This window comes from Eschrichtius robustus, chromosome 11 (assembly GCF_028021215.1).
Source record: "Eschrichtius robustus isolate mEscRob2 chromosome 11, mEscRob2.pri, whole genome shotgun sequence".
Lineage (NCBI taxonomy): Eukaryota > Metazoa > Chordata > Mammalia > Artiodactyla > Eschrichtiidae > Eschrichtius > Eschrichtius robustus.
In genome coordinates this window covers 41,802,069-41,874,157 of record NC_090834.1, presented here as the reverse complement: position 1 = coordinate 41,874,157, position 72,089 = coordinate 41,802,069, and the positions used below count along the sequence as shown (strand labels likewise).

Sequence of the window (72,089 nt, the reverse complement as noted above, 5' to 3'; positions counted from 1 at the left end):
CAAGTTCAGGAAGAACGGAGGTTGGGATGAGAGCTCATTGCATGGTATTTAACAGCTAGGAGCTGTCGTGTTTCTTTTGTAGAAGAGTTCCAGGTAATGACAAGGTCTAGGTGTGGCCATAGGAAGGGCTAAGGTCAGGGGGAGATGAAGAGTGATGAGACAGAGATGTGAGCTGGGGGTTGGATGGCCCATCCACAGTGACACGGGGCTTCTCTGGTGATGGCGGGACGGGAGTGATGAGGAAGACGCAGGATCAATGGTGAAGTCTTCCGTGAGTGTGTGTGTGTGTGTGTGTGTGTGTGTGTGTTTCTGAAGACCATATAAAGATTGTAGGTGTTTCGTGTCCTTTTCATGGAAAAATTATGTTACAGTACTTGACATCAGCTTGTATTTCAGAAAACTGCAAAATAGGAAAAGCTTGTCTGTGGAGTACCCTGCCATTTTTCATGCAGACTTGGTTTTGACTATCGTCCTGTATCTATGACCTTTATGCAGGGGTTAGAACTCAGATGTATTTTTCGGGGGCGGGGGAGGTCAACATTTAACCCACTATAGGAGGCTGAGACAGGAATTCGAGCATTTGTGTGTGGAGGGGTGGACGAGCTTCATGTGAACAGCTGGAGGGCAGCCCGCAAGTTGACAAAACAGGAAGGAGCCTCTGAAAAAGAATGCTTCAGCCAGGCTCATAGACCTGTCCTCTACCACAGCTGGACACTCTCTGCCTCAGGGATCACTGACGTCCTTTGTGCAGGATCTTTTGACACCCCAGAGAGGATTCAGCTGGAGGACCCTGAGCTCCCTTCCAATTCTGAGATTCTGTAAGAGAGCCTTCCAGATGCTGGCACTTCTAAGGTTGATGACTGTTTTGAAGGGATCTTGAAATCAAGCGAGTAAGAAACTGAGAGAAGGCTGGCAAACAATTGTCTAGAAAGATGAGAGGCCCTGTGTTTGCTGTGTCTGGCTTAGGTGAGGCTCCTGAATGCGGAAACTCACTTCTGGGAAGGGTGTTGAGGACAGGGGGGACCTGGCAGCAACCCGTGCACACACCGGGTGGGTTCCCTCCGGCAGCCCGGCCCCGGCCACTCTGCAGGGCTCCCAGCTGTATAAGAGGCAGCTGGCAAAGTGCACGGTTCTCCATGGCTGCTCCCGGGGACCAGCAGTAGCACCTTGCCACCTGTGAGAAATATACATTCCCAGGCTCTCCCTGGACTTCCTGAGTCAGACACTCTGGGAATGGGGCCCGGAAGCCCGTGTATCAACCAGCCTTGCAGCTGAATCTGAAGCCCACCACAGGGTGGGATGACTGGCACGTGGTTAAGAGCTCAGTCTTAGGTATCACATATACCTTGATTTGAATTCCAGCTCTCTCACCTGTGTGACTCTAGACAAGTTACCTAACCTCTCTGAGCTCTGGTTTTCTCATAGGTAAAATGGCAATAGCTATTTTATGAGCTTCAGAGAATTAAAAGAGGTAATATTTGTAAAGAATTTTGTATAGCAAATACCAAAAAATAACAATAGCTACTGTTATTAGTCCAATAGTGGCCAGTGGTCTCTTCCACGTTGTGTACTTAGAATGACCACCTTTAAATCTGTGGCTTCAGCTACCAGGTTCCTGTCTTTTCTATACCCCAAGTTTGTCAGATGAGGCTTCTTGGCTGACACTCGACCTGTCAATTCAATTCTGCCCCAAATTCAGCTTGACCAATTCTGTTCATAGAATGGAGAGCTGTCAGCTTGACCTAGCCTAATAAATTAGTTCCTGTGAAGAGGCTGATGCACGTTCCCTGTGGAGCTGCAAGCCAGCATTGTGACTCCAGAACCGGGAACCAGCATGAGCCGAATGGCGAGTCCAGATTGCGTTCTGGGCAATCTGAACGCTGCCTGGTTGGGGAGTGGCCTTCGCTTCCTGCTACCAGACTTACTATTGTCTGTTTTTCACAATATGTTTTCTTTGAGGGATTCGAAGTGCTTGAAAGGTCTGTGTTTTTCATAACTCACGTCCACAAAGAATGTCTGTGCACGTGTTTTTCTCTCGTTTGATCATATCCTGACTGCTGTGTGAAACAGGCAGAACAGGGCATGTTTCTCCATTTCATAGATGAGGAGACTGAGTCCTTGGGGGTGAAATGACTTGTCTAAATTAAGGTCACACAGCTGGTGGGCATAGCGCCAGACTATAACCCCCTTTCCTGAGTTCTGGTCTAGTGCTCCTTCAAATAGACCACAGGGCTTCCTAAAATGAAAACGAAAGTTTCTCCAAACCAGGGGACCTGAGCTCTAGAAGGAAGACATTTTTTGTCTGAAATTCCCTTTTCTCTACTGAAAATCATCTTTCTTGCTGCTATTTGACCTAATTTCCTCTGGCCCAAGTCTCAGTGGGGAAGAGGAAGACCCTTGGGACAAGAAAACAAGAAATTCCTTCCCTGCACCTCAAGTCTGGGTCACCACCTGCTCCCCTGACCCCAGGACATTTGACTTCCTGGGGAGCTTAGGATGGGTCAGGCCAGCCCCGGGAGATGGGGTAAAAATGAGAAGCTGCTGCTTGTTTTGCAAGGAGCATCTGGGACAAGGGGCTCTCTCTGACAATTTTTGCGTGAACTCAATGCCTACTCTGGATGAGAAACATTTTCTTTTTTCTAAACTGGGCTTACCTAATCCTTTTCTCTTTAAAGTAAATATGGTAACAACCTTTCTGGCCCACCTTCGACCCTACCTTGATGTGGGGATCTGGCCGGGTGGCAGGGCTGAGGAGCCGGGCTTGGCCCTGTGGTGACAGAGAGGGACACTGTCTTTTCCTTGAAACAGCTGTTGGCATCCAGCAACATGCCAAACCCATATTCAAGGTTATTGGCCTTCCTACAGCCCACTGGCCAGCTCCGTTGTGGGGAGGAAAGGCAGGAGTTGAAAGTTGCCGATTTTGTGTGCCACCTCTTCAGTCTCCTACTTCTCCCAAACACACAAGCTCTTTGCTCCTTGGCTCGAAAGGCCTGAGAGAGCCCGGCTCTGGGTTGTCCTCCTGTGAGGGTCTGGAGAGGATTGATGGTGAGGGGTGGGCAGTGGGGACACCTGAGATTGGGTGTAGGCCTGAATGCACACTCTGCCTGGCACATGACCATCCTGGTTAGCAGGCGGTCCTGTGGCAGGGATGGGGGAGTCTGCACCCGGGCATCACCCCAGCTACAGCATTGTTGCCATAGAGACCATCCCTTATAGCTGCTAAGAGAACCTGGTCCCACACACAGGCCCTGGGGAAAGGCAGCTTCAGAGCTGGGACATGGCTCCAAGCCTCTCCGTTTCTCTCCCATCTTTGTCCTTTTCTCAGTCAGCTCGGGCTGCCATAACAAGTTACAGTAGTCTGGTGGCTTAAACAAAAATGTATTTCCTCAGAGTGCTGGAGGCTGGGAAAACCAAGAACAAGGTGCTGGCTGATTTAGTTCCTGGTGAGGACCCCCCCTCCTAGCTTGTACAAGGCTTCTCACCGTGTCCTCACATGGACTTTCCTTGGTGTGTGCACTTGGGAAGACAGAGAAATTCAATTCAGTTCAATTTTGCAGGATACAGTCAGTCTATAATAGTCCTTGACTGCCCTGGCCCTTCCTGGGTGAGGAGACTTGTCTTCTATCATCCAAACTTTATAGTTACTTGGACTTTATTGAGAACATTTTAGTTAATGTTAAAAATGTCAGCTTTAAAAATAAAACCCAATTGTAGACATTTATTCATTTTTAAATGCAGAGCAAAGCCCGCTTAATGTATATCTGGACAAAAGAGAAAGTGTTTCGTCTCAGGTCAAACAAGCATCCATCCTATGAAGGAAACTGTCTCTCACAGGATATCGAGAAAAAAAGGCAAGGAGCCCACCTGGTCAGATTAATTGATGGCATCTGATTTTCACCTCCCTTCCTTCTAAAGAGCTCTGGCAGTGAGAAGGAGCTTCAAATTAGCCACAAGAAAAAGCAACTGGGCAGAAAACTCCAGAGGCAGTGGCAAATTTGTAGCCAGAGGGATTTGCTATTCTGAGTCTGGGGGCCAGTGAGACCGACTTCAATTCCGTTTCTGCTTGTGTTAGCAGTAAGGTTTACCACCAACTGGATGCTGCACCTTCCTGGGCTCTGGGATCTGCGCCTTTCCTGTCTCACCAGCTGCTCTCTCGGAGCAGGAGTGGGGAGAACCAGAGGCTTCCTGTGGGTGTGAAGGCTGCCCCTCACCCCCCGCAGGTGTGATGTCCAGCTGCCCTGCCACCCTGAGCCCAGCAACCATGCTGACCTCCACTGTCAGCTGGGCTCGCCCAGGTGAGATACCCCTCCACTGACTTGTGGAGTCAGTCGTTCCACAGGGATTTCTTGAGCATCTGTTACGCAGTAGCACGGGGCCGGCATTAGCTGAATGCACGGAGCCTGTCCTCAAGGGTTTGAAGTCTAGGGCAACAAGTCTACAAGCAGTTTAACACAGCACAGAAATACACACAGCAAGAACGAGGGCAGGAAGGTGCAATCAGGAGGACTTCCAGGAGGAGGCGGCACCTGATAGGAATCTTCAGGGAGGGAAAAGCTTTCCGGAAAGAGCAAAGGTGGAAGGGTAAATAACATCATGGTGTGTAACTGTGGTGCATCTTATAACTGTAACAAAATGCCTTGTTGAGAGTGACTGAACTCTCTGAGGATCAAGAACCATGGCTACCAACAGACACATGAAAGAATGCTCAACATCATTAATCATTAGAGAAATGCAAATCAAAACTACAATGAGGTATCATCTCACACCGGTCAGAATGGCCATCATCAAAAAATCTAGAAACAATAAATGCTGGAGAGGGTGTGGAGAAAAGGGAACCCTCTTGCACTGTTGGTGGGAATGTAAATTGATACAGCCACTATGGAGAACAGTATGGAGGTTCCGTAAAAAACTAAAAATAGAACTACCATATGACCCAGCAATCCCACTACTGGGCATATACCCTGAGAAAACCATAATTCAAAAAGAGTCATGTACCAAAATGTTCATTGCAGCTCTATTTACAATAGCCAGGATATGGAAGCAACCTAAGGGTCCATCATCGGATGAATGGATAAAGAAGATGTGGCACATATATACAATGGAATATTACTCAGCCATAAAAAGAAATGAAATGGAGGTATTTGTAATGAGGTGGATGGGGTTAGAGTCTGTCATACAGAGTGAAGTAAGTCAGAAGGAGAAAAACCAATACAGTATGCTAACACATATATATGGAATCTAAGGAAAAAAAAAAAAGGTCATGAAGAACCTAGTGGCAAGACGGGAATAAAGACACAGACCTACTAGAGAATGGGCTTGAGGATATGGGGAGGGGGAGGGGTGATATGTGACAGGGTGAGAGAGTGGCATGGACATATATACACTACCAAGTGTAAAATAGATAGCTAGTGGGAAGCAGCCGCATAGCACAGGGAGATCAGCTCGGTGCTTTGTGACCACCTAGAGGGGTGGGATAGGGAGGGTGGGAGGGAGGGAGATGCAAGAGGGAAGAGATATGGGAACATATGTATATGTATAACTGATTCACTTTGTTATAACGCAGAAACTAACACACCATTGTAAAGCAATTATACTTCAATAAAGGTGTTTAAAAAAAAAAAAAAAAAGGAACCATGGCTATTTTTCTATACAGTGTGTGTGTGTGTGTGTGTGTACCCATCCATAAACTCCAAGATCTTCCCCCAAATGCCCTCCCTATGGAAGGCTGTCCTGGAGAAATCGTCCGAGATGACCCGGCGCCCATGGTTGTCCCGGAGTCTTGTGTCCTTGTCAGCTCCTGCCTTCCGGGGGTGACTGACCCACGGTCTCTGTCCTCCCGCTCCCCGCGCTGGCCTGGGCCTTGCAGTCAGGTGGGGTCGGCCTGGTATCTGATCCTGGCCTGGCTTCTGAGTGGACCAGGCCACCTGTGCCCTGTGTGGTGGCGCCCCCTGCAGGCACACAGACTGGGCTGGGCAGCATTCGCCTGCTCCTGTTAACACTCTCCGACGTGTTACTGACAAGCTTTAGTGGCTTCCCCTGGCTTGGGGCTAAGGCATGACCAAGGGCTCTGTTCACAGCTTTATAGAATCACAGCTGCAAGGAAACCGAGGGTGTGGTTTCACCAAGTAGCTCAGGAGCTAACACAGGGACGGAGCCAGAGGTCCTAGGGGCCCAGCCCCTCGGCCGGAACTGCTGTGTCTCCCCTGTTGTGTACCACTCCACATACGTTTCATCTGAAAATCACAGATGCTGTGCAGTCAGAAGGACTTTACAAGCCTCGCTGACATGAGCCAGAATAACTACCACTTCCAAGCTGAGGGCTCCTTGGAAGCTTTACTCTCATCTCCATCCTTGTCTTTCCAGGCCCTTCCTTTCCTCCCTGCTGCCCGCGCTGCCCACACCCCCTGCCAATTCCTCATTACCCATCAACGCTTTATTTTAGGAACACCAAATAGCCTCGGCCTCACTGCCGTGGTTAAGATTGAAAACTTTCCATTCGTCATTTCTCCATTTCAGTGTAACTCTCTAATACCTGCTTGCGTGTGGTCTGTATCGGTAGTTCTCAAACTTGAACGAGCATCAGAACCGTCTGGAGGGCTTGTGCACACACTGACTGCTGGGCCCACTCCTAGAGTTTCTGACTCACTAGGTCTTAGGTGGGGCTCAAGACTCTTTATTGCCATCAAGTCCCCAGATGATTCTGATGCTTCTGGTCCAGAAAACCACACTTTGGGAACCACTAGGTTATGTGAATGCAATCTAAAGTTAGCACGAATCATTCTTGAGGTGTCAAGAATACAGATGGACTCAGGACCACAAGGCAAGGGCAACACTGAGCAGACCATGGTAACTTTGATTAGCTGGAGGTGCGTCTAGAAAAGTGAGATGGTGAGAAGAGGAATTCACAGAGAGGTTGCTGGGGTAGGAGGTGGGGCTAAAGATGACACGTGATCTCAGATAGAAAGTGGCTGCTCCGCACCTTTCACATTGTAGGAACTCAGATTGTGTTAGGTCCCATATGCTGGGGATAGAACTATCTAGCAATACAGGTGATTTTAAATTGTTTTTTGTTGTTTGTTTGTTTATTTATTTATTTATTTATTTTTGGCTGTGTTGGGTCTTCGTTTCTGTGCGAGGGCTTTCTCTAGTCGTGGCAAGCGGTGGCCACTCTTCATCGCGGTGCGCGGGCCTCTCACTATCGCGGCCTCTCTTGTTGCGGAGCACGGGCTCCAGACGCACAGGCTCAGTAATTGTGGCTCACGGGCCTAGTTGCTCCGCGGCATGTGGGATCTTCCCAGACCAGGGCTCGAACCCGTGTCCCCTGCATTGGCAGGTGGATTCTCAACCACTGTGCCACCAGGGAAGCCCAAGGTGATTTAAAAATATCGTCATGTGTGTTCATTCATTGCCTTGTTCCGTGAAACACTTGTGTCTACTACCTTCAGAGCATGACAAGGGGGCCCTGTGGGCACAAAGTTACCTTCCCTGCCTTTGAGTTCTGCTTCCTATAGTAGATAAACCAAATAAATGAGCAAATACAGCACATCTGGCAGTGATATAGAGGTGGGGATGGGGGTGGTATTGGTGATGGTGATGGTGCAAGTGATGGAGTTGGTGGTGTTGTTCATGGTCATGGTGCTGGTACTGGGAGAGGTGATGGTGGTGGTGATGGTGGTACCAGTGATAACTTTCTCTGTCAGTCTCCACCTATGTGCAAGACATAGGAGGAGGAACTTTCCATATCTTATCTTTACTTCCCCAACAGCACTAAAAGATGGGCATTATTTTCCCTATTTTATAGATGTAGGAATCCAACTTGTCCGCAGTCATAAAGCTTCAAGTTGAATGGCAAAGCAAGACTCACACCCAGGTCTGTCTGGCTGCAAGGTCCCAGCCCTTCACCATCCTGACTCTGCCACACCAATCTGCACAACACCAGATGTTTGCTAGAGGCACAGGGCCTCGAATTTTGTCTGGGGGGAAAAGATGTGGTTAGGTCAAGTCTCTCAGAAGATGTATTGCTTGAGCCGTGACCCTGAAGGACAAGGTGGAGGAAGGCTCTCCCACAAAAAAGCAGTATATAGAGTTTGAGACTTTAGCCTACTTAAAGAAAACTGCTATTTTTAGAGACTTAAAAGGTTAAAGAATGCAAGCGTAGCCTGACCACCCAGGACAGACATATTTCCAGAGACAGCTGAGAGTCTGCTTCAGTGATGACGAGTGAGGTTCCTGGGAAAGTGGAGAAGAGCTGAAATTGGCCAAAGACCAACTGTGCTCATGGGAGTATCAACCAGAGCATCCATCAGAACGATGCTGCAGTCTTGGAAAAGCCAAGAATTCAGGGTCATAGGAGCGTCAGTGGGGGCATCAGACAAAGGAAATCATAATTTAAAAAGACTCTCTAGTGATTGTCATACTAAGTGAAGTAAGTCAGAAAGAGAAAGACAAATACCATGTGATATCACTTATATGTGGAATCTAAAATATGACACAAATGAACCTATCTACGAAACAGAAACAGACTCACAGACACAGAGAACAGACTTGTGGCTGCCAAGGGGGAGGGGGGTGGGGGAGGGAAGGACTGGGAGTTTGGGGTTAGCAGATGCAGACTATTGTATATAGGATGGTTAAACAACAAGGTCCTACTGTATAGCACAGGGAACTATATTCAATATCCTGTGATAAACCATAATGGGAAAGAATATAAAAAAGAATATATGTATGTATATGTACAACTGAATCACTTTGCTGTACAACAGAAATTAACACAACATTGTAAAGCAACTATACTTCAATTAAAAAAAAAGACTCCAGAGAGAGCAGATGTTTCTAAAAAGTGTATTCTACAGGTGGATTTGCTAAAGCGCTTCCATATTTATAAATGAAAACTCGGTTACTATGGCTGCCTAAAAAGTCACTCCAACTTAATGTCATAAAGCAACGATTTGTCATGCTCACAGAGTCTGAGGGTCAGGAATTTGGACAAGGCACAGCAGGAACAGCTTGTCCTTGCTCCCTGACGGCCTCAGCTGGTTGACTCAAAGGCTCAGGGCTTAAGTCATTTGAGGGTTTGCCCTCCTATGTGTTGGGTGGTTGATGCTGGTTCATGTCTGGAAATGAGCCTCTCCATGTGACCTCTGCTGGGCTAGTCTGGGCTTCCTCACAGCCTGAGGGCTGGGTTCCAAGCATGAGCATCCTGGGAGAGGGAGAGAACCAGGTGGATGCCATACCACTTTGGATGCTTTGGTCTTGGAAGTCACTCAGCATCATGGCGGCTGTTGAGCCAGCTACAAAGGCCAGCCCAGGTTCCAGGTTCACTTAATACAAATGGGAAAATTCTGGAAAATGTGTGGGACTGGAAATACTGCTTTGGTAATTTTTAGAAAATACAATCTGCCACAGTGAACAATACATCAAAATTCATCTATAAACATACTTAATCCTCCCTCTGACCTGGCCCAGCCGTGGAGTCGTAAGCTGGTATCCTGTAGACCATATATTCCAGCTGTTTACATATTTTATATTTAGACTGCATAAGGATCAAGTTTGCAGATTATCTTGAAAAATCGAGGCATTTTCAATTATCTTGGAAAATTGCAGTAATATGAGCTGAAATTCTCATAAGTCAACATTTGCCAGAGCAGGGTATCAGCTGCTCTTTTTAAACCTAATACGTAGTCTCCACTTTCCCTGTTCATACAGACCCTATCACTTGGGAGTTTTCCATGCATTTCAGCCACTGACATTATGTGCCCGGTCCCCACAGATACTGAGTTTATGATCCTTGATGTAGAGAATGCGGCTGCTTCTAGTCTAACCACCTGTGGAAACTGCCAGAAGAGATCATATCTAAAGTGGAGCTAAGACGGTATGAATGTAGGTGAAATCATTCCATTTAATACCCACTTGAATTGGTTGCCTTGTCTGCTTGTGTTTGCCCTAAATTTGCCTCCCTGAGAGCTTGTAATAAAGACATTATTTGTTCTTAGCTCTCATTGTCTTTGATTTGAATAAAGATCTAAAGTGGGGTTTGGGTCTGGGATGGACAAACTGGGGTTTCAGGACCTCTGTGTGGCCAGAGCTGAAGGAAGTTCATTAGGGGAGACTACAGTAAGGCCTTCTTACTCTGGGATCAGGGATTAGGGAGTCTGTGAACCCCTGAAATGATAATACGTAATTGCACATATATGCGGAGGAGGAGCGTGTATTTATATAGGTTCCTCACAGAGTTCCTGACCCCAAAAGGTTAAGAATCTCTGCCACGACTGGAGACAGAAAACCAGGGCAGGGGCAAAGGATTTCATGGACATTTGCTTCGTGGAGAAGCTGAGAGTGAGGCCAGGAGGAGAAAGCAGAGGTCAGGGTAGGCAAGGGGCTGGCACAGTGGGAACACGGGCCTGGAAGCCAGAGCAAACTTGCCTGAAACTGCTCTTGTCAAAGGTCACCAATAACTTCCATGTTGCTAAATCTGACAGTCAGTTCTCAGTCCCCCTCTCACTTGACCTATCAGCCAGCTGGCCTGATTGATCATTCCTCCCCTTCGAAATGCTTCCTTCAGTGGCTTCCAGGACCCCAAATTCTCCTAGATTTTTCCTGCCTCATTGGGCTGCTCCTTCTTAAGCCTCCTTTGCTGGGTCCTCATCTCCTCCCAGACTTCTAACCTTTGGAAGGTTCTAGAGCTCTTTTTCTTTTCTATAAACATTTACTTCCTTGGTGATATTATTCAGTCCCATGGATTTATACCTATAAGCTTACAAATAACCTGTATCTTATAGGTTATAGGCTATAACCTATATCGTAAAGGTTCCCACATTTCTCTCTCTCTTTATATATATCATATCTCTAAGCTTAACAGTGTTTCAGAACTCCATACTCAGATACCTACTCTACATCTCCTCTTGGATGATTTAAAAGGGATCTCAGACTTTCTAAAACTGAACTCTTGTTTCCCCTGCCTTCCCCTTTCCCCAACCAATTCCTCCCCAAGGCTTCCCCAACTCAGTGAAAGGGACCTCCAGGCAAGAGTGCCAGAAATCCAGAAACTTCTCTTGCCTCATGTGGCACCATATGCTTCACTGCATTTCTCCTACTTTATTTTTTGTTTGTTTGTTTTGTTTTTTGTTTTGGCCACGTGGTGCGGCGTGTGGGATCTTAGTTCCTTAACCAACCAGGGATCAAACCCGTGGCCTCTGAGTGGAAGAGAGGAGTCCTAACCACTGGACCTCCAGGGAATTCCCTCTCCTACTTTAGAATCAGGATGGCTACCATCAAATCGGGGGCCTAAGTGAGATCACCTGGCCAGTCCCATGTCCCCCATGGTTACTAAAGGTGGAGTGGGGAACCAACCCAGAGTTTCCTGCTGTTCCACAAAATGGACCCCAAATAGGGGCAATTGAAATGTGGCCAAGGACCAGCCCATCTTAATGGAAATCTCAACCATGGCCATCTCCCAGAGGAGGTTTGGAGGAACAGAAACACAAGTGATGTGAGGCCTCAGGTTGCATTTATTTTAGGAGAAGTCTAGTCGGGGACGTGTGTGTGGTGGAGGTGGTGAAGGTAGAATGGGAACCAATCAAAAGAACAACACAGTCTGAAGCAAATTCAGGCTGAACAGGAGACAAGTGACAATTCCCCTGAGGGATGAAGTCCCCGTCCTCAAGGGGGTGCTGGCACCTCATGCAATTTTTCTGTTAATGACCTGCAACAAAAGAAAGGAAAGGGCCCTGATGTGTCTTCCATGAATCCCAGAAAAGCATTCAGAGATGAGCATCCATTATAGAATGCTTAAAAGGAAGAGATGACAGGCTTGAAGCTATCATTGCTATGATTTCTGATTCGCTGTGTAGTTCTGCCATTTATATTTATAATACGATTTGAGAGGCAGCTCTCTGAAAACACACATGGTATTCCCCAGGCCCTGACAAGGGCTGCTTTCAGCACATACTCAGGGGTCTAGATCTTGGCATTTACAAACCAGGTGAAGGATCTATTTTTCCAGAATGCTTTCCCTGGTGCCCAGCTGGAAGCAATTTCTCTCTCTTCTCTGCTCCTTATCCAGTCCTCTACTAAAATTCTCATGCTTTTCTACCCTTTAATCTAGTAACTTTTTGTGCCTGTACCTTCTCTCCACTTAGAGTTTGGTCTTATGGAGGGCAAGAACTATGGCTGGCTAATCTTTGATTCTCTGGAATTTACCACAGTGCCTGACACCCACAGATACACAATGACTGCTGGATAAATGAAAGAAATGAGAAGAAAAATTAAGGCAGAGACTACCTTTAACAGTACTCATGGTAGAAATAGCTCCCATTTCCAGTGTTTATTATGTGTTAGGCTTTAAGCTAACAACTTTATGTCTGATTCCAAAGCCAGACAGATAGATAGCAGCCTACGTGGAATGATATGAAGGGTTCCTGAAAGCCCTTTGCCAGTCTGTTTGAAATGCATACCAGAAGTTTGCAAGTAGGACAAATTGAAAGGCAAAATTGTTAATGAGAGACACACCATATTAATGTTAATATATTAATTTTGATGAAGAACTTATTAGTTTTTAATGAATGAATGTACTGCCTTAGTCCATTCAGACTGCTATAACAAAACACCACAGACTGGGTCGCTCATAAATAACAGAAATTTATTTCTCACAGTTCTAGAGGCTAAAAAGCCCAAGATCAGGGTGCCAGCATGGTCAGGTGAGGGCCCTCGTCAGGGTTGCAGACTTCTCGTTGTGTCCTCACATGACAGAAGGGAGCTCTTTAGGGCCTCTTTTGTAAGGGCACTAATCCTATTCCTGAGGGCTCCACCCTCATGACCTAATTGCCTCCCAAAGCCCCACCTCCTAATACCATTACCTTGGGGGTTAGATTTCAACATATGAATTTTGGGGGAACATATTCATACGTTATTCACATTCATATGCAAATCACATTTACAATTGTTAATTAATATTGTTTGAGAATGTATCATTTCCAAAGCTCTGTTCTAAGTGCTTCACATGTAGCATTTTTTACAACCCCATGAGACAGGTATTATAATTGTCATACTTCAGTAAATGAGGAAACTGAGGTACAAAGTTTAGTACCTTGTCCCAGTTCCCACAGCTAGTAGGTGGTAGATTCAGGCTATGGAGCCAGGCAGTCTGGCTCCAGAACCTGTACTCCTAACCACTCTCCTAGGACAGTCATTTCCTGGAGAGGGCATCAAATTCCTAAGAAAATGGGACATGATCTCTTAGGAGAGCAGTATGCAAAACAGCTCTGTTTCGATGAGGAGGAGAAGCTGGAAGGCGTGAAACATGTACATAGCTTCAAGAAACTTCTGAGTTACCACACTGAGTTCTTGGTGTGAAGTTAGCTGGGCACTGTGGGTGAGGCAGCCACTCAACCATGCAGCTCAGATCTCCCTTCAAGAGAACCTGCTTGGAGGAGGGTTGTTGGTGAACAGGCTTCAGCTGCTACATATTTAGATCTTCCCAAGCATTCACGTTGAGGCCATGCTCTCCCCAGGCTGTTCCCAGCTAATGACTAAGCACAGCAGGAGTACTAGAGCCTGGCCATCCCTGTTCTGTGTAGACCCCCTCCAGTGGAGAATATTTGCTGTGGGGTTCCCCACTGGCCTGGTGGAAACTTTCTCCTCTTCCCCAGTGCTCCTGTTACTGAAAGTGGGGGTCCAGCTGCTTGCCGCTCAAAAGCCATTAAAGAGGCAAGATTAGTGGAAAGTTTGCTTTATTTTGGATGCTGGCAACTGGGGGTGGGGGAGTGGGGGGGTGGGGGGGTGGACGCCTGTCCAAAGGCTGACTCCCCCCACCCCACTGACAACCAGTGAGCAGGAGCTTTTGTAGGCTGAGGGAGGGGGCTACATGTAGAAACAGCACAGTCAGCTCTGACGGTCATCTTGATTGTTATCAGTACAATTAATCTTCAGTTACAGGGTCAGTTTGTTCTCATTTTCTTGAGGCCAATCTTGGAATTGTGGCAGCTTATGTCATGGCTACAGTGTGGTCTTCATGTAGTTAACTTCTTCCACCTGGTGGGGATTTCAGTCTCTGCAAGACAGCTCACAGGATATGGCTCAGAATATTATCTGTAGGCCTTGAGAAGGAACTAAAGGTCTTGACTTTGCTTACTGACTAAACTATTATTATTTCGTCTCATTTGACTGTTTTCCTTTGCTTCTACATTCTCTTACTTCTCTGATTAAACTTATTCTTTGGCTAAACTTCTTCCACAGACAAAAGGCAGGCAGAGGACATGGCGGGGAGGGGCAGGGACCACAGGGTCCTGCTCCATTTCACCCTTCTTTCCCTCCATCAGACCTGTGCCAGGGACTGATGGCCCACCCCTCTTACTCCTGCTGCCTTGCCCCTTTATCCTTCACAGGTGCTCCCCCCAATAAATCTCTTGCATGTCTGATTCCATCTTGGCATTTACTTCTGAGAGGATCCAAACTGACACAATGAGCGACATAAAAGAAGTGGGGAAAGAAATTTACTCTCTTAGTCTGCTTGGGCTGCTATAACAAAATACCATAAAGTAGGTGGCTTAAACAACATACATTTATTTCTCACAGTCCTGGAAGCTGGGAAGTCCAAGAGCAAGGTGCTGGCAGATTCAGTATGAGCCCTCTTCCTGGTTTGCAACAGCTACCTTCTTGCTGTGTCCTCATGTGGCCCAGAGATCATCTCTCTCATGTCTCTTCTTATAAGGGCACTAATCCCATCCATGAAGGCTCCATCCTCATCACCTAATTACCTCCCAAAGTCCCTACGCCTAATACCATCACATTTGGCATTAAGATGTCAACATATGACTTTTGGAAGAACACAGACATCCAGTCCATACCACCCTCCTCTTGTTTTGACTATAATCTACTTAAATTTAAATGGATATACAAGAAACCATTTGGAAATGATTCAAGGTATCCTATGATTTCTGAAGTGTATTTATAATTTCCTCTTTTTTCTGGAAACGTTGGGTAGTTCTTACAAAAATACGTATGACCCAAAAGGAAAAAAAATAAAGGGTAGAGGGACTCCAGGCAAAGGAAAAAATAGGACTGGTGAGTGACCAGCAAAGGAAATGTGGAAACAGGTGGGACGCAAGGAATCTGCACAGATTGGCCTCAGAACTTCCTAGTGACCCAGCAAAGAGGGGCCCATGGCCTTGACAGGACCCACCAACTCTGTCAGGTAAAATCAATCTGGTTCTTCCAGAAGGTGCACTGCTTCTTCAGTTGCCAAGACTTACCTATGCCAGGAGGAATCCTCCCAAGCTTCCCCATGGGGAGACCCATTGCGATGAGGCAGTTGGGGACGGCCCTAAACAATGCCCTATGAAAGCTACAGTTGGATATTGCCTGGGGTGGCTTCTCCTGAGACTCTGCAGTGGGAACACCCCCCCTCCCCCGCCCCGAGCATTTGTTCAGTGAAAGTGGTTCTGGGGTTGGGGGGTAGACTCATTAGTCTGAGAGCATAACTAGTGCATGATCTAGCTGACCCAGAGATGAAACTCATCACACGCAGACAACGGAAGGAACTAGGTATTCCCCCATCCCTCCATAAACATGATTTCTCATCAACCAGGTTCTTTTAATGACTGGAATGCAAAAGAGGTCATGCTTGTAGCCTTTGATAAGACCTGAGGTGAAACTACTTGGGAGAGGACAAGGTTAAATTTCTCCTTTGAAAATTAAGGGGCTGAATCAAGACAATTGTCTGGTAGCGAAGATAATCTCTAAACAAGCACTAAATTTGCACTTAGAGGAAATGTGAAGGAAAGATAGAAGGAAGGGACAAAAGCTTAACCAACCCCTGTTACCCATAGGCAGGGACTAGACAACCAAGGTCTCATTAACATGCCATTGTTCTAGATCATGGCCCAGCATCATCTAGTGCCTCACCTGGGATCACCCAGCCAGCGAGGAGCAGAGACAATATCTAAGCCATTAATTTGAATAAGATCAGGCATTGATCACTTTACCTAAAGATATGGTTGTACTGTGGGCTCAAATTTCAGGACTAGCTTAAGTCATCACTAAAAATTTGGCTTGAGAAAAGCAAATTGAGTTTAATGGAGAACTCAAGTAAGGAAAGTGATGGGATTCTGGGACAATAGAGTTATTTCTGTATCTCTCCAAGTGTATGACTCATTATCATAACCATTTTACTGCGTCTCTGAACTGAGAGAATTAGAACAGAGGGATATATTTCATGTAGCGTTATCTCCACATGAAATATTATTGTTATCAATCTCCCTTTGTGCTTTCGCAATGGGAAACTGACAGCGCCTTCTTTTCTGTAAGGACTAAAGTAGATGAAAGAGGGAGTTTAAATGGTGCTTTTGCTTTGCAGGACACATGCTTTTCTCTTCTTCAGAACAAGAAAGCCCAGGAGCTGAAATGTGCTTTGTAGAAATACAAAGGGGGGCGTTGCAGGGGGAGTAACCCCAATGTTTCTTTCTGAGTTCCTGTTTAGATGTCAAGGGCAGTGGGCTGGGTGGACTCCTGCCCTTTTCCAAGCACATGCTTGGCATGATGTGCTTGACACTGAAGCCGAATCCAGTCTCTGTTCCCTGACACTGAATTAAATCACAGAGACAGAGGTTTGGGTGAAGTAGGAAAAAAATAGCTTTATTGCTTTGCCTGGCAAAGGGGGCCACAGCTGGCTAATGCCCTCAAAACTGTGTGTCCCCCCTTGGAGAGGGCAGTGAGAAGTCTTATAATACTGGTTCAAAGAGGGCATGATCGTTTCGTGGACATTCTTCCGATTGGTTGGTGGTGAGGTAAGTGGGGTCAACGTCATCAACCTGCTGGTTCCAACTGGTCTGGGGTCCACGTGCTTGTGGGCAGCACACAGTTAAATTCTTCTACCTGGTGGAGGATTCAGTATCTGCAAAACAGCTCAAAGATATTGTTGTGTGTGTCCCTTGATGGGGAACCAGGAGCTTGTTTCTCTTGACTCTTTGTTCCTCCCTTGTCTTGCATCCCCTCCCTTGCCTAATTAACAACTGCTTGAATCTGCCCTTTGAAACTCAGGGAAGGTCATGGAGGCTGAATGAAGCCCATTTCCTATAATCAAATAAATGGGGGACACAGAAAGTCTTTTGGGCCCAGGAGCCCCACAGGGCCCTGCTTCAACACGGAAGAGATTATTGCACCAAGTACTAATGATATTAGCTGCTAACACTTATAAGGTACTTGGCATTTTGTTGGATTCCTACATCATCCTGAGAGCAAGTTGTCATCCATCCCGTGTTACAGATGAGGAAACCAGGGCACAGTCCCCTAGGTCTATTCTCTTACTGAAGGTCACCCTGTTAGTATGCGCTAGGGCCAGAACTTGAACCCAAATATAATTCATAATACTGTGCTCCTCACTACTGGAGATTGGTTGGGGTTATAGTGAACAAATGAGTAAAGGTGATATTTGGGAACCTAAGACTAGGAAGTAAGCAGCGTCCCACAGTCAATCTAAGTAGTAAATAGTTGCATAGTGTGGACAAAGAATGTCACCTGCCATTTCAGTAAACAAAGGATATGGGGAGAAAAACAGGATACTGGCCCTAGATCCTTAAGGTGCATATCAAAGGAATGATTTCAAAAAGCCCGGACTCTTGCATTTTCCCATACGTAGAAAAACGCTAAATTCATTAACTTGGGATGTCTATCTTTTTTTGTGTGTGTGATTAGCAGGAATCTTTTCATGTTCAACTACCTGGGTTTTTTGTTTTGTTTTGTTTGTTTTTGTTTGTTTTTGCAAAACTCCTCTATATCATGGCTCCTCCCTTACCTCTTTGGAACAGTCCCTCAGAGCCATCTGAGAGACTGCCATCCCGGCCTATAGTCCTCAGTAAGGCCACTGAATAAAACATAATTCTCACCTTTATGTTGTGCATTTTTTTTTCAGTCGACAGTAGCTCTTTTTCATGGACCCAGAATATGAAGAGGCCATGGTAGACAAAAAGAAACTCATGCAAGTCAGATTTTTGGTTTTGCTTTCTTGTTTTCTTTTGCTTTTCTTTGCTTATTTTTAAAGGGGAGATAATAATGTGTGGTTACTTGCCTTATTCAGGCAATTAAAAGTCAAATATTGAGCACCCGTTAATTTTTGAGGGGGCAGGAAATGAGAATAAATAACATTAAGCTTCCGTGAGAGGCCAGAAGCTCCCAATCTAGTGTGGGAGAGAGTTATCCCCCAGAGATCTCTACTACACCTAAAAGGAAATTACTGTGGACAGAGGGAAGGGGATGTGCTGATTGCACCTGCGGGGATCTGGGAATCTTCCTAATAGATTTAAGCTGGACCACGAGGAATGGGCATGACTTGGAAAGACAGTTTGGGAGGACAGAGTTGGCAATCGAGGGAGGAGGAACAGTGTGAGTGAGGGCTAGAATCAGAGAGACTGCTGGAACATTTGAGAAACTACGAGCAGACCAGCCTAGGGGCCGAGTTAAATGGTGGTTAATATCATCTTGAACAACAAAGTTTGCACCATTCTTTAGGTAGTGGAAAATTCCAAGTGAGGTTTGGAATGGCCACAACTGACAACCATTGACCTCTTTAGACAGCTGTTTGGTTTTTTTTAAAATTTTTATTGAAATATAGTTGATTTACGATGTTGTGCTAGTTTCAGGTGTACAGCAAAGTGATTCAGTTATATGTATATATATCAATATATTCTTTTCATATATATATGTACATATATATGCTTTTTTAGATTCTTTTCCATTATGGGTTATTATAACATATTGAGTAACTGTTTCTAATAGAGCAGAATTCTCAGAATCAGAGCCTTCAGCCTTGAAAGGGGTAAAGGTCGTCTCTCCCCCTTCCCAGCCTGCAGCACCTGAGCCCCCTCTCCTCATAACTCTACCTGCCACCCTCCAGCCTCCAGCTCACCCCTCACCCCTGCCGGAGGGTACCTCTCTGCACCTTGGTGGCTCTGCCACTGCGCTGAAATCTGTGTCTAGGTCCGTACCCATCAAGCCTCTCTCCCCATCCACACAACAGCCTTCTACATGTATGAATACAAGCTTCCAGCCCTCCTAACCAAGCCCTGAGTCTTCTCTGGACTAAATGTGGGGTTCTTTTGACAGTTTCCATTCCCCATTCTTCTTGTTTTCTCTTGTCCTCTTCAGAACATTTTCAGTTATTTCTGCTGAAGTACAGCTTTGCGCTTTGACTACCCACCATCCCTACCCTCCCCGAGTGCCGGGGTGTACTCCTCTGGCACTGGGAACACAGCAGTGAAAGAAATAGACGGATGGCTTGTTGATGGGAGAGGTGGGAGAAGGTGGGGTGGAGCAGGAGAGAACTGAGGTCTGTTGATCATTTACCAAGTACCAGGCAGTATGCAAAGAGGTTTACACATGTTACGTCTTATTCTTACAAAATGGGATCATTACCCCCATTTTGCTGATCAGCAAGCTGAAGCTCGGGGAGATGAAAATGTCTCAACCAAAGTCAAGTCAGTGGTGGAGCTGTGATTCGAGCGCACCTCTGTCTGACCCCAGACAGGAGGACAGCTGAGTCAGTAGACCAGCACTGTGTCTTAAACACCTTTGAATCTCCATATTTAGAACAGCATCTTGCACACAGTAGGTGCTCAATTTTAAAGCACTTTTTTAGACACACTTCTAAAAGCACTGACTCACTATTATAGGCAAAACATATTCTAGCTGTATTTCCACCATATTTTTTTATTGTCTTTTTCTTTTCTGCTTCAAAACCACAAACTTCTCCCATGAGCGATCTTCCACTTTTCCTGGTATGCTGTTGGGCCCTGGTGCTCTCAGGCTTCTGACAGCCTATTAAATAATTATGTTCTGTCCTCACATGTTTTATGAGCTTTTTTCCAACGACCCCGCTCAGGAGATAGATAATGGGAGGACGGATGTGGTTCATCAGGGGCTGACAGATGAGCCTGCAGCCTTCGGTGGTTTTCAAGTGGAGAAAAACTGAAACTCAAGAGAAACTTTTTTTTTTTTTTTTTTTTTTCTGATTTAGATGGCTTCAAACAACTCCGTCTGCCCCAGCCTGGCCAATGTCCTAAGGTGCATAATCATCTCCCCTCCTCCTTGAGTCTTGGTCAATAAAAGAGCAGTAAAATGTGTCAACTCTGAGTGTCACTTTCCTCTTGAGACAATCAAGCTTGGCTTCTCTGTCTGCCTTTAAGTGCAAGCATATTCTCTTTGGCAACTTTATGAACTTTTCACCCCTAAATTGAGACTTCTCTTCCTCCAGAAAAGAGAGAGGAAAGGAAGGAAGGGAAGGAGGGAGGAAGAACTAACATTTGCTGAATATCTAGGCTTTTTACATGAATATCATTTTTTAAAATTTATTTATTTATTTATTATTTCTTTTGGCCGCGCTGCACAGCATGTGGAATCTTAGTTCCCCAACCAGAGATCGAACCTGTACCCCCTGCAGTGGAAGCTCGGTGTCTTAACCACTGGACTGCCTGGGAAGTCCCTACATGCATATCATTTAAACGCCACAGAAATGAACATTCTCCGTACACACAAATGAAGAAATGGCAGCACTGCTCAAAGCCGTGGTGTTGGTAAAAGGCAGAGAGGGAGAGAGGAGGGGTTCTAGGCTGGAGATGCTTGTTGAGTGTGAGATGTTGGTGGGCTATGAGTGGATCCGCTCAGCAGACGGTTGGAAACAAAGAACAGGAGCTTGGGAAATAGACGTGGGCCAGAGATGGAGCTGTAGGGATCAGCCACATAAAGCTGTACTGTGGCTTCCTGAAAAAAGCGTAACCCAGTGTAGCAACTCCGTCCCATCTCTACCCAGCTCCACACCACCACGATCCACAAGCTGCAGAACTTTCAAAACCCAGGGGGCTGTGCCTTTGTTATTCTGTGTGGGTCTTCCTCAGAATGTTAAGGGTGGAGGAGGCAGCTAAGGGCAACAGGCAGGAGGGGCTTAAATAGAGGTGACTATGAAATGGAAGGAAGGATGAGAGGTCAACCCCACAGGGCACCCCACAGGAAGTGTTCGAGTAGGGCATTCTTAAAAATGGAGGCAGCCAGGGGACAATAAGGCAGCTGAGGTCGGGGTTTGATGCCTATACTCCTCTGTTATCCTGTCCTGTCTGGACTCAGAATGACTTTGGGACAACGGCCCAAACCTCTTCAGTAAAGCCCTGCTCAACTCCTCTGAGTTTATTACAGCATTGTTCATAGTGGGGGGGAAAAACAGAAAAGAAATAGAAAAGAGAAATAAAATGAACAGCCATTCAAAAGGTGATTGCCTGTGTAAAATTACTGTAAACTTTCACCAGTGGTGTGCTAGCTCTCTGAAAAAACAAAGCCTCGGATTTGCAGCGTTTGCCAATTTCCATGGTGTAAATTCTCCCACCACAGAGTATGTCAAGCTACTTAGCATTTATACCTAGCTTACAAAATTCTTGAATATTTAATAACTAGCTCTTGTGAGAGGTGAGTATTCAATACGAGATGACTCTAGAACACCACAGAGTCTTGCACATAGCCGTTAAGAAGGATGAATTAGAATTATACTTATCTTGGAATTATATAATTAGAATTCTATAGAGTTATGGAATTATAATTATAGAATTATATTAGAATTATAATTAGAATTCTACTTATCTTGGAAATATATCTATCAAATTTTGTTGAGTAAGAATAACAAAGGCAGGGAATTATGTCATACAATCCCATATATGTAAAACAAATATGTGTGTGGGTGGGGGGTGTGTGTGTGTGTGTGTGTGTGGTTATATAAGCATGGAGAAAAACATGGATGATACACATTAGGTTGTTACTGTGGGTTACCCAGTCAGTGCTAATGTGGGAGGAGTAGGAGGAGGTGGAGAAGGAAAGCAAGAAACAAAGTAGAAGAAAAATACTGGGTCTTTCCATCTTATTTTTTTAAAAAATCACCCATAATATATGAAGTATAATTATGTTTATTTTACATGAAATTACATGTATGTATCAAAATTTTTTTAAAAAAACAAAGGCAGGGGCTTCCCTGGTGGGGCAGTGGTTTAGAATCTGCCTGCCAATGCAGGGGACACGGGTTCGAGCCCTGGTCCGGGAAGATCCCACATGCCGCAGAGCAACTAAGCCCGTGCGCCACAACTACTGAGCCCGTGTGCCACAGCTACTGAAGCCTGTGCTCTAGAGCCCCTGTGCCAGTTCTAGAGCTCACGAGCCACAACTGCTGAAGCCCGCACGCCTAGAGCCCATGCTCTGCAACAAGAGAAGCCACCGCAGTGAGAAGCCCACGTGCCACAACGAAGAGTAGCCCCCGCTCACCACAACTAGAGAAAGCCTGTGTGCAACAGCAAAGACCCAACGCAGCCAAAAATAAATACATAAAATAAAAAATTTTGTTTTAAAAGTATAAAAGAAAAAAAAAAAAGGCAAAGTGAGGCAAAAGTAATATAAATATGATGAGTGGTGAACAGTATGTATCAACTGACATATGGTGAGACTTTTACACAATAATTATTAAAGAGAAAGAAGTAAATAATGCATCAATAAAAATACATTAAATTAAAAAAATTCTCATTAGGGACACATGTGTCTTCTGTTTGGGAAATGAGGGGAAGGTAAGCAGGGAATTATGGAGGGAGCAAGCCTGTCACCTGATGGATGTTGACCTTGTGTTCACAGTGAACCACCAAGCAGGAGGGGGACCCACACACAGATGGCTCCTCTCCTAGAGTGACAGTAAGACAAACCCTGACTTTCCCTCCCCCAAGGGTGGCCAGAGAGTTAATCTTGGGACAGAGGAGGAATCCTACCGCCCAGGCTAGCCAAACTTTCCAGGAAATAAGTTTACAACTCTTTCAAATGAACTATAGCATTATTTAAAAATAGATTTGTGGATATGAGAAATCAATCCACATAGTCACAGGATCATTAAATTCAAGAGCTCAACTTTTGGGAACAAATCACTTAGATCCCTTCATTATAGTCTGAGTGAGATAATGCAACAGCAATAAAATTTGATCTACAAGACTTTTGGGCTTCTCTGTGAACGTGGAATTCCCACACAAGATGTAGTTAGTCTATCTACCTCTGGCCAAGCTACACTGGGGTTTAACTCATAAATCAGCTTGAAGAATGCCTAGGTGTGGGTTAAAAATATATTCAGAACCTAATGTATCGGTATAATGGTTTCCTAACGTGATAGGGCACATTATCCTCACTGTTCTGAAAATATGGTATAAATACCAGAGCTGCCTGAATCACAGGAGGAAAAGGCAGAGATCTGAGTTTGGTTTCTAGCCTTGCCAAAGATAACCCCATCATCCGCCCTGGGATCTGGGGCGTCCTTCTCACTGCCCTTTCTCAGGGAGCGGTTAGCACAGCTATAACAGCATGCTGCCTCCCGGACCATGGAGAAGCAGTGGGGATGGTAAAAGCTTCATGAACTGAGGCAATTTGGAATAGATTGAGGAAAAAAGATTGTGCGTGTGTACGTGTGTTTGAGAGAGAAAGTGTGTCTGTTTGTGCATGTGGGTGTGTGTGCTTGACTTTAAAAGCATTTTATCATAACTACTTTGAACACAGACTAGCCTGTGAACACCTGCACTGATACCTACAACAAATGATACTGACCAGGGTTCTTTGCCTCCTTAATCAATAGAAATTGATCAGAGGCCAGACAAGAAACTGGCAAGTCTTTAGTGCGGCCCCTGCTGCAGGAAGGGGAGCGAGAACAAGTAACAGTTTCCCTTGTTAGCTCACTCCCTGAGGGGGGTCGAGCTGGTTCCGTATATGGGGTGAGGGTAGGGGAGTGTCCAGGGGTCGGGCCAGAGGGGTGGCGTAAGTGTCTTGCCCACCCCTTTTGTGGTGTTGTGTGCAGGCGGCATGCACAGTACCCTGCTTTTTCTCCTGACCCCCTGCTTTTGCTCTCGGCCCTTCAGAAGTGGCAGCTGGGCTTTTTGGTCTCTTTGTGTCTTGTTGTCCAGAATTTGCCCCAGCTGCGCATGCGTGTAGTTATTTTTATTCCCTCATAGTTTCTTTGTGTTTTGTTGCTCAAGGAGACCTTTGTCCAGGTGTAAGCATTGTAGCACTGCAGCAAAGGGTCTCAGGTCCCAGCCTGTCTCGCAAAGACACAGTTTTCAATGTAGGAAAAAATGACTGTTACATGTAACATACAGTACTGGGAACCTTAAATGCATAAGACGAAGTTCCTCCTTTCTAGAGGGAAAGATACAGTCTACTGAAGGGATAAGACAAAGGCACAAATGAACTTTTTTAAAAGACAAGATATATGTGTTAATATATGTGTGGTATCTGAACCAATGACATCTATTTCTTAGCATAAAGAAAGCTGAGAGGAAAAACAAAAGTTGATGACCCCACTTCATTTTGACATCCAATTTATTCAAGAGTTGCCTTGGTTTAAAAATAGTGACCAAGCACATTTCTTTCCTCTCCTTTACAGGTAACCCAAGGGAGATTCAAAAGATACTGCATGTCTAAACCCAGAACTGAAATAAATTGAGTCCACTCAGATTGAGTTTCTTCAACCTGCACAATAGAGGCTGGAAATAGAAATTAAATTGAATTATGGCTATATATATATTTGCATGCCTTAGACTGTGGCCTGAGAATTATGCCTGCTGGGGTATATACCTGAGAATTATACCTATAGGGCAGGGATTATATTTAAGCAGATAAGATAGATAGATAGATAAATAGATAATTGACTAGTAATATTTAATATTAATATGATATTGATGAAAAAGATATTATAGGTCAAGACAGAAACAAGATAATGCAGTAGTTCTCAAACTAAGACAAAATTGGCATCAACTGGAGAGCTTTGAAAAATATGGATGTCTGGGTCTTATCCCCTAAGATTTTGATTTAATTGGATAGGGCATGGCCTCATCAGGGTTGTTCAAAAGTCCCAGGTAGTTCTAATGTGCAGCCAAGGTTGAGAACCATGAAGATATAGGAGGGAAATTCAGAGAATAAAAAGAGATCTTGAAAATTTAAAATATGATTTCCAAAATCAAGCAAAAAAAAAAAAAATCAGTGAAATAATTGAAATAGAAGTAGTAGAAAATGCCCTAGAAAGTAGAACAAAAAGACAGAGACCAAAATATGAGAAAAAATAAAGGATAAAGGGTTAGCCTACCAAGAAGTTGGAGTTCCAAAAGAGAGAACAGAGGAAATGGAGAAGAGATATTTTCAGAGGGATGAGAAATTTTACTAGAACTGAAGGCCATGAATCACCAAAGGACTCACTGAGAATCAAACATAATTAATGGTAATAGACTCACAGCTGGCTATATCACTGTGAAACTTTGGAACAGCAAAGAAAAAGAGAACATTCCAAGAGATTATAGATATTAAAAACAAAACTAGGACATATACAAAGGAACATAAAAATGATTGGCGTCAGAGTTTTCAAGAGCAACAATGAAATTTAGAGGAAAATGGAGCAAAGCATTTAAATTCTAAGAGAAGTTTATTTTAAACCATGCTCAGGAAAACTGTCAATTAAGTGTGTGTGTGTGTGTGTGTGTGTGGCAGGGGGAGAAGGTGGGGTTGGTAGAATAAAGCTAGATGTAGACATAAGGGACTCAGATATGTTACCCCTCATTCACCCTTTCCTAGAAATTTACTTCAGGATGTACTCCATGAATAAAAGGGCATAAACTAAGAAGGAAGAAGACATGGGACACTGAAAATAGGGGATGCTATGTGGGAGAGCATTAAAAGCTGTCCAACAATTACACTCATGCTGGGACTACTACTCCATCTGGAAGGTTCTAGAAAAGAGAGAACTCGACTGCTTATCTCATATAATGAAATAATTTTTAAAATGAAGATAAATAAATGAAGACACTAGAGAAGAAAATAAAGGCACTATGAAACTCTGAGTAAGAAAGCTAAGTAAGAAAATTTAATCATAATACCGGCATTTTAAGTTCTTTGATCTACAAAATCTTTTTATGTAATTAATTTAGCTTTTAAAAAAATTTATTTATTTAATTTATTTATTTTTGGCTATGTTGGGTCTTCGTTACTGCACGCGGGCTTTCTCCAGTTGCGGCGAGCAGGGGCTACTCTTCGTTGTGGTGCGTGGGCTTCTCATTGCAGTGGCTTCTCTTGTTGCGGAGCATGGGATCTAGGCATGCGGACTTCAGTAGTTGTGGCTCGCAGGCTCTAGAGCGCAGGCTCAGTAGTCGTGGCACACGGGCTTAGTTGCTCCGCGGCATGTGGGATCTTCCCGGACCAGGGCTCGAACCCGTGTCCCCTGCATTGGCAGGTGGATTCTTAACCACTGCACCACCAGGGAAGTCCAAATTTAGCTCTTTAAAAATGTTTTCTGCCTTCAATATCATGCTTAGTAAGGCCATCTCAGCTCAACATTAAACACATATTTTACCTATATTTTTCTCCAGTGCATTTATTTATTTTTTCCTTTAAATCTTTAAACCACATGAAATTTATCCTGGAGGACTTGTGAAGTAGCTGTAGGGGAACAGCTCTGTGCTGGCACCCAGGACAGCACATGTGTCTCCATAGGCCACCTGGGCAGGTCTTGAACGCAGCCGATCTGTATCCTGGCAGAACGCCTTGGGAGCCTGAGCAGCTACAGGGTTATTTCTCACTCCATTCTCTGTCTCTTAAGGGCAGCTTCCCAGGGCCATGTTCTGATGAGGTTTGAGGCTTTTGGCCTCACCTCCCTTTGGGCACAGCTGGAAGCTATGAAACATAGCTGCCTGATACTGGCTTCTTCTCACTAGGGTGTTCTGTCTTAGCGTTGCTGTCACCTGGTGCCGTTTTGTTTCGGGTTGCCCTGCACAAGGGCCCCAGGGAGCTGGCACCCTTGGTTACTTCCTTCTGCTAACTGTGAAAGTACTAAACTATCGGAATCTAAAAAGAGCTTCTTTCTTTATTGACTGAATCTATTAGCCTTCCTGTGGTCTTGTGCTTGATACTAGCAATTTATTTTCTACCTAATGGTTAGTAAACTTTCCTGACACCATCTAATGAATAGTTCATTCTTTTCTCATTAACTTTTTTTTGAAGTATAGTCGATTTACAATGTTGTGTTAGTTTCAGGTATACAAAGTGATTCAGTTATACATGTATACGTATATTATTTTTCAGATTCTTTTCCATTATGGGTTATTACAAGATATTTAATATAGTTCCCTGTGCTATACTGTAGGTCTTTTGTTTATCTGTTTTATATATAGTAGTGTGTATATGTTAATCCCAAACTCCTAATCTATCCTTCCCCTACCCTTTCCCCTTTGGTAACCATAAATTTTTCTATGTCTGTGAGTCTATTTCTGTTTTTGTAAATAAGTTCATTTGTATCATTTTTTAGATCCCACATATGAGTGATATCATATGATATTTGTCTTTCTCTGTCTGACTTACTTCACTTAGTATGATAATCTCTAGGTCCATTCATATTGCTGCAAATGGCCCTATTGATTTTCTTGTTTCTTTTTAAAAATTTTCTTATCTGCAAAATTATTTTATGTACCTGCACTTGCATCTGGACTTTTCACTATGTTTCATTTGTTTCCATCTCCCTATTCTGTTGCCAGTACCACATTAATTTTTGTATATTTCTGATACATTGTTTATTGGTGGGGAAAAGCCCTCTCATTATTCTTCCTTACCAGATTTTTTTCCTGGATATTCTTACAAATTTATTTTAACAGAAAAATTTAAAGTGATTTGGTCAAAACATCAAAAAAATCCCAACCTCCTGAAATTTCATAATAAGTTTTTGGGGGTGGGGAGCTTGTATCTTTACATTATCGAGTTGTCCCATCCAGCAATAGGTATTTCTCTACATTTACTGTCTTTTTTTTAATGCCCCACAGTGGAATATTAGCGTTTTCTTCAAAGAGATCCTGTACATTTCCTGTTCAGTTTATGACTATGTGTTTTACATTTTCTGTAGCTATCTTGAATGGGATTGTTTTCCATCATATTGCCTAATTGTTGAAGGCTTTAAACAGGGAAGTGTCCAGGGAGCAGCTCTTTGGTGGATGGAGGGAGGGCGTGGCCTGGCAGGAGGTGGGGGAGCCTGGTCTGTAGGGCCTGCTGCCCCCGGGGACGTGCTCTGATGCTCTGTGAGCTTTGCCACTTCTGTTATCCCAGTTTTCTCCTCATCCGCAGCGTTTTCTTCCCTGTGGCTTCTTTGAAGTCAGTGCTTCCAAAGAGTGACTCAACACCCAGTGCTTAGTTAACCCACGCTCTGGAAATAGGCCTCTGAGTCCAAGAGTTAGACTTTCAAGGAGGTGTGAGTATTGAGGAAATTTCAGGACGACATTAGAACCCTTCCCTCTGACATAGTCAGAAGGTTATTGAAATCCCCACTCCTTTTTCCTCCTTCCTCAGACTCTAGCACGACAGAGACGGCAGCTCCCAGGAAGCGGCTTCCAATTAGTCTGGGGCCATTAGGAGACATCTCTCTGCTTCTTTCTCCAGAGGGAGGCTGTTTGAAAATATGATTAGATGAAAAGATCACCCTGGAGAGGGAACCTGGCAGATGCCTCTCTCAGGAGTGTGAGCACGACTGCTTTCTTCTTCCTCTTTCCTGTCCTGAAGTGTCTGAGAACTAGGCCAGGCGAGAACAGGACATTTTAAAAACTGAAAATGAAAAACACCTAAAAGAGCTTCCGTATAAAAAGATTCCAAGAGCTAGGATGTCTGTGGGAGTGTGATTCAGAGAAAGGTGTGAGGGTTGCATCCCAACGCCACCAGCAGAAACAAAACGGTCCCTCGCATTTACTGAAAGATGAGTCCCAGGCTGATCCTGTTTCTTCCGTGTTCCCTGGACCGTGGCCCAGAGAAGAGGGCCCTGGGGCCAATACCCCAGCCCTCAGCAGCTCCCACTAAACTCCTCTCCCTTTCACTTGATCTACCCTCTCCCCCCACAAGTGGTTCAATCTCATTAGTCCTACTTCTAAGAAGGTGTCTCAAAAACAGGACATGTCCCACCCTGCTCCCTGGTGGACATGACAGTTTCCAGAAACCAGCAGGAAACTGACCCAGCAGGGCCTGCTCCTGCCAGGACACCCAGGCCTCTGGTCACTAGGTCCCCGCTTTTCCACCTGGGCCTGGGTGGTTGCCTATGGCCAGGCCTGCACTGGGGGCAGACGGCAGCCCTTGTTATGTGCCCATCGTGGTGCTAGATCCTGGAGGGAGATGCAGGCACTACCCCGAGACTCGAGTTACAGCTGTGAAATCTCGGTGTCTAGGTTTTGTCTACCAGGTGACTAGCTGAGCATCTCAAGCCACGTTGATACCAAAGATTGTTCTGTGAATGTCTCCCTGCTCTGGCCCACATTTGTACTAGGTAACCTGGTTCCTGGCCACTGCTCGCTGGCAAGCTTTGTCTCACGACACAGAGGGTCTGTCGGCCAGTGGACCTACAAGATCATGAAGATTCCTTTCCAGGGAAGCCAGGATCATAAATGAGTGACCTCTAGGCTTTTTGGGTGCAGAAATCTAGTCTTGTGGAGGAAGTGGGTCAGATGAAGAGAGAAGCAGAGTAAGAGCTGGACAGAGGAAGTGCCTTTTAACTATTGTTAAGATAAACCCCTCCATTGACAGATGAATGGATAAAGATGTATATATACTAATACATGCACAATAGAATATTACTCAGCCAGAAAAAGATGAAATAATGCCATTTGCAGGAACGTGGATGGACCTAGAGATTATCATACTAAGTGAAGTAAGTCATACAGAGAAAGACAAGTATCATATGATATCACTTATATGCAGAATCTAAAATATGATACAAACGAATTTATTTACAGAACAGAAATAGACTCACAGACATAGAAAACAAACTTATGGTTACCAAAGGGGAAAGTGGGAGGAGGGATAAATTAGGAGTTTGGGATTAACATATACACACATATATATGTGTGTGTGTGTGTGTGTGTGTAAAATAAATAACCAACAAGGACCTATTGTATAGCCCAGGGAACTATACTCAATATCTTGTAATAACTTATAATGAAAAAGAATCTAAAACAGAATATATATATCTGACTCACTTTGCTGTAACCTGAAACTAACACAACATTGTAAATCAAATATATTTCAATTTAAAAAAAAAAAAAGATAAACCTCTATTTCACTTGAGTTTCTGTTAGTGGGTTTCTAATCCTAGCAACCAAGCAAAAGCAATCCCTTTCGAGGTCATACCTATCGCCCAACTCAAGCTCTGAGGGGCTAGGGAAACTCTTAATTCAGAACCAGACCTTTATGACAGAACAAAACAACAGGATTTCAAACTTTTCAGCAGCCCCTGCTATATGCTAGTAGAGGTAGGTAGAAAGAGAACGTGGATGAAATCCCTCCTATATGCCTGCCAAGTACTCATACCTTAAATTAATTCCCATCAAACCCCCTTACTCATCACTCTTGTTACTATTGTTTCATAGGTGAGAAATGTCAGAAGGGCTCTTTCACATGAAGAGGAAGTCAAGCATAGCAGTTACGAGGATGGGCTGCAAATAGAAACTTCAAGGTTTGAACCTCAGCCCTATCCTCTTAAAGATTTATGACTTTGCTTGTTTTAAAATTTCTCTTACAAACTTCAGTTTCCTTGTTTATAAAACAGGGAAAATAATAATGCCTGCCTTACAGGGAGCGGTGTTGATTAAACAGATGCAGTGCAACCACATTTGGTGCAATGTTAGCTAGTTAGCTTTAGTGAAACCCGAGGTGACTGAGCTGGGCTTCACATCCAGGTGCATCTGGCTTCAAAGCCCTGGCTCTTGGCACTCAGCATGGGCTCTTGAAGGGATTGGACAGTTTCCTCAGTCACACCTAGGCAAGATGTTTTTCAAGGAGGATGTTAGGCATTTTCGCTAGGAAGGTTGTTACTGGCTTTATAGATCTGAGAGCTGAAACTGTAGCATTTATGTGTCCTTGATCTATGACCAGTTACATAATGTTTCACATTGGAAAATAGTAGGAAAATGGATAAAGAAATCATTGAAATTAGCTTTACTTTGATCCTTCCTGAACCTGTCAGGCTCAAATAGGTTATCTGAAGTGGATCTCGGGGTAAGGGTGCACCTAAATTGTACCCCCAGCTATGAATTATAAGCCTTTCAGATGCTAAAACGTTCACATGCTGCTACTTCTTTTCCTCAAGACTTTACCCATAATCCCAAGAACTAGTCTTGGAAATCTAAACAATGCTTCTCACTTCTATAAGCACATCTTCATGTAGTTTTAAGGCACTCATACGTTTCCCATCAAGTGTTAACGTTGACCCAATCACTCGGCCTGAATTTTATTTCCTTAGTGTTGAATAACCCAGTATTTCCTTCCCATGTGTGTTGCTATGAAGAAAATTAAAAACGAATGTAAAGGCACTTTATAAATTGTAAAGTTGGAGATAAAAATGCTTCAGTACTATTAAAGGCTTTAAAAAAATACTAGTTAAGGTACGCAAATTTACGTGTAAATTGCTCAGTTGGAAAAAAAAAAAAAAAAAAAAAAAGCAAGCAGGGTATGACCGTGGTCAAGACCTGGGCTTCGATTCCAGCTCTACTCCTGACTCAGGTTTCATACAACCTGTGTCCAAGCTTCCACTGGGGATCCTATAGAAAGGGGTTTAAATAAATAGCCAGTGAAAACTAACACATTATTTTTGCTTTAAAAGTTTTATCTTTAACCTTACCAAACTCAACATCATTCACAGCTGAGGAATCCTATAAATGGGTCTCTATCTGTAGAAGGCTCAATTTCTGGTCTCACATTTTCTATCAATGTGACATCCTTAAAATCCCAGCCCAGGTTTAGGGAAACTTCATTTTCCAGCTGTGTAGAGACCCTCCCACTTCCCGTATCCATGTCCTCCAAGATAACAAACAATTCTATTTCCAAAGGTTTTATTTCATGTATTGATGTTAAACTCTCCAAGGTTTTGTATCTAATGAGTGTCAGTGTGCAAACTCTATCTCATTCAAGAGAAACATGGCAGTTGAGTAACTAAAACACAGGTGAACGTCACATGCTTCCTAGGCATGCTTAAGGAGCTCTTGTTTTGGGCTGAGAGAAAAGAAAGGGGCGCCTGCAGAAGTGAGGGGTACCCCATGCTCCCTCAGACGCACACTCAGGGCGCTTCCTGCTTGATGACAGTCTTCCATACCAACATGGTGGTCCAAAATGGAATCTCTTTAATTTTTCATCACACTTTTAAAAGATACAGAGGAGATATGAATTAACTGACTTTAAGTCAATGTTAGAGATATGAGGAGAAAAAGTTAACACAAAGAAATACAACACACGAAAGAAAATATGCAGTGTTTTATAAGCTGCACACATTTCAACAAAAAAGGTGGGGACACAGATTTGACACAGATTATTAAAAATATTTATTACAAGCAGATTCTTTTTCCCATATTCAAAAGAAAAACATATGACTGGAAATACTGAGATGGCAATTGGTTAAACCAATTCCCAGTCCTTATCAAGTTAGGAATCAATAAAGGAAAAGATATTTTGGAACTTAAAATTAGGGAAGCCTATACACAATTTAGATGGGGGGGGGGGGAGAGAAAAACAAAAAAACCAAAATAAAGTCATATCGTTTACATTTTACAGCCTTTAATTAAGCACATAAAACTGTACTATTTAATATATTTCTCCATGAACTTTTTGTGAAATTCAGATCGCAGCGTATCATTTACAAATCTTTTGTCTTTCTTCTGATCATCTACACCTTTTGCACAGTTCTTGAAAACAACATCATCATCCCACCTGAAAGAAAAAAAGAAAATGAACAATCTTACAATGCTTGTATCAACAGACAAGAACACCGTGTGAACTGTAAAGCTTATTCATTACACAAAAAGATGCTCAACCTGTACATCATTCACCGTAGCAATTACACCCAAAAGAATAAAGTAATTCTTAATAGGCTGTTAGCTTGCTTTTTTGTAATAGGAAGGGTAATCCTTATTTAGAACATACACAACATTCTTATTATTTCTCCAGTATAAGAAACTTCGAGTTAAAAAGCAGATATTACATAAATATTTAATGTTTTCAGGTCTAAAACAAAGAGGCAGTACCTGGTTCTACCCTGATTAGTATGGACAGCTCTAGATGATAGCTGGACGATTTACTATAGTTAGATTATGTGGTTTTAAGGATTTTATACATACTCTTTTATCAGTTAACATTTAGTAGTCATTCACTGTAGTATTTACAATTTAGGACAAAAGAAGAAACTATTGGGGTAAAACAATTAAGGCTCATATATTGGCTCACATCTACATTAACCACAAAGAAAGAGCAGCTGAAGAGCTTAGGGCAGGAATCTCTAGTTCGTTTCTCCTGGTTGGATTTCATAATGTGTAAGCTTAAAAAAAAAAAAAAACACCCACGGATGGGCTACAAAATACATGTTTTATAGAAAATAAAGATTATGATTGCAAAATATCATCTAGCATATAAAACACAAACCCATACATGTAATACATAAACTCTCACAAACATATATAAAATGAAAGCCTATATAATGTGTGTGTTTGCCTGTGGACGTATGCACGCCAGAAGAAACTGCACGTTGAAAATAAGCAAAGAACGTGGGCATCTTTGAAAAGTGCTTTAAGTCATCACTGGTGCAGTACAGAGAAATGTGAAAAGCTGAGCAGAGCTAGGTCAAATGTGATCTGCACGTTAAGACAACATGTTTCGTCTCCAAACAATTTTATCTGCATCTAAACAAGGCAGAACTATATAGCTTAATACAAATATAAATCAATGTAGTTTTTTCTCTACCCACTCTCTCCTCAACTCACTCCCCACAGGCTTTGACCCCTCCCTCTCAACACCAGCACTGCTCTCCCAGGGCCCTAACTCCAACCGCCACTTTGCAGTACCCACTTCACTTGGCCTGTCAGCAATATCTGACCTAGATAATCACTTCCCTCCTCTTGAAACTGTCTGTGTGGCTCCAAGACACCTACCAGCCTCTTTTGGTTCATTTCTTCCGCACTGGCTGCTCCTTCTCAGCCTAGTTTTTTCATTCATAATTCAAATAATCAATATTTACTGAGCACCTAGTACGTACCAGGTACTATTCCAGGTATGGACAGCTTATTATCTACCCGACCTCAAAATATTATCCCAAGCTCAGTCCTCTGACCTCCTCTCTGGCTATACTCATTCACTAAGTAACCTCATCTAGTCTTCATGGCTTCAGGGAACTTCTGTGAGTTGATAGCTCCCAAATTCATGATCTCTAGCCTGGGCTAACTCCAGAACTGTGTATCAAGCTACCTACTCAACATTTCCACACAGACATATACATCATCCCAAAGTTACCATGTCTTAAATCTGTCCCTCCCCCTCCCCACCTCAGTTCACATTCTTCCCCATCTCTATCCTTTCAATAGCTCGGGTCAAATACCTTGGAGTCTAGTCTCTAATAAAATGTCACCTTTCTTGCAATCCTCCCTTGCCTATGCAATTGCCATTGTAAAGACTTGTTCCTGTTTTTTTACTATGAATGAGTCAGGAAGCTCCTGGATGGTTTAGAACAGGAGATTGAGATCTTTTATTTTAGAAGGATCATAATGCTGCTATGTTAAAGAAAAAACCTGGGGGTAGGGATGGAGAGGGTGGTGAGCATGCAAGCAGACCAGTTCGGGGGACTGCATCACTCCGGATGGAGATGGCAGCAGTAGAGGTGGTGAGAAATAATAGATATGGTTTAAATGTTAAGCCTACAGCAGGGTTTCTCGATCACACACACACACACAGACTGCTGTCCTTAGGAAGGCTGCTTGCAAGGTTGGTCCCTGGCTGGCATTTGGAAACTTGGATTGCAGGAATCTTCTCACTGTCACTGTGTCTAGACTGTCTGTACAAATAATGTGGTTTATGAACACCTGCTTTCTTTCCGGAAGTCTCAATTTTGGTATGTACTAGGCAGAGGTTGCCTATGTGAGCAGCCAATAAAAACCCTGGGAGTCTCTAATGGGTTTTCCTGGGCAGCAACACTGCACAAATGTTGCTGCATTTTCATTACTCGGGAAAAGAATGAGCTGTGTGTGACCCCTCATAGGAGGGACAGAGCATAAGGAAGCACACACACTTCCTTCAGTGCCTTTTCCCTTTATGATCTGGCTGTGTATCTTAACTAAGTTAGTCATGAGAACAGCTACATGCTGAGCCCCCTGAGACCTTCTAGTCTCTGAATGTGAAGGATGGTTTTGGGGACCCTTGACACATATAACTACAATGTAAGCTTTGTAGGGTCAAGGGCTCGGTGCACTGCTCTGTCTCTAGTACTTAGAACAATCTCTGGTACACAGCTGGTTACTGTAAATATATACTGAAAATAAGTTTATTTTCTTTCATTCTCCTTCCATTATTCCAAAATGTGATAGAGAAAAATATCAGTGGAAAGTGGGTATTAGAAGCTTTACATAATATAGTTTGCTATAAAACTCATAATCTGTGTGTGTGTGTGTATATATATATATACATACATGTATATATCTCTCCAACCCATTATTGTACAGTACCTTCTTTTAACTTTGAAGTTGGCCTGAGGCTGGGATGGGCCAGTGAGATTAAGGAGAGGGTTTCCACTCAGAATGTTTTCCATACGAATCCTTTCTTCTTCAGCCTTTTGTTCTTGTTCCTGCCAACAAGAGGGGAAGATTCTTATTTACTTATATTACTTCTGGCGTCAATCTTGTAACTCATATTTTAAAAGACTGTTAGGATATTAAGAGGGAGATGGGATCAGCATCAAGGTAGTATTGCTTTTTCTTTGTTTTTAAGACAAACCAGAAAAGTCTCACTTATCAAAGTAAAATAATTGGGCATTTTCATTATAAATATTTCATGCTTGCCATCATACATTCATTAGTCTCTTTCTGACTTTGACATTCTTGAGTTGCATATTTAAATCTATTTTCTTTCTTAAAGTACATACAAAATTACATAACTGTTTAAGAGAGTACATCTATAAACATTCTAATAATTTAAGAACATATTAAACATCAAAAAGACACATTTAGCAAAGCAATTATCTCAATTTTTAAGGAAGGGTTATATATAACTGTGATTAAAAATAATTTTATTTTGAATTACTAACAATGTAAACTTGCATCTCTAGGACTGGTGACAAGTTATTATTAACCAAGAATTATGTCCTAAAATAAGATAAACCATCATGTAAAAAATTATATTCAGTAAACATGCATTTCTACTAATTTACCTGAGGTTTACCCATTTTATTTTTATGATTTATTGTTAATGACTTTCTATTTTTATCTCTGTCATCAGTTACATGCTTGTCTTTCTTCACTTTTATTTTAGCATTAACCTCTTTAAACTCAAATCACCCTCAGTCTCCTTCTTAGAATTAGAAATATAAAATGTCTAAAATCCTTAGCCATAACTTCTAGATCTACCTGATTCCATGCTATCTTAAACCAAACATAGATCCCACTTTGCTGTGTTTTGGGGATGACAAAATTGATGACTTAATATACCAAGGGAAAAAGGACTTTCTGGAAGTCTATTTATAATGAACCCGTGTTAGACCACTTGGAAAAATTACCTGACTTTCTATACAGGCTAAAGATACGTCATTTTAATAATCAAGTGTGAACAACTGATTTCATTTTTATGAGGCCAAATAATTGGGAGGTGAGAAGATGCAATTTTCAGGGAAATTAACAGGAAAATTCCTTTAGGTCGTTTTCAGACTTTAAGCAAGCAAAAGTCAGGAGCATCCACCATAGATAAAGAACAGACAGATTTCTAAAAATTACATACTTATTTTTAACAAATTATATTGATGCTAAAAGTAAAAAGACGTATCTCTGAGATGCTAGACAAACAGGAGCTCAAGCATACAATGTATTCAAATTTATAATATAAGAACATATGTGATGTAATAAGGTCCTGATCATTTTATGTTCGGAATATTATCTCCTTTAGAGTTACTGGTTGATTGCCATACATAGCACTGGGGAAAAAAGGTGCCAACTCTTTTCATACTCAAGTACCAGGTACACTGTTTCATGACTATAGGTATAAAGGATGGACAGCCTGTGGTTTGGTCAAATCTGAACCATCTTGTTTTGTTAATAAAATTTTACTGGAACACAGTCACATCCATTGACTTATGCACTGCCTATGGTTGCCTGTATTACAATTAGCTGAGTTGAATAGTTGTGACGGAGGCTGTATGGCCTGCAAGCCTAAAATATTAACTATCTGGCTCTTTACAGAAAGTTTCCCAGCCCTTGACATAGGCTGACTGGTTTGAAAACATTTTGGAACACCTCAAAAACCAGCCACTAGAAAGCCAGACAGGGAAATGGGGGACAAATGGAATAAAACTGTCATTCAACTCCAAAAAAACACCAACACATTTTGTACAAAGAAATCAGATGAACCTTGCAAAATTGCCAAGATCTTCTGTCTAAAATGTTTATGCTCCTTAAAGGTCAACCAAATGCATTTAAATGTCTCTTTGCGTATCCACAGCTGTTAGGGAGGCCAAAAGAATCTGGAACAGAACAACTGCCCTCTTGTGGTGTGCCAGTGTAGGAATGGTCTTACAATTCTACAGGAGTTATGCTATCCTATGCCAAATTCTGACAAGAATTGTATTTTTAAACATTTTTCTTCTTCAAATCTGAACTCTAGCAGTCTTCAAAGCCTATCCCCAAATCTTCCTCTTTTCTGAATTCTTCCCTGACCCTTCTGATCCATATGAACTCTACCTCCCTAGGTTCTAAGCATTAACCTACACCAGTCTTTTCCCCAAGTCTCTTTCCTTTTTTTAAATAGAGCAATTCTTGGTTCAAATGAAATCTTACACAGAAGCCCATTACAAAAGCTGCTCTTTTCTGGTTGAAAGTGGAGGCAGGGACTTCCCTGGCGGTCCAGTGGTTACGAATCTGCACTGCCACTACAGGGGACATGGGTTCGATCCCTGGTTGGGGAACTAAGATACCGCATGCTGTGCAGTGTGGCCAGGGGAGAAAAAAAAAGAAAGTGGAGGCTGATATATCTACTTGAGTGTCTCACAATATATCAAGTTCAGTATGTGCCAAACAGAACTCATCATTTTTCTCTCCACTGAAACATGCCCATCCTCTGCATTCCCTGATTAGTGTAGAGCACCAACGTCGACCCAGAAACTGCCACAGCTAATCAGTCACTTTCTCTGGTCAATTTTATCTACTTGATAGCTCTATCAGCATCTGTTTACTTCTCTCAAATCCAACTCCTGTCATGCAAGATTCTCATAACTGCATGTGAGGATTATTGGAACAGCCCCCTACTCAGTTCTTTCCTCTACCCTCCACACCTCAGCCAGAGTAATCTTTCTAAAATGCATACCCAACCTTACCACCTCCAGCTGAAACGGACTAGTTCCACACGTCCTTTGGAAGAGAGTTCAAACTCCTTTAGCACTGGTCTGCAAATCTCTAGCGCTCTGACTTGCTCTTGCCTCCCAAGTTTTGTCTCTTACTGTTACTACTATGGGTAATTCACTCAAAGTTTAAAGGTACGTACTATGGATCCCATTTAATTCGTCTAACTGTCTTTGAGTTAGACATTCTTTCCTTCCATTGTGTAAATGTAGAGACTGTGGGGACTCAGAGAAGCTAGGTTATATAAAATTTATTGACAGATGGCCTCAGCAAGTGCCTGGAAAGAAGGCTGGGTCAGAAGACAAGGAGAGAGATAAAGATGGCCTCATTATACCTGTGGGTTCTTTGTAGGCTATGACTACATCTTAATCATCTTTGTTTCTTCTGACACTTAACAGACACTGACTATATGTCTATTGAACAAATAACTGAATGAAGAGCATTTTGACGAGTATGTATGTCTGAACTATTTGGAAAGAATTTCTAACATAACCAGGAGACTCAGGATGTCATAGGAATCACCAGATTTATAGACCTACAGGTCCTATAATATCGAGACATGGTAAGGATGATTTCTAATATAAGGTGATATTACTTGATTTAAAAAACACTTCTACTTTAGTTTACGTGAGAAGATGCAAATATTTAACATGCTGGTTTTACCTTCCTGGCCTGCTCTTCAGCTCTTTCTTTTTTAATTTTTTCCAGCTCTGCAAGAAGAGCTGCAGTATCATCATCATCACTCTCCTCTTCAAAATCTTCATCTTCATCTTCCTCCTAAAAAAGAATGGTGATGGCCCAGGAGATGGGAGACAAAATAAAGATTATTCATTTTTTTCCATAGAAGTGGCACTTATCAAATCTTTGGAGCAGAATTAATTTTCCTAGAGGGAAAGATAAACGTACCTAAATAACGATTAAAATTAGCAACAACCAAAAAAAAAAATAAACCCCCCCAAAAAAGCTTACAATTACTTACTAAAATGTCAACCTCTGATGTATTTTAGACATTATAACAGCAAAGAGTATAACAAAGGACCTTTCAAATTTACATAGTCAAGTGGGAATTTACATATGAAGATATTTCTAAAACCAGAAAAGGAACACTTTATACTGATACACACCACATACTTTGACCCTGGGAGTCAAAATAATTTTATATAGCTCAAAACAACGAGGAATTAAAGATAGTCAAAGGTACAGAAAAGGGTGCTAAATTCTCAGAAAAAAATAGTTTCAAATGAATAATCATTATATCTCACTTAAAATTGAGTTCCTTATATTGAATTATTGAGTTAATTTTTAATTTAGTCTGTCAACTCTAGAATTACTAATATACATGCTTAATTAGATGCTACCCTTGAAAAGTCACTCAGGTTTTTCCTCTGTATGTAGAAAACTGCAAATTAATTACAGACTGTGCAGTCCCACTAAATTTTAATGTTAATTAAAGTGCCAATCCTTAAAAACCTTCCACTTAGATCACATTCCTCCCTAAGCACAGAGGGAGCCGTTAAGTGCAGTGAACATCTGGAAGGGGCATCACTGGTAGCAAGTATGGAAAGGCCCCTACATTCACTGCAGGGGATGCTATCAATAAAGAGCCCAGTCTGAAGAGTGCCCTCTGAAGGGGAATAACTAGTCCAATTTCCATGGTTTAATACAGGGAATTATTTTTTAGGGAAGCATATCTTTTAATAGATCTCTTCCTTCTTTGGCTCTCCAGAGATCAAACCTGAAATCTGATTAACCACAAGATAATGCTTTTTCTTTTGAAATAAACTACAGAGTTTAGCATTGAAGTCAGAGCTATAATTGAATAATAGTAAGTAAAAATAAATACAAGTCGCTTCTTAAAGCCAAAAGGATAGATAAAAAGGTATTTCAGAAAAATGGTAAGTAAATTACTACATGGAGATGAGAGGACGAAGTAAAACATACATCTGTTAGAGGGTCGTCTGCATCGAGGTTGGCAGCGGGAATCTGGTCCAACCGAGGCTTCTTTGACACTGAAGAGGAGGTTGTATGTTCTGGGGGAAAACAAACATTATTTAGCTTACTGAATCAAATCCTGCATTTCTTATAACATTTTAGGGACCTGTGGGCAAGAAGAGCTTAGGTCTTAAGCATGACAGTAGGGATTATAACCTCAGTGCCTGGCAAATAAGCCCTTGGCAGATATTTATTGAATGAATTAATAAAAGTATTGACTTTAATATGGGAACTGTAGCCTCTCTCAGGAAATTTAGGAAATAGTTTACATATGCTAGAAATAAAAATGGAAGAATTTCATAGACAGAAACCATGGGGCCTCAAAAAGTCTGGCTGTGTAAACAGTTAAAAAACTCCTTGATCTGAACTCAAACAAGGGTTGCTAAATATCCCCAGATCACCTAGTTCTTTCTAACACAGAAACATAAAAAGATGGAACTGGAATCAACTTCATTATCATCTCTAACCCAATCAAATCTTTCAAGAAACTGTTATAGCTCACACCCATATTTAAAAGCAAACAGACAAAAATAGTAATCCCTTCCAATTACCACATGAAAGAAAAACTACTGTCAACATAATGTTATGAGAGAAACATCTGGGGTAGTGTTGGCACCTCGGGTTGGCCGGTCTCTGTTTTTTTCTCTTGCAGCAGCTCTCTCTCTCTCTTCCAACTCTCTCCTGAAGTCACGGTTCCGAACTTCCTCAGGGGCATCCTGAGTGGTCTGTCTAAAGTAGAAACAAAACAGGGCAGAAATACTTCTAAAAAACACATGGCTGTAGTAATGGAAGACAATTCACGAAAAACAACTTTGTCCTGAGTCCCTGAAGCATAAAGTCCCATTGCGGGAAATGGACAAGATCACCCTAATCTGAAGGTTACTAACAGACATTCTGTGATGTAGCCAATATTTCAAGAAACTCAAACTAAATCACAGACTTTCTTATAATAAGGCTGTAGGCTGATCAAAATGTCTTTTTGTTAGTAGGTTAATTCAGAGCTCGTTAGAGTAACACTTTTAATCTCATATCGATTAGTACTGACAGAGCCTGGTGCCTCTGAAGTAATGTATTAGTTATTGTTGCATCTACATATGGACATTCCTCGTTAACTGGAATTTCCGCTTAAGGAATATCTAGTAGCATTTTACAATCATAGAGCATAATTTTAGTGTCAGAAACACCATTGCATTCTACTCCTATGAAAACAGATAAGTGATAATAACCCACACATGGTACTATCTATCTCATGACCATGTCATTCAACAGAGTTGGTCTTGCTTTGTGAAACAAGAAAAACATAAAAGGCTTCATTACCTATATTTTATCTTTGTATGAGAGGGTAGGTCTCTGCTTGAATATTGCTTTGAGAGTTGGCTCAAATCACCTTCTCCTTTTCCTCTCCCCCCTCTTGCAGGTTCAAAAGTTGGCCTAGCTGCTGTTGTCATCTTTTATGCTTTGAAGAAAAACACTGTCAAGTTATTTCCAATATGACGAACTCTCTTTTTATAAAGTATTAATCAATATCCCTCCTTGTAAAACAATTTCCTTAACTTATTCCCCAAAACTTATTTGAAATAATCTCAAAAGTTATGAACAAAACAAATAATGAGGCTCAGGGTGTACAAGGAACATGGCAGATATTTAGTCTGTCATGAAGATATGAGTTTGTGTTCCTGTTCTCCTTCTGGCTCTGTGACCTCCGGCAAACCACCAAGTTTAAGTTTCTGTCATCCGTGGAATGGGGATATTCCTAATAGGATTATTAAGAAATGATGAGACTTGACATGTCAACACACTCGTAAAATACAGTACTGCCATGTCCGAGTTTTAAAAAATCTCAGCTTAACCTTACTCCACCAGACTCCTTAAGGTTCCCATTTTATCTAAATCTCACACAGCAGAAAATAGGATAGTAACTACAAAAACAAAAAAGATATATAAAAAAATCACTGACAAAGCTACTGAGTGTCCTGGAAAAAAAGCTAGACTTTGATGACAGTTACACAGGCAAAGTTCTCCAACAACCTTTCGTTGATCCAATTTTCTTCTACAGCAGCCCACGTAATACAAATCAGATCTTTTGCAAATTACAGGTTAAGAAATGCTCAAAACACAGGAACCCACCCCCAAAGGTTATGCTACTTTTGGTTTTGAGCAACTAAAGGATACTGCATAGCAGATGTGTCTACTAAAACATCCGTAAGCGTCGGAAAGGCAAGTGTCGGGGGAAACTGGGGGAAATGGTACACTTCTCTCGATTTTCAAAAAAAGGGAGAGGGATGTACCCAGAGAGGGAGAAACAGGGTTGCCGGCCTCTGGGGGCGCCGCCGCCCTCCACATTCCCCCGGGTTATCATTACCAGCGCCCCTGGGGGGTTCACCTTCGGGCTGTCACAGGGAACCCGCTGACTCTTCACCCCTGCCCCACTCGGCGAGGGGTGGGGGCGCCCAGACCCTGCTTAACGCTGTCTGCAGAGTCATCTTCACGCTGCGCTCTCCGCTGCCAGCCCGGGACTGGGGACTCTCCTGACAAGCGCTGAGCTCCACCACCCGCCCGCCGCTCCAGAGCCTCCTCTGCCCGCGCTCGCTTCTCCGCCTCCGTCCCCAACCGCCCTTTCCCGCCCCACTCACAGTCTGCTTTCCTGCTGCCGCTCACTTTGGCCGAGCTCCGATGCAGTCGCCTCAGGAGCTCATACAGACGCCATCATACCTCTTGGCTCCCAGAAACCTCTGCGCCCAGGGCTAAAACCCAAGACCCGGAAGCAAACCCCAAGCTCTTTAGCCGCCCTTCAGAGGCGGAGGCGGGGACCAATCAGCGGAGGCCAAGGTGGAAGTCGGCGTGACGACAGCAAGGGGCGGGGCTGAAACGGCCCAGGGGGCGGGCATTTGAAATCAGTGCTTAAGAGTAGACCCTAAGCATCATTTTATACCTTCAAGAACCAATTACTTAATGTCTCTTCCGTCTTTTCCTTTCCCGACCCCCTCCCAGACTCCTTCATTCCGGTACTGCGTGGATGGAAAGCCCCGGGTAGCAGACACCACGTCCCCGGCTAGCGAGAGAGAGCGTAGAAAAGGATTACACCAAACTGTTTAAATCCAACGGCTCCTGCTTCCTTTCTCCTGAGCTAGACCCAACAACCCTAGAGATCTGGGCTACGGAAAGACTAGTATTTTCATTTAATTGGATATGAAGAAAGAACAAATATGTACGGGGGCAACCACGATCTTTATAAAGGTACCATTCCTGCAAAAATATTAGTCTTCAAAGCAAAGGTTGTATTCGTATTGTTTGTTAAAATTTTTATTTTTTAAAAAGCCTGAGTTCTAGTGGGAGGGGAGGTGTCACTATTAGAGCTTCCTTATGTATTAACCGACATTGAACTTTTAGAACGGTGGGCCCAACTGCCAGGAGCACTAGATGCAGTTATTAATGTAAGATGGCTACTCAGGCGTTAGGTGAAGTTTTAATAAGGCAGCGAACAGGAAAATAAAAAATCACCAATCGTCCTTACACTTTCTCCGTAAACAACCACTCTGGGAGCAGGGATCTTGTTTGCTTAGTTCATCTTGGTATCTGACCACATAGTCCTTGGCCACAGTAGATGCTCAATAAATATTTGTTGAACAAATGAAAATTCAACTCCCCCAACTTGGTTTCAAATGTAAAGAGATCATAAAATTGAACATAGAAAAGCTTTTTTCCCCTAGAACTCTTTCTTTGAACTTTACATGAAACAAAACAATAGAAAATGTCCCTTCCCCCATAAAGTTCAAGATGCAAATCTTGATTTTTCTTAGCGAAGCTATTACTCCCCTAGTCTTACACATCTCAGTAAAGGACACTACCATCATACTAGTTACTCAAACCAAAATCCCAGGGCTCCTACTTAAGTTCATTTTCCTTCATTTTTCTCATCCAGTTTATTTGCAAGTCTTGCCAATTCTACTTTCAACATACACCCTAAATTTCATTCCACTGCCCAAGTCTAGGCCACCATCATTTTCCACCTGGATTGTAATTGCCCCCTAATGATCTTCCTGCTTCCACTTTTCTCCCACAGTCAATTTTGCCTGTAACAATGAGAGTGATCTTTTAAAACTGTGAATCAGATAGTGTTACACTCCTGCATAAAAATCCACTGCACTTAGAATAAAAGTCAAATTTCTTAATGTGACCTGAGGTTTCTCAGGGTCTGGTTCCTACCTATGTCTCTGGCTTCACTTCTAATCAATCACTCTCCTACACACTAAGCTCTAGCCACAGCCAACCCTGCATTTCTGTTCACAAGCAAGATTCCTTTGCACTAGCTTATCTCTGCTGTCTGTGCCCCAACACAGCTGTATTATCATTCTTCAAGTCTCAGCTCAAATAATCACCTCCTCAGTTTTTCCCTGACATCTACATTTGCATCCCCGTCCCTCCAACACACAAATACCATCACATCACCCTGTTTTATTTTTTCATAGTAGTAAACACTACTGAATTTATTCTGTTCATTGTTTATTGCCTTGTTTCTTGTCTGAGAGGCAGCATAACAAAGTCATTAAGAGAAAGGGATCTATAGCCTGACTGTTTTGGTTCTAAATTCCAGATCTGCCCTTTCCTAACTGTAACCTCAGGCAAGTTATTTTCCCTTTCTGTGCCCTCAGTTTCCTCATGTATTAAACGGGGATAATTTCTAGACTCTACCACATAGTGTTATTATAAGGATTAAGCGAATTAATACTTGTGCTTAAAACTGTCTCAGCAAACAGTATTTGCTAAACAAATGTTAGTTATTATTATTATTAATATTATTTTAATTATTATTGTCTATCTTCCTGTATTAGAACATAAGTTCCAGGAAAGCAGGAACCTTGTCTCTCTTGTTCACTGGTGTATCCTCTGCATATAGAACAGTGCCTGGCACATAATAGGTACTGAGTAAGTATTTGCTGAATGAATGAATGAGTGATTGATGCACTGTGAAGTAGAGGAATGACATAACAATGGCAAGGAGGTGACACAAATATAGAAAATACCCCCTGGTTTTTATGTTCCAACTGCCCTTATCAGCCCTGAGTCAATCACCTGGATTCATTTATCTCCCATTTAACTACGTAATCTTTTGGTCACCAACCATGATTAAATAATCATCCCTGTAATTTCATTAACACCAACATATAGTATAGTCAGTCCAAAAAGCTTTGGCTTAAATGGTCTGAAAGTATTAATAAGAAAAATAAATTTAAAAGTTTACTTAAATGATTTTAAAGTACTAGTAAAAAAACAAAACTCTAAAGTTTTTACTTAAATGACTTGAAAGTATTAGAAAAAGAAAATAAAAGTAAGTAAAAAACTTAATTCACCCTCTCAGCTGACAAAAAAGCATATATAACCTCCCAAGAATCCTCATGAACCCATTACCACAAAAATCTAGTTGGGCCCTTAATGCTGCCTGCAAATCTTCTCATACTCTCCTAATTGTTTATTTTCCCACTCTGCAATATTATGATTTGCACATTCCCCTCTTTCTTCAAATCTACACACCTCTTTCACCATCCTTTCCCTCATTTCCTTTCTCAGGAATGGGTGATCTGACTTCGCTGAGAAAATAGAAGCTCTTTTTCTCAGAGGATTCCTCACCTCCCCGCAAGCAGATCTACCGAGCTGCCTTTGACTATGTCCTTACATTCAGCTTTCATGTGCTAGTAGAGATGAGATGACCCTAACCTTCTGCCTGTGTTCTGGGTCCAAATCCCTCCAGCCTTCTTAGTAATTGGCATCCTGCTATATTTTCTGTCTCTCATAATCTATGAATCCATACCTTGCAGATGATTCTTGTCAGCTTTTGGATATGTTGTAGTATATTTTAACCTTAAAAAATGCTTCTTCATTTTAATATGACAACGGTCATATTAATTCAATGTGAAAAGGACTTTTCATATCATAACTGTGATTACAAAACTGACGATTCTTATGGCAGGATATAACATAGGAATTCCAGCTTCAAAGTTTAAACAAACACTGCAGCCAGTTGAATTAAACACCCGAAAGGGAAGAAAGAAATCATAAAAACCTAGAAAAAATTTAAGAGACTATTTTTACTACTTGGGGTCTGTAAAGGCCTTTTGATCAAGGCAGAACACCTAAGAGCTGTAAAAGAAATAATTTTAAAAATTCATCTATATAAAAATTTAATTTTATGGCAGAAGATGCCCAAAATGAAGTCAAAAAATAAATGCTAGATTAACAGGTAAATCCTGTAATGCCTATAGCATATAAGATATTACTACTGCTAGTACTACTACTACTAATATGCATAATATAAAAAAATACAACAACCCAATAAAAAACTCTTTTGTCCAAAGAGTATAAACAGGCCATTCAGAAGAAGCAATTCCAAGTAGATAATCAACATGAATGACACACAACCTCTCTATTAGGAAAATGAAAGTAAACTAACAATAGATCATTACATTACAGCATCAGATTGGCAGCAATTTTTGAAAATTAATAATACAGCTGGATGGGATAGGGAAAAAGGGGATCCAATCAGACAGTGAGGAGGCATTGGCTCCCATTTCCCTCACTATAAAAATTAAAGGTGCTCACATGACCCATCATAAGGCTCTCCCCTACTTAGTTGACCTCCTGTCTTGCTCATACCTGTCTGGGCTACAAGCCTTCCTGGTGTTGTTTGAGCATAAAACCTGCCTTAGGGCCCTTACACTAGCTATCTCCTTGGTCGAGAACACTCTTACCTGTCTCCAAGTCTTTGGTCAAGTGAGGTCAGCTAACCATGACAGCCCTAATTAAAGTTGCAACCATGTTCCCACTTTGTCCTTCCAAATCTTGCACGCCTTATATCCCTTATCCTGCTCAACTTTTTTACGTAGCACTTATCATCATCCATGATCCTATATAATTTAGTTATGTTTATTATTTCTTTATCTATCCCATGCAGAATATAAATTCTACAAGAGCAGGAATCTGTTTTGCCTGGTGAAGTAGGCCAAGCATCTAAAACAGTGCTTGGTACCAATAGGTGCCCATAAATGTGTTCCAAATGAGTGAATAAATGAATGAATGAATGAATGAGCGAGTGAGTGAGTGAATGAGTTTTAACAGGAACAAGAAAATCACATTTGGATGTAAAAAGTTATTGCCTTAATCTCTTTTATATTTTAAAGGAGAAAAAAGTAATTTTCATTCTGCTAGTCTGAAATCCAGGTTCGAAATGAAGATACGCCAAGACCCAGAAAGATGATTTCTTTTCAGGAAAATGAAAAATCATGTGATTATCAGGCTCTATATGTGTTATCAAAATTCTAGTTCAATCAGCCCACCCCTAATCCAAGCACAGCTCTAATTCAATCAAACCTCCCTCCTCTTCCCATTGAATCACTTCCCAGTTTTAGTAAACCCTCTCATTTGCAAAGTTACCAACCCACAAAGTGTGAAACTTTTGCTTGAAAATGAAGGAAAAAAACCCAATGGTCACAAGTCAGAAATCACATTTAAAAAATAAAGTAATATAAAATGACATCTGTTTAAAATTTTTAACCTGAAAATGACCAATTTTCTAATATAAAAAGTTGATGCTTTAATCTGTTTTGAAAAGTGAAAAGAATAGAAAAATAAAGTAGCTTGCTTTCTACCAACAATATCCTGTTTTTAAATGAAGATGCTCTGGAGCCCAGAGAGACGCTTTCCTGGGGATAACCTCAAGATGAAATTTGCCGATGGTCCAGGCTAGATTACTGGGCAGTAGTATAATTTAAGCACTTCCTACTTAATCTGAGTACATGGCTACCTCACTAGCTGGCCAGTCAGTTATTACTAAGACAAAAGCAAATGTATTAAAAAACAGTTAAAACTAAACAACTAAAAATATAGAAAATAAAGGGATAGAAAAAGACAGGCCAGGCAAATTCTAAACAACAACAACAAAGAACTTTATGTAGCCATATTAATTATCCAAAATATTCTTTAAATAGTATAGCATTAACAAGGACATTAATATGGGCATCTTATTGCATCACAGAAATCCACTAGGGAATTGTTACAATCATGAACATTTATGCAACTAACTGCATAGTCTGGAAAAAATATGAAGCAAAAATAAAAAATTAAAAGGAAAAACTGCAAATCCACAATCATGGTGGGAGTTTTTTTAACATAAACTTCTCTCAGTTTGATAGATCAAGCAGACAAATTCACAACATTGATACACAGAAACAAGATTGTGTATAGATATGTATGCTTATTGCATTTATTTATGTATATGTATTTATATTTATATATTGCATTTATATATGTATATAAAATCCTTCAACCAAAACAAGAGAATACACGTTCTTTTCAATAAACAATGAACATGTACAAAATTTAATCAAGTGTAAAGCCCCCAAATAAATTACAATAAATGCCTATGTATTCATTTTTAAATGATAATATTTCATCTTGTCAATTTTTGAACTTTATATAAATGAATCATATGTGTTCTTTTGTGCTTTGCTTTTTCACTTAATGTGTATTATGTGTAGCTGTGGTATAATATATAGAATTTCACTGCATAAAAATACATAGTATAACTTATTTATTCTAATAATTATGCTTCCAGTATGTGTTTATTACACATAATGCCACCATGAACATTCTTGGAAATGTGCAGAGGTGCATGTGTACACATTTCATATATATATCCCATCATCATGATAAGAATTCTTCTTGTCCCATAATCTCACCACACTTGATATTGTCCAACTTTTCAATTTCAGCTCATCTGGTGGGTGTATAATGATATCTTATTGAGGTCTTAATTTGTATCTCCTTGAGTACTAATCTCCTTTCATATTTTTATTGTCCATTTGGATTTCTTTTGTGAAGTATCTGTTCAGTCTTTCTATTGAAATTTTTTTTCTTATTGATTTCTATGAGTTCTTATTACTTTGGGCATCAGTTCTCTGTTACTTATTTGTGCTGTGCATAAATTTTTCACTTCTTGGCTTCTCTTTTTGGTATATTTTGATATATAAAAATTAATATGAGGGTAGTTCAGTTTATTAATCTTTTCCTTTTTGCTTAGTACATGGTATTTCTTTATTAAGTAATTCTTCCCTACTTTAACGTTACATTGATACTCTCAGATACTATCTTCTGAAGGTTTTATAGTTAGGCCTTTCACAGTTCTACCAGGAATTCATTTTTGTGCATGGTGTAATAGAGGGGCCTTGAATTCTGGTAAAGCAAGCCTTCTCACCTTGTCTCTCTTTCATGAGTACTTTGCTATTCTCTGCCCTTTGCACTTCAATATAAAATTTAAAGTGTCATGTTCTATGAAAATACTTTTGGGATTTTGATTGTGATAATGTTGAATCTGTAGATCAATTTAAAAATCGACATTTATACAATATTGAGTCTTCAAATCTATTAACAGGTTATGTCTTTTCCATTTATTTAGATTTTCTTTAACTTTCCCTAAGTAGATTTTTATTGTCTTCATAGAAGTGTTGCAAATTTTTGTTAGCTTTAGCCTTAGATACTGCTTAATTTTTAATGCTATTATAAATGGCATCTTTCTTAAATTTTAGTTGTCTAATTGTTCATTGCTGGTATGTATAAAGATAATTGTTTTTTATATATTGCTATTTTAAATTCAGAGACTGTTCTAAACCCTCTTATTAAGTAAAATAGTTTATTCATAGAACTTTTGGATTTTTTACATATACAATCACTTCTAAGAATGACAACAGTTTTGTTTCTTCCTTTCTGATCTTTTCTCCCCTCCTCCCTTTTTTTTCCTTGCCTTCTTAAAATGGATAAGACATCCAGGACAATGTTAAATAAAAGAGGTGATCACAGGCATCCTTGTCTTTTTCCTGCTCTGAAAGGGAAAACTTTTAATTACTAAGTATGATGTTTACTGAAGGTTTGGGGTAGATGTACTTTATTCAATTAGAAATTTCCCTAGAATTTTTGGTTTGCTAAATGGATGGCAGATTTTATCAAACACTTTTCTGCGTCTAATGAGATTGTCTTTTGATCTGTTACTGTGTGTTATTATATTAATTTATTTAACTATAAACTAACCTTTCATTCCTGGAATAAACCCATCTTGATTATGATGAGTATATTGCAGGAATCAGTTTACTCAGATTCTATTTAGGACTTCTGCATCTATGTTCATAAGTGAGACACCTATTATTTTCCTTTCTCATGATGTCCTTGTACATACAATTTGTATCATAAAATATGTTGGGAAATATTCTTTCTTTTACTGTTCTCCAGGAAAATTTGTCTAAGATTGGAATTAACTTCTTCCTCAAATATTTGGTAAAATTTGCTGGTGTATCCATTTGGGGTGTAGAGTTTTCTTTGTGAAAAAAGTTTTGATTACTGCTTCAGTTTCCTTGATGGTTATAGATATACTCAGCATTCTATTTCTTCTTGTGTCAATTTTGCTATTTACATTTTTCTAAGAATTTATTTATTTCATCTGAATTTTAAAATATGTTGGCTTAAAGTGCTTTTTAGTATCTTTATTTTCTTTTTTATGTCTGCAACATCTATAATGATGACCTCTTTGTCTTTCCTAATACTGGTTATTTCTGCCTTCTATTTCTGGTCTTTACCATTTTCACCAGGGGTTTGTTGATTTTATTAGACTTCTCAGAACAACCCAACTATTGGTTTTGTTTATTCTCTTTATTTTATATTGGTTTTCTATTTCATCAATTTCTGGTCTTATTTTTATTGTTTTCTTTGTTCTACTTTCTTTTCTGTACTTCAACTTTCTGTGATGGATGCTTAGCTCATTTAATTTTCCAGTCTTCTTTCTTTTCTTAGATATTTATTTAAACCTATAAATCTCCCTTTTAGTACTATTTACCAGCATCCCATTAGCCTTGAAATGTAGCATATTCACTCTCATTTGGTTTAAAGTATTTTCTAATTTTATTTTTATTTCTTTATGATTACAAGGTTTATTTAGAAATATATTTTAAATTTTACAGAATTGGGAGCTTTCTAGTTATCTTTTTAATATTAATTTCTAACTTTATTATTTTGTGGTCGGAGAACATGTTCTGCCTGCTTTCAACCCTTTGACATTTGTTAAAACCTGTTTTATGGCCACAGTTTTATGGTCAACTTTGCAAAATGTCCATAGTACTTGAAAAAAATTATATTCTGCAGTTTGGGAGTACAAAGTTCAATATATGAACTTTAGGTCAGTTTTTAAATTGCCTCACTCAAATATTCTATATGGCTTTTCAACTACTTGATCAATTAGTGGGGTCCTATTTTATGCCTTTCTTCTCTGGGTCTCTGTCATTCTCAAAAGTATCTCAGATTAGGTGATAAATGAAAGGATGTAACATAATGTTAAAATTGAGAACCACTCATGAAAATCTGAAGTGAGTGTAGAATTTCTACTAACTCAGTCAATAGTCAACATTTTACTGGAGATCATATCTAATTATATGACTTCCATTCCTAAGCAGCTCAAAAAAAAAAAAAAAAGAAAAAAACAGTAAAAACGCTATGACTGCTGGAAAAGAAGAGATACAATTTTTGTATATATTTTCAGAAAATATTATGTACATGAAAAACTCTAGAATCAATGGTCAAGCTAATAGAACTGTAGAAAATAAGAGGAATAAGGTTTGAAAAGAGATATAAGATCAATTAAAAAATTAATAGAAAAAACTGTCCATAAATTACTAAAAAATTACACTAAAAAACTACGAGGTTCCTTAGAATATATCTGAGGAAACAGATATATATCTTTATAGATAAAATTCTGAAACTTTATTGAAATATACACAAGATCTGAATAAATGGAGGAATATACCAGTTAATGGGTGGGAATGCTATGTCTACACCAAATTTTTATTTAACTTCATGCAATTTCAACTCAAATCAACAGGGTTTTTATAGAGCTTGACAAATTTATTCTAAAATGAATACTGAGGTTTAACTTTACTAATCTAGTCAAATTAATTCTGAAAAAGATGAATAAGGACATTGAGACTAGCCTTACCAACTATCAATACTAAGTACAAAGCTATAGTAATTTAGACAATATAGTTTTGGCACAGAAATGGACAAAGAAATCAAAGGACTTGAATGGAAAGGTTAGAAAGAGAACAATACTTGTTTTGGAACTTGACATATGAGTGTGGAGGATTCCAACTCAGTGGGAAAATGGTGGAAGACAGCTGGACTTCTACAAAAATACCCCAACAACAATATAGATCCCTACCTCCTAACAACAATGTTCTAAATGAGTGAAACAAATAAATGTGAAAAACAAAGAAATTAAAAGAGAATAAAATCTTTGTGACTTCAAAGATAAGTGGGTTACTTAAACAAGACATAAGGGAACAAAACATAATGGAAAATATTAATAAATTTAGTTACATTTAATTTTTCAAAATAATCTGAAAAAGATACCATAAACAGATTTAAATGGAGGTGGTGGCTAGAATAAGATATTTGAAATAATACAATAGACATAGAATTAGTATCCCAAACATTTAAAGAACTTTTACAAATCAGTAGAGAAAGAAAAACACTCTAACTGAAAAAATGGGTAAAGGATATAACATAATTATCAAAACCCACAAAAGACCAATAAATCAATGAAAAAGCATGCTACCAGGAAACAGGTCACACAACATTAATATTAATAACAATATAAAGGAGATCAATTGTTTTGCCAATCAAATCGCCAAGAACTAAAAATTTGACACTGTCAAGTGCATCTGGGGATCTGGAGAAAGAAACTCTCCTACTCTGCTAGTGACTGTGTTAATTAGGAAAGTCAATAGATAAGCAACATGACATTGCCTAATAAAATACAAAGTGTAGTTTATCATTAAAAAAAACACCAAAATATCTAACCTAAATAAATTCTCACATATAATTACTAAGACACAGGTAAAAGGTTTTTAATGCAGCACTGTTTACAATAAAAAACACTGGGAGTAATCTAAATACCACCAATAGAGAAATACATTAAAAATATATTCTTATGACAGACTATGTATGTATATATATGAATATATCTTGAAGCTATCAATGTTTAATTTAAAAATTACAAAAATATTATTTGGTATAAAATAATTTATAGAAAATAAAAATAGCAGATACACAAAACAACACTATATATGTGGATACACAATACACACACACACACAAACATCCACAGGTAGAAAATACACCAAATTCATGATAGTTGTTTCTGGCGTTGGGGAGGAGAAGGAGATTAGGATTTGGGGTTTAGATCTGAAAGGGACTTCCACTTCATCTGAAATATTTATTTCTTCTATTTAAAAGTACTTGAAGCAGAAAGAAGACCCTTCAGAATGTCTGTTCAACATTACACTGGAGATTCTAGTCAGGGCAGTTAGGCAAGAAAAAGAAATAAAAGGTATCCAAATTGGAAAGGAAAAAATAAAGCTACCTTTATTGATAGATGGCATGATTTTATATAGAGAAAATCTTAAGGAACAACTACTAGAACAAATAAGTTCAACAAATTGCAGGATATACAAGATCAGTATACAAAAATCAGTTGATTGCTATACACCAGCAATGAAGAATCTGAAAATTAAACTAAGAAAATATTCCATTAACAATATTGTCAAAATGAATAAAACGCTTAAGAATAAATTTAACAAAAGAAGTGCAGGATTTCTACACTGGAAACTACAAAACATTGTTAAAGAAGAGCTAAATAAATGGAAAGACATTCCATATTCATACAACAGAAGACAAAATTGTTAAGATAGAAATACTCCCCCAATTGATCTATGGATTCAGTGTGGTCCTTATTATAATTCCTGCTGGCTTTTTTTCCCCCAGAAATTAAAAGTTGATCCTGAAATTGATATGTAAATACTAAGGACCCAAAATAGCCAAAACAGTCTTGAAAAAGAATAAAAAATTTGGAGGAGTCACACTTCCCCATTTCAAAACTTAACTGCAAAGCTACAATAATCAAGACATTGGTATAAGGATAGCTATATAGTTTAATGAATAGCTGTATACTTAAATGGAATAGAATCAACAAAATTTGAAGCCATTTCAACAGTGAAAGAATAGTCTTTTCAACAAATGTTGCTAGAATAATGGATATCCACAAATGGAAGTCTGAAACCAAATCCTTACCTCACACCATACACAAAAACTAAGTCAAAGTTGATCATAGACCTAAATGTAAGCTAAAACTATAAAACTCTTAAAAGAAAACATAGGAATATATCTCCATGATCTTGAGCTAGGCAATAATTTCTTAGTTAAAATACCAAAAGCACAAGCAATAAAGAAAACTGATAAATTAGATTCATCAAAATTCAAAACTTACACACTTCAAAGGACATAATTAAGAAAGTGAAAAGATAACCCACGGACTGGGAGAAAATATTTGCAAATCATATATTCAAAAAAGGACTTATAATTAGGACATACAAAGACCTCTTGCAACTCAATTATAAGACAAATACAAAAATGAGCAAAGGATTTGAATAGAAATTTCTTCAGAAAAGATATATGAATGGCTAATAAGGTATCATAATAAATGTTTAGCATCATTTGTCGTTAAGGAAATGCAAATCAAAGCAATGAGATAGGACTTCACACTGACTAGAAGTGCTATATATAAAAAAATAGACAAACAATAACAAGTGTTGGTGAGGATGTTGAGGAATTGAAACCCTCACATATGGCTGATGGAAATTTAAAATGTAGCAGCCACTTTGGAAAAACAGTACAGAAGTTTCCCAAAATGTTAAATATAGAGTCACCATATTATGACTCAGCATTCCACTTCTAGGTATCTATAAAAGAAAAATAAAAACATATGTCCACTCATAGACTGTACATGAATGTTCATAACAGTATTATTAATAAGAGCCAAAAGACTAAAACAACCCAAATGTTATCAGCTGATAAATGGATAAATAAAAATGTGGTATATTCATGACGATGGCATATTATTCAACCATAAAAAGTAACAAAATACTGATACATGCTACAGCATGAACCTCAAAAACATGCTGAGTGAAACAAGCCAGACACAAGAGACCACATATTATGATTCTATTTATATGAAATGTCCAGAATAGGCAAATCTATAAAGACAGAAAGTAGATTAGTGGTTGCCTGGAGCTGAGGGTGGATATGGGCTGTGACTGCAAGAAAGTGGGCATGAGCTTTCTTTTTGGAGTGGTGGAAATGTTCTAAAACTAGATTGTGGTGATGGTTGCACAGCTGTGTAAATATACCAAAAATCATTCAATTGTACACTTAAAATGGGTGAAATTTTTGTTATGTAAATTACATCTCAATAAAGCTGTTTAAAAAACCACTTGAAGCAAATATGACAAAATATTAAGATGTCCATTCTGGCTGGTTGGAATTCAGGGTTTTGTTATACATTCTATTTTCTTTATTTTTAATGTTTCTCAAAAACAAAAATATTAAGACACCATAAATTCCTGGGCCCCAGTTTCAAATGAGATGGATGCATACATTTACAGTCTTCTGATTATACTCTTACCTTCAGACACTGTCAGTTGCCCCCATTCCCAAAGGAAATGACTTAGACCATTCTTAGTAAAGCTTACCAGTCATACATAGCAAACCCAACTCTTTAGTGCCTGTTAAACATAAGCCAAGAATAACTAGATGTATAAGGAAAAAATTTAACATGAAAAACAGAAACCAAAACATCCTAGAAGAGTGAATTCAGAGAAAACAGACATAATGTAGAGAGCAAATAAAACTTTTACAAATCCCCATTAATATTTCAAGGGAGAGAAGAGAAAATCTATAGCCATGAAAAATATGAGAAATCTATAATAAAAGGAATATTCAGAGAACAAAAAGAATTTCTGAAAGTCAAAAATAATTACTAGAATGTCTGGAAAATAAAAGAACAAAGATGGAAAATAAGAGAAAAATAACATAGGAAAATTAGAGGATCAGTCCAAGAGGTTTAATATCCAACCAGTTGTATTTCCAGAGAGAGAAAACTGAAAATATAGTGGGAAGAAATATATTTTTAAAATGGAATAAGAAAATTTCTCAGCAACGAAGAACATGAATCTACATCAGATCTACCACAATAGTTGACAAAAAAGACTTACCAATCATATTTTAATGAAATCTCAGAAAATAAGGAACAAACAAATAATCGTAAAAGTGTTCAAGAAGTGAAAATAGGTTGCACAAAAAAAAAAAATCAGAAAAGAGATTTTAGATGTCTAGAAACTAGAATTTAATGCAACGATATCTTCAGAATCCTGAAAGAAAAGCATAAAGGCAGAACACAGACATTTTCAGACATGTGGACTCTGGTAGACTGTTGATATATTTGTGCCAGTAACTTTAGAATGTCCTTTTTATATTTGAGGAAATTCCCACATGACCACTGCCTTGCCAAGGTTGAAGTCATAACTCCAGCATCTATTGCAGCAAAGACATAGGCATATGACATCGGCTCTTCCAGACATTTCCTTGGAAGAGCTCAATCTGAAGAAACGTGTGGAAGTCAATTTTGCACAGGATCTGTCCCTAGAGGAGGGTGGTGAGACATTGAACTTTCAGAGGCAGCGGTGGCATAGGTTCTAGTTGGTAATGTCCCTTGCTCAGGGTCTTTGGTGCCTTTGACCAGAGGAGGTATAAGAATACTTTAATATAGATGGTTGGATAATTTGGGTGTTGTTCCTGGATGCACCGTCACCAAACCCTATTCTCTGGTCCTCCTGGAGATTCTGTGAGCTACTTCACAATCTCTAATGAAGCTTCCAAGGATGCTTCTGGTGGATATGCTCCACCAGCACAAGGAAGTAAACCAAGAAAAAAGACTGAGATGGGCGGGGGGTGGATTAGGGGATCTAACATAATAGGGAAAAAGAATCCCCAGGATTACAGTGGATAGAAACCCCAGGATGCAGGCTGTGCAACAACCTAAAGACTAACCAGTCCAGATTCAGTTAAACATATGGAGGGCTCCAGGAAGAATATTTCTGAAAAGAGAAATCGGATTTAGTTCTTGTTGTGTTTTATGTATTTAGAAGAGATTTGCATTGCTGGAAATGAATTTGGGAATGAATTAATATATATAAAACTGAGCAAATGAAATAAGACAATTATTAACTATAGGATAAATAAAATTTTGTTTATGAAAGGCAGTGCAGTCATGATACACTACATGACTCAGCTGTATCTAATATTACATGGTAAAAATTCAGACTTGATTTAACCAAAAATTTTGATATGAGAGGATGGGGTAGAGGAAGTCTATGTGTGCTGGAATGGAGCATAAGAGAACTAGATCCAGGTCTTTTTTTTTTTTTTTTTAACATCTTTATTGGAGTATAATTGCTTTACAATGGTGTGTTAGTTTCTGCTTTATAAAAAGGGAATCAGTTATATATACATATGTTCCCATATCTCTTCCCTCTTGCGTCTCCCTCCCTCCCACCCTCCCTATCCCACCCCTCTAGGTGGTCACAAATAGATCCACGTCTTTTATAGTCTGTGTCCACAGTATCTAAAACTGAAAAGTCTAGAAATACCGGAAAAACGAAACATACAAAATAGCTAAAATATGTAAGCGTGGTTGCCTTTGAAGAGTGGGAATGAGGGAGAGGAATTATATTTGTCAGCGTTCTTTATTTGCATTCTACAGAATTTACTCCAAGGCAAAAGAGGTTTGTTCTGTTTTGTTTTTAGTTTGTTTTTAAGTATTAAGTAGTTTATGGACTCTCTGGGAGCATTTCAAGAACCAGGATTATCTACTACTCAAGAAATATATTTAAAATTTATTTACAGTCCAAAGAAGCATATGTGAGAAGTTGCCTTAAAATTCGAGTGGCTGTGTCTTGGAGATAGGGGTTCAAGAAGACTTCTGCCCTTCTGCCAGATACCACTGTGGCTGCCACAGTATCCATGTAAGAGGAAAAAAAAATAGAGAAGTCTCTGAGGTTAATATTCCCAGGCTCAGTTTATTATATGTCACAATGAAGTCATTATGTGACATTTAAGTTGGTGATTTAAAAACCAAGTCCTCATCTTTGTCAGGATTTAATTTATGCTGTTCAACTGTATCAGGATTTAATCCATGCTGTTCAGGCCTGACACCTCCTCTATAACCACACTCCTGGATATTCCTAACTAGGGAGTCCACCTCAAATAGTGGCATTTGAGATAAAAAGGTCCAGGAAAAGGCACCTTTCAATCTTCTCTTTTTTTTTTTTTTATTAATTAATTAATTTATTTTTGGCTGTGTTGGGTCTTCGTTTCTGTGCGAGGGCTTTCTCTAGTTGCGGCAAGTGGGGGCCACTCTTCATCGCGGTGCGCGGACCTCTCACCGTCGCGGCCTCTCTTGCTGTGGAGCACAGGCTCCAGACACGCGGGCTCAGCAGTCGTGGCTCACGGGACTAGTTGCTCCGCGGCATGTGGGATCTTCCCAGACCAGGGCTCGAACCCGCATCCCCTGCATTGGCAGGCAGATTCTCAACCACTGCGCCACCAGGGAAGCCCTCAATCTTCTCTTTTTGACGAAGCTTCTCAAGAAAGGAATGTTGAAGCTTGTGGAGCAGAAACACGCAGGTATCTTAGAGAAAGAAGCAAGCACATCTCATTGAAGGGATTTATTACTTTAGACAAGTGCCCATTAGAGGTGAAAGCAAGCTGTCAAGTAAAACAGTCTGGAGAGTTCCCACGTCAACAGTTTGTCTTAAGCACCAAATAAATGGTCCAGACAAATAGTGTTCGTGGAGTGTAGAGGACAGTCTTTACCGAGACCTAGGGTTTGTAGAGAAGAACCCCTCAAGTGGGAGACTCGTCTGGAAGGCAGGGATTGTAATTTCGATAAGGGTAAAAGGACAAAAGTGAGGGAGGAAGCACATGGAGTCAGGGACAATGGCTAGATGGATTTGACTGAAGCTGGGAGTTTGTTTAAGGAACTATTGTGAGAGACATTTGGGGAAACAAGAAGAGATAAAGATGGTGGTTTAAACACAGTCATTTATTTTGTTCCCTCCAAAACTACACTGGAGTGACGATAACAGGATTTTTGTTTTAAGAAGTAATATACAAAGAAAATGGTAAAGGAGATCATATAGTAGCAAAACTTGAAAACAGATGGGCAAGTAGAAACTGATTTGTCAAACCCAGGAAATTTGAATGCTAAATGGGCAGTGAGGAAAGCCAAGAAGCAACACAATTGTCTCTAAGAACCCAAAAGGCTTAGGATTTCATGACACCAGGCACCTCTGGATGTGGCAGTTAACATGAGGCTAAGGAGGACTTGTTGAAAGTCTGTCTTAGAAGCAGTTAGAAGCTCAGATCTCCTCCCTCTGGGCAGCAAGGTAAACTGCTCTCTCACCCTGAACAGAAGACTAAACTTCATTTTCTAGAGTAGGTGAAAAGGATGGTCTCTGGACTGGGAATTTCCAGGAATTGTTGTGAATGTGGTTGTCATAGGGAAAACCAATTGATTTAGTGAACTTCCCAAGCTGGATATTGGAAACTTCAGGACCCAATTTCCATGTGGTGGGGAAGCCAGGCCTGTCCCCTCAGGAGGAAGATTGGAAGATTCTTCACTGTTGAATATCACCAGTCGTAGAGATACCAGCATCAGCGGTTCAGACAGGAAAGAGCCCAGACAGATCACCATTCAGGGAAGCATAATCTCCAAACTCATCAACACACCCTGAGCTTCTAATCAGTTCTTTATGCTGTACTCTTATATTTGTGCCAACTACTAAGGATCACCAGACACTTGAGGAAAGACTTAAACCTGAAAGATAGAAACCAAACCAAACCAAAACAAAACAAAAGAAAAAAAAATAAAAAGACGTTTCAAAGAAACAGACTATGCAGGAGGGAAAAATACCTCCAAAAGCCGTTGACATTTTAGTATTTTCTGAGAGATGAAATAAGTGCACCTGTGAAACAAATATAAGACAATGGCGGGGGGAGGGAAGGAAGCTATATACACTTGAAAAGGCTAAGGGGACAGAAATGAGCTGTTAAAAATTAGAAGTTTGATAGGAGAAATGAAAAAGACAATAGAAGTAGGTTTACAAGATAAAGATGAGAAAAAATTTCAGAAGATAAAGCATAGTGATAAAGGGATAGAAAACTGGAAGAAGAAAAGACACAAAAAATGGAGGTCCAGTCCATGAGGTCTGATATCCAAATACAGGAGTTAATGTACAGAGGGAAAAACTAGAGGAAGCTGTCAAAGAAGTAACTAAAAAGTTTTCATAAAACTAAAGAACCAGAATTTTGAGACGGAAAAAATTTAAGAGCACTGGGACAAAGAAAAGCTCCTATAAACTATTAGAGAGGAACACAGCACACTAGGACTAGGAATCATATTTACATCTCCCTTATTCCTCGTACCATACTCACAAAACAATAAAACAAGTTAATAAAACAAACCCACAAACCCCAGTTAGAATTAAAGGTATAATTAAATTCAAAATTGAAAGTACAATTAACATATAAAAAGGAAAAACCCCATAAGATAATATTTATCTGTCTCTGGATGGGCAAATAACTTTCTAACTTTCTAAACATAAAGGCCATGAAAGGCATTACAAGGGAAAAGACCGACTCAACATTTTAATAAATTAAACTGAAATATATGTGAAAAACATTTAAAATTAAAATTAAATATAAATTAAAGAAATGGCAAACTGGGAAAAATCTATGAACAGATTAAACAAAGGGCTTAATATGGAAAATATTCACATGAGCAAGTAAAATGTTCATATACTGTGTAAAATATGCAAAATAGTCTCATAATATATAAAATGTTCATGTAAGTAGATGAGAAAAAACACTAGAACCATACTGGAAAAAAATGGACAAAGTATATGAACCAATACGAATGGCTAGCATTCACTGAAGAAAAAAAAGTCAATCTTAGTTGTAATTTAAGAAGCATAAATTAAAACTTGAGCTACACTTTTTCACCAAAATTTTTCACAATAATTTTCTTACCAAGTTATTAAAGACTTTTTTTCAGAGTAAAGTTAATGGTGAGGATGTAAAGTGATATGTTTCTGGAAAGTTTTGGCAATACATGTTAAGGATTTTAAATGTTTAAATCTAGCAATGCAGTAATTCCATTTCTACTTATCTAATCCAAGGAATTTCATTATTTAACTAATGTTTTACCAAATATACTGATCTAGGTACTGAAATATAGGATATTTATAAGGGATTAGTAATACTTGTGGAAAAGTAGAAAACAAAATAACTGTCCAATAATAGGGGGAAAGTTGAGTTACTTATCTCCATCCAATAGAATTTATTTAGCCATCAAATATGATGGTTATAATTATTTTCAATAAACGGTAAGTAGACTTTCTAACTTGAGAAGAAATTTATTAAACACAGCATTTAGATATTGGCTGTCAGCAGACACAATGGCTAGCGTCTGAGGCATTCTGTCAACAATCCTCATTTGAAAGAATAGCTTTGAAATATGCACGGACCATGAAAGACAAGAAGGCTTTCCTGCTGTCCTGAAATTGCTGAGCAATCTGTACAATAAGCAATCGGGACAATGGCCACAGTGAGAGGACTTATTAAACTTACTTCACTTCTTACTCTCCCCAGTTTAAAACACACACACACACACACACACACACACACACACACACACACACACACTCACACACACCAGGAAAGCTTAGAGGAATTATTTTTGAAAGACTCCTAATTTCCAAAAATCCATCAAGTCTAATCATTCTGCTAAAAATACTTTTCTTCAATTGTCAGAATTGTCAAGTTTCCTTAGAGGAAGAATTTCTGTGTTACTGGGGATACCATGAATAAGGGTAAAATGGAAGAGTAACTGAAATGAAAGGGTACTTATTCTCAACTAGTACCTATGGCTCCAACTGAACAAAACATGGAGGCGGTTTCACAGTAAAAGCAACCGTCTGAGACCCATAGAGAAGACATTGGTCTGGAGCACTGAAGGATCACTGTAATTGTACCCGGCAAACTGTGACAATTTTTGATTTGAGCACAGAGTTACACTTACAAAATCAGAGTGTTTCCTTTGGGTGGACAATATCTGAAGACTAATGTGTATCTAGATTATTTATTTTATACAGATGGTAGCCCGGCCGCATTCCTCCTAGGATCCTTATAAATGTAAAAAGGAAATAATTTAGTTTATAAAAGAAATACAGGGGACTTCCCTGGCAGTCCAGTGGTTGGGACTCTGTGCTTCCACTGCAGGGGGACGGGTTTGATCCCTGGTCAGGGAATGAAGATCCCACATGCCACGTGGCAAAGCCAACAAAAACAAAAACAAAAACAAATACTCAACTCAAGGCTTGTTTTAGTTGTCTATTAATAATTCAATAAGAAATGAGGGCCTGTGCGATATTCATAATCAGCATTTTAGGGTTTATTAGGGGAAAGACCCTTAGCATGGTATTTAAATTTTTGACATTAATTTTCCTTGTAAATTGTTTCACTCTTCTCTTTTCATTTCTTTAGAGGAAGTTTTCATATAGAATGAAAAATTTGATTATATATTTACATAGTTTTAAATAAAATCATTGTAGAAGAATTTTTACGATTAAAAATTAGGGTGAGATGGGAGATTATCACATGATACAGGTGACCGGTACGTGTAGATCCTCAGGGTCTAGCTTGAGTGGTGACAGCTATAAGGAGGAGAGGAAGGCAAGCTGGATCCTTGGGTCCTTATATAAGGAAGGAGAGCACAAGAAGCCTCCCAGGGGTATACAGATGTCCCTGGGGCCTCACAGTAGACTGTCGTGGGATCCCCTGACATCACCGACTATATGTCTAGGGAGAGGGAGATGTAATAGCCAACGGTAACTAGGATACTGTATTCCCATCCTTAGAAAAAAAGATTTCTAAAGGACGAAGTTAATTTCAGGAGAGAGATGATCAATTTGCACAAAACAAGTTGATTTTCAGGGGCTCAGTGGCCAGTCAAGAAGGAAAAGCAAATCAGAAATGCAGGAGAAAGTCAGTGCTACTGGAGAAAGCTATGGCAATAAATAATATCTTTAAAGAGAGAGAGTGTGATACTAAAGAAAGCCATGAACATAAAAGGAAATTTAAGGGGAAAAATAAAAAGAGTTAAAAGTGAGATGAGAATTGAGCTTTGAAATAAGACTGCATTTATATAGTAGGAAAAGAAGTGGAACCAAGGAGAAAGAAAAGAACCGGAGAAGACTATCAGTACCCTAGAGGTCAGAGACATTTTAGGAGGAAGGAGGTGTTCCATGAATCAATGATGCAGAGAGATAAAGTGTAACCCATGGAGTAGCACTTGGGAGACAATGTGATGATTTACAAAGATCAATTTCAGTGGAGAAGTGGGGTCAGAATCAGAAGACTAGAGAGATGAGGAAATGTTTTTGTAAACGTAGATTTTTTTGTTTATGTTTTGAGATGTTCAGTATTGAAAGGAAGGTAAATGAAAGGATGTAGCTTAAATCAGGAAACAGACTGATGATTGATGATTTAAGTCTTTACAGAGGTGATAGTGATCATTTAATTGACCGTAGTTTTGGAATGCATGGGAGGTGTCAATTTAAGGAGTTTATATGGCAAGATTAGCTCTGGAGAGGGGGAGAATCTTCTCTTCCCCTGAGATAGGAGAGTAGGGAGAAAGATGGGGTGTAACCAAGAGGAGAGAGACTCCAGTGTGTGTCAAATGATTTTATTTACTTCTTTTTTTAATAAACATTTTTGGAGTGTGCCCTATATAAAGTACCAAGATCCCTTGGAAAATAGGATGATGAACAAGACCTAGACAATGCTCTCAAAGTAGTTTTACATGGAAGATAAGACAAGTACAAAAATAACTCTAGAGATTGAGAACACAAGCTATTAAGTTAAATATAAATTTTTCTGCACCTCAGTTTCTTCCTCCATAAAATGGGAATAATGATAGTACCAGCCATGTTTCAAGCATCCCATTCTCTTTTTGCTTACATTTCCTAGTGTTCTAATAGATGTATTTCACCTAATGGAGACATTCAGCCCATGAATCGAGCACTGTTTCACTCTCCGTCATTGCCCTCATGTTCTCATTTCCTTTTTTACCCAGGATAAATTTACTGGTCCATCATTTTAATCACTCTCTTATCCCTCCATCCAATCCATCAAGACACTTGTTCCTCTCTCCTTGAGATACACATGGCTGGAAAACCCGAACCCTGATGCAACCTTACTATTTGCTGTCTTCCCATCTTTTGGGTCCCCTTGTCAATGGTGGACAGTTACACAGACTCATACAATATGAGTTCAGGAAACACATCAAGACCAAGGCACACATAGGCTCTGCATTTCTTCAGTGTCTACATGCAGAGGTATCCCATGTTGAGGAGGGTTTTGTTCTAGTGGAGGTCCCTTCCCCAGTGCTCTTCCTTCATATAGGGCTTTGAGGACAGCAACTTTATTAGGAGAGGGACCTTCAGACTGCTTGGGGAATTAAGCGGCCTAGATATCATGCCAGCCAGTTACAGGAGCTTCCAGGAAAGCCAGTAGCCCTGTACGTTAGGAGGCACCTGGGGACCTTGGGCCCTTTTGGATGCTATAGCCCTCCAGTCATGGAAGGAGTCTAGGCTAGCCTATTGTTCAGGCATCTTAGGATGAACATCTAGGGTCATTTTTGAACAATGCTTCTCCTTCATAGCAATCTATCCCCAAGACCCTTGAGTGCTCATCAGGTGTTTCTGGAATAGGAAGAGAGAGATTATTTGACTTCCACCCAATCTTTAGAGGCTAAGTGAACTGCATTTGTCACACTCCTTCAAGGATGAGCTAGCTTGTCAACCACTTCCCATCCCCACCATTTTTAACGAATAAATTCTATAGAGACCTCGAGATTGTTTCTTTGATCCTTTGACATTAAAGTTGGAAAAGGAGAAGAGTGTATTGATCCTCTCTTACCTACCTTCTGCACATTCCATGGTGCATGAGGCTCCAGGGCAGAGGGACAAAGAGCTACTACCGCTCACTCAAAGGGCCCCTGCCACCAGTATTCGGGTCTGCAGCAAACATTCGTTTGATGCACTCTTACAAAAGCTACCAGCAGGGGTCACAGAGAGCAAGCCCTTCCTTGGCTATTTTTTTGTCCCTGATCCCAGATCCAAAGGAGAAATGTTTTATGTTGAAGCCCAATTGTGCTGACCTCTTTGGGGAGAGGGGTGGTAGAGGATTGGGCCCCAGCCCCAGCTTCCTCTTGTCTTGAATGGACCCAGATAAGATATAGGGACCTCGGGCACCTCTTGCAGACCATAGGAGATGTGGGGAGTTTCTATTACTTGGAACAATGGTAGGCAAGCTGATCTTTCGTAGTCTTATTGGGGAGACTACAGGGTGAGGAAGATTAAATGCCTTTGTTCTCTAAAGGCATTTGAGCTCTTCCTCACCGATTTCTTTAGCATGGTTTTCCTCTCCTCTCCCTGGTTCTTGTGCTGACCCAATACTAGTGGTGTTTAATGCCCTGACAACTGTGCTAGCTCCTCCCATTCTGGCAGCTTTCCCAGGGAAATCCCTCTGGACCTAAAAGGACCCTGAAATGTGTATAACCTTTAGATCCCATATATTTTCTTGTAAGAAATCTTAAAGGAAAAATTTCAGGCAAAATACCTGTGTTTTGTGGGCTGATAACTTTAAAAAGGAGGCCTTTTAGTAGACAGTTGGAAGAGCTGCTTGTATACCATTGTGATGGAATCCGGATTGATGGAGTTAGGGTGGGGCTGATGTGAGTAAAATCTGGAAGAGATACATGGGTATTGACCAGCAGTTCAAGTTTCATTTGGAAATGTTTTCTTGAGAGAGTACATGTTTTCTTGGAAGGAAAATTTTCTCTACTTTTATCCGAAGCAAGAGGATCAGAGGAGTCTTCACTGAAATGGTGATATTTGGGCTGAGACTTGAGAGTTGCCTGGGTGTAATGACCATCAGACAAGAGTACACTGGCCTCTTCTGAGACACAGGCAGGAATGTGTTTGGAATGAAAGAGCAAGGAGCAGGGTAGAAAGGGGTGAAGTCAAGAGGTGATGGTGGGCCAGATCACTTAGGGACTTTTCGGACATTCGGAGGATTCTAAGTGGGGTGGAATAGGTGTGCCTGAAGTTTGAGGACAGGGGAAAGTGAGAGAGAATATTTGAACGGTGGAAATTAGGGGAGCTTAAGAGGATTAGGAAACAGTATTAAGGGAGCACTTGAAATTGGGTTAATGAGATAGTTTGCTTTGGTTATTTTTTTGTTTTTTTTATTTGTACACATATATTTTCTGTCCTGAAGTATAACTATTACATATGCACCATACAGTTCAAGTTGAACGTGGAGTGTACATGGTGAGATTTATTTTTCACATTGTTTTCCATATTTTTTTTCACACACACACATTGTATTTTATTTTTACAAGAGATAAATAAACTGACACCAAGCACTGTAAATGGATGAACACAACAAAAGCAACAATGATTGCAATTATCAAACATGAAACACATTCATACTATGTCATAATATTGACATTCAGACCAGTAATCCTCCACTGTAACAGCTCCTTTACTTTGCAGTGAAAATTGATTTGTATATTTTTTGCCTCTGAGTCCTTGTGGAATTTTTTTTTTTTAATTCAAACAAAGTCACAAAAATTATAATCATCCACATCAGTTCACTCAGTCCCATGTAATTAATTTTTTTTCCGTCTTGATCTTTTGTTAGCACTTTTATGAATTCATCAGTTTTCCATTAGAGTTCTGAAAATGCTTGTTCGTTCAGTTCAGCAGTATAGTCAGTTACCAGAAACCTGTACTTGTCAGAGTCTTTTCCATGAATTCCTTGAAGATGAAACCCTTTTATAGGAACATTTTGGCAAAAGCATCAGAGTACACCCAGAACTATCTGTAAATGACAAAAGACTTAAAAATGACCACGGTTAAAGAGTTGATGAGGGCTTCCCTGGTGGCGCAGTGTTGAGAATCTGCCTGCCGATGCAGGGGACACGGGTTCAAGCCCTGGTCTGGGAAGATCCCACATGCCGTGGAGCAACTAGGCCCGTGAGCCACAACTACTGAGCCTGCGCGTCTGGAGCCTGTGCTCCGCAACAAGAGAGGCCAGCAACAGTGAGAGGCCCGTGCACCGCGATGAAGAGTGGCCCCCGCTTGCCGCAACTACAGAAAGCCCTCACACAGAAACGAAGACCCAACACAGCCAAAAATAAATAAATAAAGGAGTTCCTTTAAAAAAAAAAAAAAAAAAAAAAAAAGAGTTGATGAAAGTTCATAATAATGCAATTGACAAGGAAATTTTGTTATTTCTGAGATATACATTTTAAAGTAATAACTAGAATTATGACTTATAACATTATACCAGAACATATAAGATTTTTAGAAATTTCATGTAATGTCTGAAACATTTATATTAACGTATTTCCATACAAACAATCCAAAGAAAGTTTAGTGTTAGTTGTTTTCTGTTTGTTTGTTTGTTTTTTTATACTGCAGGTTCTTATTAGTCATCAGTTTTATGCACATCAGTGCACACATGTCAATCCCAATCGCCCAATTCAGCACACCACCATCCCCACCCCACCGCGGTTTTCCCCCCTTGGTGTCCATACACTTGTTCTCTACATCTGTGTCTCAACTTCTGCCCTGCAAACTGGTTCATCTGTACCATTTTCTAGGTTCCACATACATGTGTTGATATACGATATGTGGTTTTCTCTTTCTGACTTACTTCACTCTGTGTGGCAGTCTCTAGATCCATTCACGTCTCACCAAATGACTCAATTTCATTCTTTTTTATGGCTGAGTAATATTCCATTGTATATATGTACCAGCACTTCTTTATCCATTCGTCTGTCGATGGGCATTGAGGTTGCTTCCGTGACCTGGCTATTGTAAATAGTGCTGCAATGAACATTGGGATGCATGTGCCTTTTTGAATTATGGTTTTCTCTGGGTATATGCCCAGAAGTGGGATTGCTGGATCATATGGTAATTCTATTTTTAGCTTCTTAAGGAACCTCTATACTCTTCTCCATAGTGGCTCTATCTATTTACATTCCCACCAACAGTGCAAGAGGGTTCCCTTTTCTCCACACCCTCTCCAGCATTTGTTGTTTATAGATTTTCTCATGATGCCCATTCTAACTGGTGTGAGGTGATACCTCATTGTAGTTTTGATTTGCATTTCTCTAATAATTAGTGATGTTGAGCAGCTTTTCATGTTGATGCATCACTTTTTCCTAACTTTAATGAGAATGTTATTTTGTTTCACTGTTAAGAATGATCCTTGCTATATTTTACCTTGAAATTCTTTATCTTATCAAACAAGTGTCTCTTGATGCTTTGCAAGTAAGAATTTTAAAATCATGAATGGAGTTTGCATTTCATCAAATGCTTTTTTGGTACCTATAAGATGATGATATTTTTCATTTACTTTGTTAATATTCTGAATTATATCATTAAATTTTCCAATGTTGAGTCATCCTTGCATTCTATTTGGTCATGATGTATTATTCTTTTATTGTATTGCTGTATTTTGTTGGATTACATTCCATTTTATGCTTTCATCTATGCTTATAAACAAAGATGGCCTGTAGCTTTATTTTTTATTATCCTTTTTTCGCTTGGCTATCAGAGATCAGAATAGCCTCATCTGAGTATCTTTCTAACTTTTTCTATACTCTGAAACAATTTGCACAATAAGAGTTAACTGTTTCTTGAAAGTTTTCTAGATTCACATACAAAATGATGCATCTCCTGGACTTTCAGGGGTCATACTTTGAACCAGCTTCTTATACTGGGGTATTATTCAAGCTTTCTGGTGTTTCTTAGATCCATTTTGGATAGGTTTCCTCTCCAGAAAATTATTCTTTTCTCTTATCTTTTGAAAATTTTGCTGTCAAGTTTCTCCTAAGATTCTCTTTTGAGGTTTTAAAAATTCTTTTGTGCACTATTTCATTCCTAGTGGTTTATTTTCGCCTTCTTTCTTATGCTCAGTTATGCCCATGGTGTATTGCTATCATTAATTTCTTCCAAGAATATTTTTGGTCATCAGTGTCCAGTCTTGTATGTGTTTTCTTTCATTAATTTTGTCTTTATTCTTTGTTATTTTTTTACTCCTACCCCTTCTTTCTCTTCTTGTATTTTATAGCTTCTTCAATTGAATGTTTAGTTAATATATTTTCAATCACCCTTCCTTTTCCTTTTGGTACGATGAAGGATATCTGTCTCCTTTAATGCTTTTCACCCTAAACTATATTTTAAACTTTATTTAAATAATTTAAATAAATCTTAAAAAATTTATTTCATAGAAATTTGTGAAAATCATTATAACTTGATGAATTATGACAATGAGCCATTCTGATGGCTGTGTAACCAGTACCTGGGTTCAGAACATAATATTCACATTATTTTAGAGACTTCCTTACACCCTGACTCACAACCTCTCTCTTTCACAAAGGTAACCACTACTGTGACTTCTAACATACATTACGTTGCCTCCTTTTTATCTTTATATAAATAGAAGCATAGAATAGGTATTCTTTTGAGTCTAGATAATTTTGCTCAATATTATGTTTATGGAATTATTTATATATTTTCATGTAGTTCTTGTTTATCTTCATTGCTGTATTGTATTCCATTGTGTGAATATACTACAATGTACTTATCCATTCTAATATTGACTGGCATTTGAGTTGTTTCCAGTGTTTGGTTACTGAAATCATGTTGTTCTGAACATTCTTGGACTTGACTTTCATTGCACAGACATACACATATCCTAGGCATGAATCATAGCACATGGGTAAGTTCAATTTTACTGGATACTGTCCAAATAGTTTTTAAAAGTGAATGTAATGATTTCCATTCTCCTTACTAGAGTACAAGAATTTCCATTGTTCACAACAACACCATTTCTTGTGTTGTCAATCTTATGAAATTTTAGCCTTTATCTGAATATGCAATTACAGTCCATGGTGGTGTTTTCTTTGTAGTTCCCGAGTAAATATTTCGAAACATTAATTTTCAAACTTTCTCTATTCTTTTTTTTTTAGGTTTTGTTTTCAATACTGCCCTGAAGACAATATATTTGGGATACCCAGCCAGGGCTGGGTGATTCACTAGACCTCAAGAGGACAGAGCGAAGTGTCAATCAAGGATATCAAAGACTTGCAGGCTCAGCCGGCACCAGTCCTGAGCAAGGCTTCTGCCCAGCGTGGAGTCCCCTGGAGAATCAGCAAGTCTAAGAAATATTATCAACTCATTGCTTTAAAGGCTACTGCGGGTTCCTGCTGATATACTCCAACCCATTTTTGAAAAAGTAGTGTTTTCCAGCATCCTCACCTATCCAGAACATAAATCAAAACTTGGGAGTTTCCGGCTTATTAATGAAAGCTATGAAGTCTAAGTCCAACTGGGCCCAGAACCCAAGTTGTAGCATAATGGTATTTCATCCAACTAAAGAAGAGTTTAATGATTTCGATAAATACATTGCTTATATGGAATCCCAAGGTGCACACCGAGCAGGCGTGGCCAAGATCATTCCACCCAAGGACTGGAAAGCCAGACAGACCTATGATGATATCAATGACATCTTAATAGCCGCTCCCCTCCAGCAGGTGACTTCTGGGCAGGCAGGTGTGTTTACTCAATACCACAAAAAGAAGAAAGCCATGACCGTGGGTGAGTACCACCACTTAGCAAAGAGTGAAAAATACCGGACTCCAGCACACTTTGATTTTAAGGACCTGGAGCGAAAATATTGGAAAACACGCCTCTATGATTCACCAGTATATGGTGCGGACGTCAGTGGCTCCTTATTCGATCAAAACACGGAGCAGTGGAACCTTGGACACCTGGGAACCATTCAGGACCTGCTGGAGCAGGAGTGCGGAGTGGTCATCGAAGGCGTCAACACCCCCTACCTGTACTTCGGCATGTGGAAGACCGCCTTCGCCTGGCACACGGAGGACATGGACCTTTACAGCATCAACTACCTGCACTTCGGGGAGCCCAAGACGTGGTACGCGGTGCCCCCGGAGCACGGCCGGCGCCTGGAACGCCTGGCCAGGGAGCTGTTCCCGGGCAGCGCGCGGGGCTGTGAGGCCTTCCTGCGGCACAAGGTGGCTCTCATCTCGCCCACGGTCCTCAAGGACAACGGCATCCCCTTCGATCGGGTCACTCAGGAGGCTGGAGAGTTCATCGTGACCTTTCCCTATGGCTACCACTCTGGCTTCAACCATGGCTTCAACTGCGCGGAAGCCATCAATTTCGCCTCCCCGCGCTGGATCGATTATGGCAAAGTGGCCTCGCAGTGCAGCTGCGGGGAGGCCCGGGTCGCCTTCTCCATGGACGCCTTCGTGCGCATCCTGCAACCGGAGCGCTACGAGCTGTGGAAGCGCGGGCAGGACCGGACCGTGGTGGACCACACGCAGCCCACGGCGCCGGACAGCCAGGTCCTGAACGCCTGGAGGGAGGTCCGCGCGTCCCTGGGAGCCGCTCTCGCCACGAGGCACCACCTGCCCCGCCGCGCTCTGCGCCCCCGTAGGGCTGTAGCCGCGGGCGGTGGGACCAGCCACCGAGTCCCTGTGCGTGCTGTGTGCCGGCGCCCCTCGCCGGCCCGGGGTTCTTGCTCTGCCGCCCAGTTCGG

General features: G+C 40.4%; 2 protein-coding genes across 3 annotated transcripts in view; one reads left to right on the top strand and one right to left on the bottom strand.

Annotated features, from left to right (window-relative positions):
• Nucleotides 1–32,348: 32,348 nt before the first annotated feature.
• On the bottom strand, nt 32,349–43,132 carry CWC15 (CWC15 spliceosome associated protein homolog). Of its 2 annotated transcripts, none has more exons than XM_068555123.1 (7): nt 43,037–43,132; nt 41,721–41,874; nt 41,020–41,132; nt 40,353–40,441; nt 39,075–39,188; nt 35,535–35,653; nt 32,349–32,757 (listed from the first exon to the last, which is right to left on the bottom strand). In XM_068555123.1, exons 2-7 carry the CDS (start codon nt 41,849–41,851, stop codon nt 32,628–32,630), a joined length of 696 nt encoding a protein of 231 aa, XP_068411224.1. In that variant the 5' UTR covers nt 41,852–41,874; nt 43,037–43,132; the 3' UTR covers nt 32,349–32,627. The 2 variants fall into 2 exon arrangements, with proteins under 2 accessions (XP_068411224.1, XP_068411223.1); XM_068555122.1 differs by having other exon boundaries at nt 41,721–41,859.
• A 27,695-nt stretch (nt 43,133–70,827) lies between these two features.
• The window catches only part of LOC137771766 (lysine-specific demethylase 4D-like), a 1,566-nt gene continuing 304 nt past the window's right edge, over nt 70,828–72,089 (top strand). Inside the window, exon 1 of the mRNA XM_068555415.1 lies at nt 70,828–72,089. This exon is cut by the window's right edge and continues 304 nt beyond it. Within this exon, the coding sequence (XP_068411516.1) occupies nt 70,828–72,089 (1,262 nt within the window).

What these genes read in the sequence shown, in the direction of transcription:
- CWC15 (XM_068555123.1), bottom strand. Translation starts at nt 41,851, where the DNA reads ATGACAACAGCAGCTAGGCCAACTTTTGAACCTGCAAGAGGGGGGAGA. An exon ending in CAGAGACCGGCCAACCCGAG is followed by an intron (nt 40,442 to 41,019) that starts GTGCCAACACTA and finishes GTTTTCCCCCAG; the next exon opens with AACATACAACCTCCTCTTCA. An exon ending in CTGAAGAGCAGGCCAGGAAG is followed by an intron (nt 35,654 to 39,074) that starts GTAAAACCAGCA and finishes TCTTGTTGGCAG; the next exon opens with GAACAAGAACAAAAGGCTGA.